This window comes from Lactuca sativa, chromosome 6 (assembly GCF_002870075.4).
Source record: "Lactuca sativa cultivar Salinas chromosome 6, Lsat_Salinas_v11, whole genome shotgun sequence".
In the NCBI taxonomy this organism is placed as follows: Eukaryota; Viridiplantae; Streptophyta; class Magnoliopsida; order Asterales; family Asteraceae; genus Lactuca; species Lactuca sativa.
The window spans coordinates 87,187,926-87,260,014 of record NC_056628.2 but is presented as its reverse complement, the minus strand read 5'-3'; positions in this window follow the sequence as shown (position 1 = coordinate 87,260,014).

The window sequence follows — 72,089 nt, the reverse complement described above, 5'->3', positions numbered from 1 at the left end:
CTAAGGCATCACAAATCAGGCCACTCTAGTCCTATCATGAATACCTAGTCTTCTAGCATGTGATGAGATTTAAAACCTTTAATCTATGAAGATCGATTAGATCTTGAACAAGTAAGTAAATATAAAACTGTAATAACACGAAAATAAGAACAAGACAAGAGTGAATCAAACGTGTCGAATGATTAAACAAAATCCTCAGAAGAGCTCGATTAAGAACATCAACTGTAGAGGATTGGTAGGTTACAAGAACGATTAAAGAAATCTGGAAATACTATCGTTATGCTCTAGATGAATCGCTAAAATCATTAACCTAATATGCATGCAAGCATATACTTATATATTAAACATAATGGGCTCTCGGTTGGACAGGCCCAAACCGGAATACAAACTAAACAAATAAACAGTCGAGCCCAAATGACGCAATCTTCAAAATAATCTTCAGCCCAACAATCTCCCCCTTTGCGTCAATTGGAGCGAGATCTTCACTTGTTACTTGGGCCAGCAGCTGAAGCAGGTACCTTCTTCTTCACGGTGCTAAACAGACATTTGGTGAGAGCGAGAATTGTCTGTCTAAACCGGATGTACCATTGGATCATGTCGTTGAAGTACTTGATGTCATCAGCCGAATTCTCTTTACACCTTTTGATGATCGATAACACATGCTCCAGACAAGCAGTGGTGTAAAGGTGTTTGTCAGCTAAAGCAAAGAGACATTTCTGTCCTTCTGCTCTAGTGAACATAACCGAGTTGCGTCTCGGGTCGATCTTGCCCATTTGCATTTGGTTGAGATCACTGGCCGATCCCACAGGAGCTATCTTTGGTTTCTTCTTGAAGATTGTGGCGACCTCCTGATCCATAAGGGCAACCTCCATGATGTAACAGACTAACATCCTTTTGATATGATCTATAATAGGACTGTATTCGGCTTCATCAGTCAAAAGGATATTATGCAGGACAATCCAATCATGAGGATTTAAGTTCGGTAGATCTGCCAGGGAGATATGATGTGCAGTTCTTGCAGATCCCCGAATCACTTTGAACCGAACGTTTATAAACCTTCCTTCGGTGTAAGGCTTCAATACCCGAACGTTCACTATCTTCTGGGCGCTCCAAGTTAGATACTGAGGTCGAGCAGCCTTCAGATAGAAGTCGATGAGCTCCCTGTCAAGCTCAGCATTCGGATGAGGGACTTCAAAGATATTTGAGAAGGCGTGGAAGATAAACGCCTTTCGAGTCAGCGGCATGTCGAACTGCGAGTCGACAGTATTATTGCAGTCGAACGAGATAACCGGCTCGAGCCATAAGATGCTGGGAGTATCTATGGCCTCTTTGATCAAGCGCTCCCGAGTCCAGGCAGGGAAGAGAGTCTTCCTGCTCTCGAGGAGATCGTGGGCTTCCTTTTGCTTGCGTTCGGCTTCTTCAGCCTCTCGCGCCACACGATTAACATCATCATCCACATTGCGACTGTTCTTTCGTTTCAACATGTCAGCAATGGTCTCCTTGTCTTCATCTTCATCTTCTTCCTCAGCTATGTTTTTCCCTTTGTCCTTCACACCCGAACCCGAAGCTTGACCAGTCGGAGGTGGTTCGGTTGTGTGAGTAGCTTTGGTGGAAGGAGGTGGTTTCGATCCGGTCTTCTTCTCTTCTCCACCTTGTTTCGGAATGGACACGAAACTCGGTAAGCCTTCGATTTTGCTTAGTAGGTCCATGGCAGGAGAAAGCTTTTCAGCAAGGGTTCGCCTTACTGAGTGGTTGAGAATTGGATCGTGTGCTTCTAGGATGTTGGATAAGGCAGCGTGTACATCCGAAACACAAGTTTTGATGACCTCCCTTTCGGATCGAAGAGCTTCAAGTTATTGTTGTGAGTGTTGGATAAGGTGTCTAAGTCCATAACTATTTCGGGCTTGTACTTGACCCGACCCGGCATGGTCCATTTGGGTTGCATGGCACCATGCAATTGGATAGACTAAATGAGAGAAATAACACTTGGAGATTATTAATATATTATAAGTTCTAATATATATTAATAATATTATTTGATTAGTTGATCAAAGAATTAATTTGGAATTAATTAAGTGATCAAAGGATAACTAATTAAATATATGGGTTGATTATGTAAATCATCCATATCTTGTATAGTGGGCTAAGAGGCTCCATGGATTATCAAGTTGGGCTCTACCCATAGGATACTCCATGGATGCTCCATGGGAGTTACAAACCCATGGGTCATGGAAATGAAGAGTCATGACACATTAGGGTTTACATGGTGTAACCCTAGATGTGTCAACACTATATAAGAAGCATATTCTCCACCAAAAATCGGCACTACTAAGGAACTAGAGGGCTTGGCCGATTTTGAGAAGTGTGTGTTATCTCAAGAGTCTTTCCAAGAGCATTTGGTGTTGTGTGAAGCATTTGAGGCATCACACTTGGGGTGCTAGGCTCACAAGGTTTCAAGGAACACAAGCAACAACAAGGTAAGTTATTCTATCTATGATTCAAGTTAAAATTGTTCCCCATGTATGCTAGATAGGAATATAACCTTGGAATTAAACTTTGCATGATAATTAGACAAACATAGATCCAAGGTTATTAGGGTTGCATGTACACTTAGGAAGTGTTAGAATGCTCAAAACCCATCAGTGGTATCAGAGCCTAGGCTTGTTTGTTTATTATTTGTGCTTAAAAGTTGAAGAAAGTCGAAAAATAATTATAAAAAAAAAAAACCGGAATTTCGACTTTCGTTGTTAGAAAATGGATTGGAAACATTATTCTAAACTGTTTTGGTACTTGAAAACTTGTTTTAGATGGAGTAATGTTTTTTTGCTAATTCATTTACAACAACTAATTATCAAAAATTACAAAGTTTTATGTGATTTTGATTCTTGAAAGTGTTCATATTCATATTCTTGTTCTTATGATGTTTAGATGATCATAGGAATTATTTGTAACCTATGTGGTAATTTAATTCTTGATCATAATGTGTTTTAATGGAGTCCATAACTTGTCCTCAAGTTATGGAAAACCAAAAGTCTCTTGGATTAAAAACCATTAAAATAACACAAGAGTTAGGAAAAATGAAAAGTCCTCATTTTATTACTCTATTAAACTCATAAGTTACAAGAAATGAAAAATTTTGAAAGTTTACAAAACTAGCCCTCAAGTTTTGGAACAAGTAAAGTCAAGTTAAAACTTTAGTTCCAACCCCTAGAATTTTAAAAGTTAAAATTCAACCCTTATACTTATATTATTATGATTTAATAATTATATATATATGTATAAGAACAAAGTCGTCTTACCGCTAGTACGCCTCATTCACGAAGCCGGTCTATAAGGTGGGTATAAGGTTGTTGCCTATAAAATGGTGACTTAATGGGTGTCCACTCTCACCCACCGCTTGCTTGATCGGTGGAGGGTCGTTAGCCGAACGGGTAAGACAAGGACTTATTAATTCTCATTCAAAGTATGATGAATATTATAAAGTAACTAAATGTTTTATTAAATTCCCAATCTTAGTTACTTTAGGAAAAATGTGAATAAGGTGCTATTCCATGAAATTACACTTTACACTTTCATTAAGTCGTTGGTGGAGCGTGTGTGGTTAACCGGCACACTAACTTGGACTTAACAAGGTAGGTAAAGGGTGACTTAGGGTTTATTATAGTATCGATGGAGCGTGTGTGGTTAACCGGCACATCGATTGAGTGATAAACTTTAAGGGTACCAAGTGATTTGCATGGTTATTTCACACCTCGTTTTGTGATCCTCGGTATCCCAGTCACAAAACTTGGAGGGCACACTCGAGATTGAAACATGCCTTTGAAAAGTTCATTGAATCTCAAAGAATCTAGGAATTTCTAAGAACCATTCAAAAAAAAAAAAAAAACCTAATACTAAAATATTGCGGTTTTCGTGGTGGAAATTGGTGAATCGTCATTCACCTACCTTTCAAATATGATATAGCTTAGATTACGGCATACCTCTTCTAAGTTATATTATATTGTGATTGGATCCTAGCCTTAATATTACATTTGGGTGTTTTATTAAGGACTCTCTTATATCTAAACTAATCTTGTTCTCTTCTCTTCAGATGTCTTCCAACAATGCTTCTGGCTCTAATCCTAATGGCTCCTTTACCCTTATGAACTTGTGTGGGAAAGTCACCTTTGATGGATCCAACTTCAATGAGTGGATCAGAAACATCAGGATGATTACCCGCTACGAGGACAAAGAATATGTCCTTGACAAGGAGCTTAAGGAGATTGATGAGTCCACTGCAACTCCTCAGCAGATCGCTGAATTTCGGGCACATGAAAGGGATGCTACGAAAGTGGCTTGCATCATGATGGCCACGATGACAGCGGAACTCCAAAAGTCTTATGAGGATTTCTACCCTTATGAAATGCACCAAGATTTGATGGAAAGATACCATCAAAGTGCACGACAAGAGAGGTATGAAATCATCTGCTCCATGATAACAACCATGATGAAGGATGGGGAATCCATCACGAGCCACATGCAGAAAATGCAAAGGTATGTGGATCGTTTGCTGAAGCTTAATGTGAACTTCCCGGAGGATCTTGCAATAGATATTATTTTGCATTCCTTACCATCGTGCTATGATCAATTCCTCATGACATATCACATGAACAAGGAAGAAGTCACCCTCAGCAAACTTCAGGGACTTCTCAAGACCGCAGAATCAGGTCTTAAGGGGAAGTCGGTTGCTATCACTCCTACTCAAAACTCTACTCCGGTTTTGGCAATCGGGAAAAGTCGAGGGAGGAAGAGAAAGAGCTCTTCTAAGGGTACCAAGGTTCGGACCCTTGATGGCTCTTCTTCAAGTGGAACCAAGAAAGGTTTCATTACTCCTTCTTCTGACCCAAAAGAGGCTGAATGCTTCTATTGCCATGAAAAAGCTCATTGGAAGCGGAACTGCCCAAAATACCAGCAAGATGTGAAGGATGGGAAAGTTAAACCCAACCATGCAGGTATTTACACTATCATTTCTAATAACTCACCCCATTCTAATTCTTGGGTCCTTGATACCGGTTGTGGTATTCATATTTGTTGTGACTTGCAGGGACTAAGAAGAAGTGAGGATGTGGAGCAAGGAAGGATAAACTTGATCATGGGGAATAGGAAAGCTATACCTGTTACCAAGATTGGAGTTTATACTTTATCGCTAAGTAGTGGGTTTAGTTTAGATTTGAATAAGTGTTGTTATTCGCCAGGAATGGCAAGAAATATTATTTCCTTTCATGCTTTGTACAAACAAGGGTTTACCTTTTCATTTAATAATGAAGTTGGTTCTATAGATGTTTTCTATAATAATGTCTTTTATTTTAAAGCATTACCTTGTGATGGTGTGTATGAAGCTGTATCTGTTGTAGATAACTTGGGAAATAATGTTTTGTGTATTGATTCTACTAATAATAACTTGGATAAAGCATCTTTATGGCATTGTCGTCTTGGACATATAAGCAAGAAACGCATAGGCCAACTCCAAAAGGATGGAGTCTTGGAGTCGTTTGACCTAAAGTCAGATGATAGTTGCGAATCATGCTTACTTGGAAAAATGACAAAGTCACCCTTCACAGGTTCATGTGAGAGGGGTGAAGGTTTGTTGGACCTTATACACACGGATGTGTGTGGACCATTCAAACATGCCACAAGGGATGCTAATCGTTATTATTTGACTTTTACTGATGATTATAGTAGATATGGATATGTCTACTTGATCAAGCATAAGTCAGAGACTTTCGAGAGGTTTAAGGAATTTAAACAGGAAGTCGAGAATCAATTGGGCAGGAATATTAAGATGCTTCGATCCGATCGTGGTGGTGAGTATCTTAGTTCAGAGTTCCTCGACTATCTAAGGGAATGTGGGATAGTCTCACAATTGACACCTCCCAGGACACCACAGTTGAATGGTGTGGCTGAGAGGCGTAATCGAACCCTGTTGGATATGGTTCGTTCCATGATGAGTCGAGCTTCGCTACCAATCTCATTCTGGGGGTATGCCTTAGAGACTGCCGCCCATATTCTTAATCTAGTCCCTACAAAGAAAGTTGCCAAAACTCCTCACGAGATGTGGACTGGTAAAGTACCTAAACTAGACCACATCAAGATTTGGGGTTGCGAGGCTTTCGTGAGACGCGAGACTCATGATAAGCTCGAACCTCGAAGCGAGAGGTGTATTTTCATCGGTTACCCACAGCGATCCTTTGGTTACCTCTTCTACAGACCTAGTGACAATGTGGTCTTTGTAGCAAGAAGAGGAGTCTTTCGAGAAAGAGAGTTTATAAGCCAAGGAGACAGTGGGAGGCAAATTGATCTTGAAGAAATTCAAGAATCAAGCGGTGAAGGAACTTCAAACTCTAGCCCTCAACTTGAGGAGGAAACTCCTGTTGAGCAAATTGACAAATCTGTACCTCTGAGACGTTCCACGAGAGTTAGGAGTGCACCTGAGCATTACTATGGATTCCATATTACTGCAGAAGGTGAGACACTTATTAGTGATGAGACACTAGTAAGTCAAGATGACCCTAACAGCTACGAGGAAGCCATGGCAGGCCCCGAGTCTGCTAAATGGAAAGAGGCTATGGATAGCGAGATACAATCCATGTATGACAATCAAGTTTGGAACTTGGTTGAAAACGTACCAGGTCGTAAGACAGTAGGGTGCAAATGGGTCTTCAAGAAGAAGACTGACATGGATGGTAAAGTACACACTTATAAGGCTAGACTGGTTGCAAAGGGCTTCTCTCAAATTCCTGGAGTGGATTATGATGAGACCTTTTCTCCGGTAGCCAAGATTAAGTCTATTCGGGTTCTGTTAGCCATAGCTGCATTTCATGACTATGAAATATGGCAGATGGATGTCAAAACCGCTTTCCTTAATGGAAAGTTGGCTGAAGATGTTTACATGAGTCAGCCAGAGGGTTTTGTCAGCAACGAGTACCCTAATAGAGTGTGTAAGCTTGAGAAATCCATTTATGGATTGAAGCAAGCACCTCGCAGATGGAATCTTTGCTTTGATGAAAAGGTCAAGGAATTTGGCTTTTCTAGGAGTGAAGATGAATCTTGTGTGTATGTCAAGGCTAGTGGGAGTATAGTTAGTTTTTTGGTATTGTATGTGGATGACATACTACTCATAGGAAACGACATTCCAACTCTGCAGGAAGTAAAGTCCTGGCTTGGGAAGTGTTTCGCTATGAAGGACCTTGGTGAAGCTGCCTATATTTTAGGGATAAGGATCTTGAGAGATCGGAGTAAAAGACTAATTGGACTTAGTCAGAGTACCTACTTGGATAAAGTGCTGAAGCGATTCAGCATGCAGGATTCCAAGAAAGGAGAGTTACCCATCCAGAGTAACACCAGATTGAGTAAGACACAAAGCCCTAGCACTGAGGCTGAGATAGCAGAAATGAGTCGAACACCTTACGCTTCGGCTGTAGGATCGATCATGTATGCTATGACGTGTCCTCGACCCGATGTAGCTTTTGCCTTGAGCATGGTTAGCAGGTATCAGGCGAACCCTGGCAAGGCACACTGGACTGCGGTAAAGAATATCCTCAAGTACCTACGGAGGACTAAGGACTGGGTTCTTACCCTCGGTGGGAGTGATAACTTGAGAGTTGTAGGGTATAGTGATGCTAGCTTCCAGACTGATAGGGATAATTTCCGCTCTCAGTCGGGCTGGGTCTTTACCCTAAACGGAGGAGCAATTTCTTGGAAGAGTTCCAAGCAAGAGACAGTGGCAGATTCTACTTGTGAATCAGAGTATATTGCAGCTAGCGAAGCAGCAAAGGAAGCGATATGGCTGAAGAACTTCATTGGAGACCTTGGAGTTGTACCAGCTATTAAAGAGCCAATGGAAATTTTCTGTGATAGTGAAAGTGCTGTTGCCTTAGCTAAGGAACCAAGGGATCACGGGAGATCCAGACACATCGACAGAAAATACCATTTCATCAGACATCGGATCGAAGAAGGACTCCTCGTGGCAAAGAGGGTATCATCGGATGAGAACCCAGCAGATCCCCTCACGAAGGGACTGAGTAGGGTTAAGCATCTTCAGCATGCTCGAAGCATAGGGCTGAAGGATGATATAAGTTTTAGTAGTTAGATAACCCAGAAATTTGTAAAGTGTAATTGACATTTGATGATGAATAAAAGAAGTTTTATTTATGAGTAAAGTGTTGCTATCTCTTGTCGATCGTTTACTATATTTCTTTTGCATGTTTGACTTCCAGAATAATTTTGTTTGGTATAACATATTATTCAAACCTCCACAGTCGGTCATATGTTGGAAGTAGATATGAATCAAGACTGTCATGTTTGGTTGTAGAGGTCTTGGACAAGGCTACAACAATCATGAGTGCTCATAAGTTCTGAGCATTGGACTCAACCCACGCTCACTGGAATCACTTCATGGAATTCTATCTCGAGTGATCGTGAGACGGTAATATCATATAAGTCTTCAAACCTAGAGATATGATTTGTTACTTACAAGTTGGTTATGCATTGACTGTACGAAACCGCATTGGTAACTCGATGTTATAAAACGTACTTTTGTGTGTAATTCAATAAGTGGTAGAACAAACATATGAGTCGAAGTTTATCTGTTCCTTCTTGGATTAGAAGCTGATATCTGGGCCCCTCGATGATTTTGTTTTGACCCATGTACCGGGCCCGGTCAGAACTAAGTTGATGTGTTCAATTAAGTTCTATGTCAAACAAATCGGAAATCGGGAAACAAATGCTGGACAATAAGCAAGACTATGTTCCATGTATTTGTCCGGCTGATATCTAGAACGGAGGATTATATGATCACTTATCTTAAATGGCGTACTATCATCTTCTCAGTTCCGAGAAACCTTGAAAGAGCTACGATTGCCGGTCGGTTCCTGAAGTACTAGAGATATAGTTATTAGACTTATCCAAGTGGGAGACTGTTGGATAAGGTGTCTAAGTCCATAACTATTTCGGGCTTGTACTTGACCCGACCCGGCATGGTCCATTTGGGTTGCATGGCACCATGCAATTGGATAGACTAAATGAGAGAAATAACACTTGGAGATTATTAATATATTATAAGTTCTAATATATATTAATAATATTATTTGATTAGTTGATCAAAGAATTAATTTGGAATTAATTAAGTGATCAAAGGATAACTAATTAAATATATGGGTTGATTATGTAAATCATCCATATCTTGTATAGTGGGCTAAGAGGCTCCATGGATTATCAAGTTGGGCTCTACCCATAGGATACTCCATGGATGCTCCATGGGAGTTACAAACCCATGGGTCATGGAAATGAAGAGTCATGACACATTAGGGTTTACATGGTGTAACCCTAGATGTGTCAACACTATATAAGAAGCATATTCTCCACCAAAAATCGGCACTACTAAGGAACTAGTGGGCTTGGCCGATTTTGAGAAGTGTGTGTTATCTCAAGAGTCTTTCCAAGAGCATTTGGTGTTGTGTGAAGCATTTGAGGCATCACACTTGGGGTGCTAGGCTCACAAGGTTTCAAGGAACACAAGCAACAACAAGGTAAGTTATTCTATCTATGATTCAAGTTAAAATTGTTCCCCATGTATGCTAGATAGGAATATAACCTTGGAATTAAACTTTGCATGATAATTAGACAAACATAGATCCAAGGTTATTAGGGTTGCATGTACACTTAGGAAGTGTTAGAATGCTCAAAACCCATCAGTGAGTTTGAAAGTTGCGTGCTCTTGACCTTGAGGGCGGTTGTTTTACTCGCCAGAACATCCATCAATGAATTTTCGGCTGCGAGATCCTCCTGAAGCTTAGCGAGGCGCGCATCGATGGAGGCACGAAGGGTCGAGTTGTCGTCTCTTAGGGATTGGCGAAGTGTAGCGAACGAGGTCAACTCCGTAGAGACAAACTTTTCCAATTGCTGAACAATCGGTTCCAAAGTTGTCTTTGTTGCGTCGGTGCTTTCCTGTAAGGATTTCAAAAGGAGAGAAGCGTCGGAGAATAGTTTATCGACTTTTTCGGTCGCTGCCTCACATGCTTTGGTTGAGGCGTCAATGGCAGCAGTTGCTGAGGCTACTGAATCATGTTGAGCCCTGGAGAAGGCATCAACAATCTTCTGAAGTGCAGCTTCAGAGAGAGAGGACTGCTGGTTGGAAGATGAGGCGAGAAGTAGGTCAACCTTCTCGTTGAGCTCCTTAAGATGCTTCTTTGTCACTGGAGCATCATCCTCTTCATCACTTTGAACCTGAAACGGACTATAGTAGACCGAATCAAAGTTCATGTGTTCACCGCCAAGAAATGGGTTATCTCCATCAGAGGCATCATCTGGAGATTGTGGAGGTGGTGAAGCTGGGGGTGTGGTGGTTTTGGTATGTTCAGGTTGAGTATGGGGTGGGGTAGTTTCGGGTGGTGGTTGAGTGTGGGTAGGTTCGGTTGTATGGGTTTCGGTTTGAGGTGGTTGGGTTACGGGTGGGGTTTCGGTTACTGGTGGTGTTTCGGTTGCAGTTGTGAAAATGGGTGGTGGTATAGGGAAAGATGTTGGTGGAATAGTGGTATTGGGGATTATGGTCGGAATGGAAGTAGGAATGGTTGGAGGAGGTGAAGGAACTGGTGAATTATGAAGTTCCATCTCTGGGGTGGGTGACCGAGGTGGTGTGTTGCCTCGTTGAGGGGTTTCGCCTCCTTGAGAGCCGTCCGAACCCGAACCCTCGTTTTCTGATTCACTCGAAGAAGAGGGAATAACACGCTTACGCTTCTGTTGAGTCTTCCTCCTCTTCGGTTGCGGGGACTGTGCAGCCTTTGTCTGTTTCCTCTTCTTGGGAGAAGGACCCTTAGGAGCTTTGGTCGCTTGCTTCCCTTTGTCCACCTTTTTTCCCCTGTTCACCGGTTTGTCAGCATCGTGGATGGACCTGAGCATATCCGGTGTAAGTTCCCTAGGACCAGTTGGTCTGAATTCCTTGATCGTCCGGATTAGTCTGCTGTCAGCGGGAACGTCGCCATACATTGTCTCCGGAATAGAGCCAATGAATGAGAATTTAGATGCATCCGAGACGATGATCTTCTTGGTATGAAACGTACCGATTGAAGACATCGATGCACCTGCAGCAGTGGGAATGTCGAACTTGTCCATTGCCCACTTTGTGATCAAAATCCAGAACCGGCCAAGCGACACCTCAGAGTGTCGTGATGATGAAGAAAGGCTCTGGATGAGCTGTTGCCAGAGGACCAACCCATAGTCCAAGTTAATCCCGTTGTAGACTGCGTACATGATCGACAAGAAAAGTCGACTGGCACCGTCGGATCCTGAGCTCCGTTCCGACAAGCCCATGAAGAGGACTGTAAACAGGCCGTTCCACTGTGGCGGCAGGCAGGACTTTTTGAACTTTGCGACGGAGGTGAGGACCTCCGTGTACCCCATATTGTAGAACATGTTATACAGATGCCCAACCGGAATCGTCTCCGGATTTATTCTTGATGGGTCAACAGCCAACCCAAGCATGGTGCAGAAACGTTGTCGAGAAACAGATGTCTTGTGTTCAGCAATCTCGAAGAACACCCGTTCGACTGCTTTGTCATAATAGGCAGTCGCATAAACCTGCGATAGGGCCACCATGGGCACAGATTCGATCCTGGAGAGAGCGGTGGCGATTTGGGAGTACTTCAGGCACTCGATGATCGGCAACATGTAGGAGTCGTACGCCAGAGGATTGAGGTCGATCACCAGGCATTGTTGAGGACGAATGGGAAGGATTTGTGATGTAGCATGGACAGAAGATGATTCATCCATTGTTGAGGATTGGAACAGTAAAGCTTTTTGGGAGTATTTGTTCTCTTGAAAATTCGGAGGCAGTAAAGAGGTAAATGGTGGTGAAGACTGCCTTTTATAATGGGTAATAGGAGAGAGAAGAATCGTTTCAAATCTTCTAGGCGATGATCACGTAGGAGAGAGAGTGTCAGTTTCCTAGGATCACGCCACCCAACAAGCGCCGTTTCAAAAGAAAAACGGTTCAAATCCTCACGCGCCTTTAAATGCCAGAGGGATGTCGCTTGGATTTCGCACACGCGTCCATAATGTCAGTAAAAGCATGGGCGTTTCAAATTCACACGCGCCCGCCCCCTTTTTACCATCGTTTGAATTTCAATCCGTTTAACTCCCGCCGAGTCAGCAACTTTTCGTCTTATCCTTTTAAACGGCATCTTTTGAATTAAATACCCACGTGGATTGTTTTTTACCACAGCTTCATAATTAACCACCAAGGAATGATACAGCCTGTAATAATTAGTAACGGAATTTTGGAAAATCAAAGATTTCCGTGCAAAGAGTGTAAAAGAAAAAGAAATAAAGCAACTCTTTTAAGGATTTTCTGTGATGTCAATAATGACACGAAACTGATGATCTCGGGCACGAATCTCTTCCTTCAAGGTCAAGAGAGACCTTAAAGTGTTAATGTGGATTCCCGTTGAATTACGATCAAACACTTATTAATAAATGTTGAAAGGCTTCTTTTAATTAGGCTAAATAAGAGTGGCTTTCGCTTTGATTCAGCTATTCTAATCTTGAAATAAGAAAGAAAGTGAACACAGTACTTGTGAGACCGGTGTAGCCTATTAAACAAGTAGGTAGGAATTTATTTTAAATTGGCTTGGAAAAATATAAAATCTCAGATAAAAAAAAAAATTAAAAACTGGATCCCAAGGGAAGAAATGTTATGGTGTTTAACAATTTCATAGGAATCACACAAAATAAAATTTGAGATTTCATGAAGGTACATTCGTCAATCCTTTGGTGAAAACTTGAGCAAATTAATTGTTCACCGTCAATTCGTTAGGTGTTGGATTTAGGGTTTCACTCAGTTCGTAGTGGCACGAAACTAAGATCATAAACACAGATGTTGTGTAACCATAAACCTCAGTGGTAATTTCTGAGAGTCTCAAGGGTTACGTTGAGGAAACGAATGTAATGGAGAAATGTAATGGAGATGGTGTAAGAAAACATAGTACCTCTGCTGCGAAATAAAGGACCAAGCAGAAAACTCTTATCTCATGTGAGAATAGAGTGAGATAGCTCACGATTAGAATAAATGTATTAGCCTTATTCGGAAGACAAGGTTTGTGTATACCAGGTTATGAAGGCTATTATTCAAAATCTTATGAGGCTTGAGACACATACAGCAGCATGCTTCTAGGGATACTCAAGTAATTCATCAATTATATCCTCATAAACGAACGAACGCACAACAAGAAAAAAAAAATAAAGTAAAAAAAATATTTTTGGAGTTTTTGAGATTTATTAAAAAAATAAATTAAAAAAAAATAAGTTAAAAAAAAAATAAGACTTAAAAAAAACTTGGAAGAAAAAAAATATGAAAAACTTGGAAGAAAAAAAATAAAAACTTGGAAGAAAAAAAATATGAAAAACCGAACCCGAACGTTCGGTTGGTTTCGGTTGGGAAAAAGTTGAAAAACCGAACCCGAGCGTTCGGTTGGTTTCGGTTCCAGAAAATTTTGAAAAACCGAACCCGAGCGTTCGGTTGGTTTCGGTTCCACAAAATTTTGAAAAACCGAACCCGAACCTTCGGTTGGTTTCGGTTCAACAAAATTTTGAAAAACCGAACCCGAACCTTCGGTAGGTTTCGGTTTTGGAAAATTTTGAAAAACCAAGGAATTTAGACATGCAATTGGAAAAATACTTTTAACACACAAAAAAATTTTGTACAAGAAATATACAACTAAGAAAAACTACCTTTGAAGTGAAGAGCGAGACAGATGGTTTAACCGAACCCGAACGTTCGGTTGGTTTCGCTTCTTACGTTTGAGGTTGAGAGGTACTGTGAGGTACTGACTCTGATTCCATCATACCTAGCCCTTGCAGTATTCTATTGAATGATGCTTCAGAAAGAGCTTTGGTAAAGACGTCAGCCAGTTGATAAGTGGTTCTTACGAAGTGAACTTCGACGTTTCCATCTTCCACGTGATCTTTGATGAAGTGATACCTCAGTGCTATGTGTTTGGTTTTAGAGTGTTGCACTGGGTTATGACAGATCCTAATTGCACTTTCAGAGTCACAATATAGTGGGATCTTCTTCATATTGAGTCCATAGTCTCGAAGTTGACTCTGGATCCAAATCACTTGGGATGTGCAGGATGCAGCGGCAATATATTCCGCTTCGGCAATAGACAACGACACACACGTTTGTTTCTTGGATTGCCAGCTGACCAACTTCCCATCAAGGAATTGACAGCCACCAGTTGTGCTTTTTCTGTCGAGTCCACATCCTCCAAGGTCAGCATCAGAATAGGCTTGAACGAAGAAGCCTGAGTTGGAAGGATACCATAGACCTAAGGAGGTGGTTCGCTTGAGATAGCGTAAGATGTTCTTCACTGCAAGCATATGAGGTTCGCGTGGGTTCGCCTGAAATCGAGCACAATAACACACAGAAAACATGATATCAGGCCTGCTAGCAGTAAGATACATTAGTGAGCCTATCATTTGACGATAGAGCGTGATATCGACAGCTGGTTTGTCAAGGGATGGAGTTAGCTTGGTGCCGAATGCCATTGGGACTTTGACTTTTGAGTCTCCCATCATACCGAACTTTGCTAGGAGAGTCTTCGTGTAAGCTTCCTGATTGATAAAGATGCCTTCGGGTCCCTGTCTAATATTTAAACCAAGGAAAAAGTTAATAGGACCCATTGAGCTCATTTCAAATTTAGTCTCCATCAACTTTCTGAATTCAGCTGTTAAGCTGGGATTCGTAGAGCCAAAGATGATGTCATCGACATAAATTTGAACAATCATAAGGTGGTTACCTTCCTTTTTGCGAAAGAAGGTTGGGTCAACCGAACCTTGTTTGAATTTAGACATCTTTAAAAATTTAGTTAGCGTTTCATACCAGGCTCTCGGAGCTTGTTTAAGGTCGTACACAGCTTTATCCAGAATGTAGCAATGGTTTGGATACTTTTCGTTCACGAACCCAGGAGGTTGCTCCACATACACTGTTTCTTCGAGTTCTCCATTGAGAACTGCACACTTGACGTCCATTTGGAAAACTTCAAAGTTTTTGTGAGCAGCATAAGCCAGAAATATTCTAACAGATTCTAGCCTAGCTACTGGAGCAAAAGTCTCTTCATAGTCAATGCCTTCCTCCTGACAATATCCCTTTACTACCAGACGAGCCTTGTTCCTTATTACATTTCCTTCCTTGTCCATTTTGTTCTTGAAGACCCATTTGAGACCAACAACCGAAGCATCTGGAGGAGTTGGAATGAGGCGCCAGACTTTGTTCCTTTCAAATTCGTTCAGTTCGTCTTGCATTGTTTGAACCCAATCAAAGTGATCGAGGGCAGTGTTAACTGTCTTCGGTTCAACTTTTGATACGAATGAGTTAAACATACAAAACTCAACTTTTGAAAATAAGGATGTCTGTTTTGCCTTCAGTTGTGATCGGGTCAGAGCCTTTTCAGAGACATCACCTACTACTTGGGAGATAGGATGATCTCTGGTCCATTTGGTAAGAGGAGGGTAATTTGGATCGAAGGTTGGGTCTAGTTCAGCATTGATCATTTCTTCTGGCTCAGATTGGCTATCGTAGTCAAGCGTCATATCATCATGCTCCCCCTCGATTGATGAGCTTTGAGAAACTTGAGGTTCAGGGGTTTCTTGTGGTGCTGGACTTTCAGGCGTTGAAGCGCCTTCGGTTGGAGAAGCACCTTCGGTTGCATTTGTAGAACTTGGCTCCCCCTCGACATGCGAGCTTGGCTCCCCCTCGACTGAAGCATTGTTGGATGGAGGGTCATCAGTAGTCGATCCTCCTTCATTCATTCTCCTGGCAGCTTCTTCGACAATCTGCTTCATGTGGTCGACCTTGTTGTCTGCTGCACCTGCTTCTGAGAGAGAAGCTTTCTCTGGTTCGTCAAAGAGCTCCAGAAATTTGTCGTATAAATTAGCGATCGAGACTGTGACTTGCCCAGTTTGAGGAAAGATTTCCCCAGCGATGTCTTCTTTGGCTTGTAGCTTTTTGACATAGCCATCGTCAAAGGTCACGTAATATGTCTCTTCAATTTTTCTCGAACGCTTGTTAAGGACTCTGTATGCCTTGGATGTGAGAGAGTATCCAAGAAAGATTCCCTCGTCGGCTTTGACGTCGAACTTGTTGCGGTGTTCTTTAGAGTTAAAGATGAAACACCGTGAGCCGAACACGTGGAAAAATTTTACATTAGGCTTTCTGTTATTGAGAATCTCGTATGGTGTGAGCATGAATCGTTTGTTGAGATAAGACCTGTTCTGTGTAAAACAAGCAGCAGAAATAGCATCAGCCCAAAAATAAAGAGGTAAGGAAGCGAAACTTAGCATGGTTCGGGCAGCTTCACACAAAGATCGGTTTCGTCTTTCGACAATTCCGTTCTGTTGTGGTGTGTAGGGAGCTGAGAAGTTGTGACTTATTCCCTTTTCTGCAAGAAATTCTTCAAACTCCATGTTCTTGAATTTCAGACCATTGTCGCTTCTGATGTTGCGAACAACCTTCTTGAGCTGAACTTCAATCTGCTTGATGAACACTTTCAGCTTATGAGTCGCTTCAGATTTGAGCTTTAGAAAGAACACCCATGTAAATCGTGAAAAGTCATCAACGATAACAAGAATATACTTGCTACCACCGATGCTTTCGATAGATGAAGGACCACACAAATCGATATGAAGTAATTCGAGTGGTTAAACAACTTTTGTGTTAATTACAGATGGGTGACTTTGACGACTCTGCTTCCCCATTTCGCATGCAGCACACAAATGATCTCTGTCGAACTTGAGCAATGGAAGACCCCTAACGTGACCTCCAGTAACAAGTCGGTTGATATCTTTAAAGTTGAGATGAGAGAGTCTTCGGTGCCACAACCAGCTTTCGTCAGATTGAGCTTTTGATAACAGGCATATAGCTGGGTTTCCTTTGATGGGTTTCAGATTTAGAGGAAACATTTCACCCTTTCGCTCCGACTTGAGAATTACCTTCTTTGTCTTTTTCTCAATAATTTCAGAACCTTCATCATCGAATGATACTTTGAGACCTGTACCTCCAACAAGCTGAGATACACTGATGTGGTTGTGTTGGAGTCCTTCCACATAAGCCACCTTCCTTATAGTAAAGTCACCATTTGTTATCATCTCGTATCCCTTTATGGTGCCGAAAGAATTATTTCCAAACTTGACATTGCCACCATTTGCAAGAGATCTGTATTCCCTGAGCTCCTCTTTCCTCCCTGTCATGTGACGTGAGCAGCCACTATCGATGTATCATTCTTCGTCGAACTGCTCGTCACTTATAACCTGCAAAAATTAAGCAGATTTAGGAACCCAAAGTTTCTTGGGTCCACGTGAGCTTTTCATGGGAACAGGAACAGTAAGAGAAATGTCAACTAGATATGTTCGTTTTATGAGTGTTGTTTCATCTTTCTTATTAATGGTAAAAACTTTTATCTTATTAGGATTGGGTGCATTCGGTTTGGACTCTGGTTTGGATTCATTGACCTTCTGTTTGCCCTTTTGTTCAGACGACGAATGAGATTTTTGAGAATGAACAGAATGAGCTTTAGAGCAAGATGGAGATGAATTGGTGGAATTAGAAGAATTAGATGAATTAGAAGAAGTGGGTTTAGATTGAGAGGACTTCTTGGTTGGAGACTCTAGGTGACCCTTTTGCTTTTGATCATTGGAGGGACTAACCTTAGAGGTTTGATCTCTTTTGACTTCTGAACCGAACCTTTGCTTTCGGTTGGAATCGTTCTTTGAACCGAACCTTTGCTTTCGGTTGGTATCCTCTTGTGAACTGAACCTTGGCTTTCGGTTGTTGTGACTCTCAGGCTTTCCGACAGGATTGTTTTCATACTTCAGATTCTTGTCTTGATGTGAGAAGTATGCATTCTGGGATTGCCAGAATTGTCTCCTTTCAGAGAGATTCTTCCTGTATCTATGGTTCCTTTCTCGCTTCTTATTCCTCATCTGCTTTGGTTGATGATGAACATTAGCTTTCGTTTTTGGTTTCTCCTTGGCTGGTTCGTTTTGATCTGTAGGAGTTTCACTCTGAACTGACGAAGTAGAGGGAACGTCTTCTGTTGCCGAACCTTCATTCTCCTGAGGAATGTCTTTCGTACCACTGGTGCTTGGCTCATCGAAATTATCAGGCTTATTCAAGGGTTCAGGTATGTATCTTCCTTTACTCATCCAGGAGGTTCTTTCAGATAAGCCAACCGTTTCGTTTGCATTATCTATTGGAGCAGACCAGAAGTACTCATCACAACCTTCAGCATTGTCTTCGTTTACAATAGCTGTGAGTTCAGCCGTCTGATGTTCGGTTACTCCAGTGACCTTGTATACTTGATTCGGAGTGGTCCTGACCTTTTGATACACAACTGCTTTCTCTGCTAATATCGGGGACTTTTGTTGGGACAATCGAGCGAACTCCACTGAATTTTCAGAAATTAGATTCTTGTGGTTTTCAGGTTCGCTTTTTACAAATTCTGAACAGTCAACCGTGTCCTCTACAGAAATTTCACTCATGTTGTCGTCCTCGTTAAGCTCAGATGCATTTTCAACATCAATTTTGTTTTCTGAGCTCACATTGGCATTCAAAGAGTCAAATTTGTGTATGGTTTCGGTTCTCAGTTTAAGTCTATCATTTTCATCCAAAAGGTTTTTAAGCATGTCCTTGTGGTCCTTGGATTTAATGAAGGACTCAATTTTGTCCAGTCCATACATGTAGGTCGGATTGACATCATCAGACGATATCACACTCTCACAATTATAGGCTTCAGCATCGATTTCATCCTCCTTAAACTCAAGGAAGGGCAAAATCATGCGATGGATCTTTTGGCCTATTTCACAGTCCAAGTGAAGCTGAGTAATATTAGAATATAGACGTTTTGCAATTAAACAAAAAACATTCCGCTGTTTTAACAACTTTAAATTATCTCTTTGTAAATAAATGTTTTCGTCTTTAATTTTAACTAGTTCAGACTCCTTCAACTCGATCCACATCCGCCGCTCCTCACTCTTCGACGACACCCTGCTTAATTGATTAGTTAGGTTAGAATTTGTGACTCGAGTTTGAGTTAAGCTACTATCTAGATGAGAAATTCTTGTATTAACATTTTTTAGTTCTTTCTCATATGAGGATTGTGGTACTTTAAATGAAACAAAAACCGATTGTACCTTCTTTATCAGTTCATCAAGCTCATTGAACTGCTGGCTGAGTGGTTTGGCCGTAAAGCACATGTCCTCCTGCCCCTTCGGTTCATTGCTTCCACTATCGGTGTTGTATCCCCTCATCTGAGATACATCAGACACCATGAAGCATCTTCCTCCACTACTCTCCTCCTTTGCCACATAAGCCTTTCCATGAGTAGGCTTCCTCACTTCATCGTCTTCTGAGTCGGTAAACCAAACTTCCGTGCTACCGAACTCGTCATCAGCAACCGAACCCTGCGCAATAAGAGCATTAATAGAAGGGTTAGCGGTAGACTTCTTCTTTCTCAACTCATCCAGCCTTTTCTGCAACACAGCTTCCTCATCTTTTTCATCACCCTTTTCAGCCATCTTCTTAAGGACACAATCTTTAGCATAGTGGTTTTTCCCACCACAGTAGTAACAGCTTACTCCGGAATCGCCATCCACCTTCGGTTCCTTCGTGGGCTCTTCAACCTTCGGTTCATTGTTAACTTTTTCTGAACTGTAACTCCCCTGCCAGTTTCGGTTTTTATTGCTGGGGAATCTCTTCTTTATGAACCTCTTGGGGTTAGACACCATCATAGCATAATCCTCAGTCGTGAGGTCATACTCCTCCAAGTTAAGGTCTTCATCCTCCATCACAGCTTTACTCTTTGACAGGAGGGCCAACGAACCAAGGCTTGAAACAACGTTCTTCTCCTGCAGTACTATCTTCTCCTGGGACTTGAGAATACCCACCAGTTTTGCCAAAGAATATGATTTAAACTGCTCATGGGCTTTAACTGTAGACACCACTGCTCTCCATTCAGACCTCAGACCATTTAAGAAAGTAACCTTCTGCTCGATAAGCTTCCTTTCAATGTCATGTTTGATCATCTTGCTAAGAAGATGATTGAAGCGATCGAACGTCTGGGTCACCGTTTCTTCGGCTCCTTGCCTGAATTCTCCAAACTCAGATAAGAGCAAGGTTTGGATAGAATGTTCAAGATCTTCGTCTGTAGAATACAGTTCGCGAAGTCTATCCCAAACTTCCTTTGCCGTCGTGCATGAGCTGACCAACCTAAAGGTGTCGGACTGAAGAGCGAATCTGATTAACCTTAACGCCTTGATATTGCACTGGAATTTGTCCTTTTCATCTTGTGCAATATCCTTAACATCCTTCAGCAGATCATTGTACTCCTTTTGTGTCTTAATAATCCTGGACATTGCAGAATGAGAAAACGGTCCATTAATGATAGCTTCCCATATGAGGTATCCATTATCCTCAGATCCAATCACGTAGTCTTCGAAGTGATGCGCCCAGACTTCATAGTCATGGGTATATAGGATTGGAATCTTTGTCGTCGAACCGATGCTGTTAGAAATATTAATAGGATTTGATTGCGACTCGTCCATTATGATCGAAAAAACCTGTTCAAAGATCAGACTTGTAATAAACCAGATTAGGGCAAAACAATAAATATCAAGATACGTCAATAATGAGATGACGGCTCAATAAATATCGATAGTTGCGGAAAAACCCTAATTGAAACCTTTTCACAGAAAAGATGTGTATCGATTACACAGCCTCCTGCTCTGATACCAATTGATGACATTTAAAACCTTTAATCTATGAAGATCGATTAGATCTTGAACAAGTAAGTAAATATAAAACTGTAAGAACACAAAAATAAGAACGAGACAAGAGTGAATCAAACGTGTCGAATGATTAAACAAAATCCTCAGAAGAGCTCGATTAAGAACATCAACTGTAGAGGATTGGTAGGTTACAAGAACGATTAAAGAAATCTGGAAATACTATCGTTATGCTCTAGATGAATGCTAAAATCATTAACCTAATATGCATGCAAGCATATACTTATATATTAAACATAATGGGCTCTCGGTTGGATAGGCCCAAACCGGAATACAAACTAAACAAATAAACAGCCGAGCCCAAATGACGCAATCTTCAAAATAATCTTCAGCCCAACAGCATGCATAACAGTTCACATCATATCTTATCTCTTAACATAACATTGTAAGGTATTTTGGGGATCTTTACCGTTCGGGCGCTGACTGATCGTACACACTGCTTCTTTCTTGTTTACCACAAAATCATTTACAAAAGTTTATGCCTTTATTTTAAAAGTTTTCCTCAAATCCTCGGTTTGAGTTCAGTTACGCCCGAAGGTGCACCCGAATCCCTCAAACCAAGGCTCTGATACCAATTTGTAACAACGTAAATTTTCAAACAAATTTTTCATTTCAAAATAAAGTATTTTCATTCAAAACAAGGCATAAACATTCCAAGTGTCATGTCAGAATACAAATAATATGAATCCCAAGATCACAAAGCATCTATCAGTGTGTACAGATCACGCCGGCGCCTTCCCACGGTCCTCGCTAGTACTTGAAACACATATACAACAACTGTCAAACCCTTCCGGGTATATCACATATCATATCCGACCTTCCGATCACACAGTCAAACCCTTCCGGGTACGGTATAGTGAGAAGACTCACCTCGTGAATATCGAAAGCTAGCAAATCCCGAAGTCACTCGTGCTCGATCCGCCGAGCTACAATCTCCCTATAACATCATACATCTCTTATTAACACTTTTATCTTCTAAGTTTGACTATCCCTAAGAAGTCAAACATAGGTCAACGGTCAACGGTCAACGGTCAACTTGACCGGACTCGGCGAGCGCTAGGGCGACTCGGCGAGTCTAGACGTCCTCACCAATTCTCTAAGATTCCTTTTCTACACGTCGAGTATCTCCCCTGACTCGACGAGTTCCTCCTGGAAGAATCGCGGGGCCACCCCGACTCAACTCGCCGAGTCTGAAGAACAACTCGGCGAGTCCCAGTTCGACTCAGACCACCTGTTAACCCTCTCTAACTCGCCCTGACTCACCGATCCAACCCATAACCCGGACAGGACCATTCTAAGGCAATCTTCAAGCTACTCGCCGAGTCTGTTCATCGGACTCGGCGAGTCCATGCCATGCAACCGCTCAAACTGCTTTCTAAGGTCAGATCTGCTCCGGCAATTCATAGGTCTGGCCTTCCTAGACTGGTTCATCACGTAAAGTCCTTATTTCGGTGCTCATAATACACCCCATGACTCATAGTTGACGTTTTGACCTAAGGCATAAGGATTCCAATCCAAAACCTCCATTGATTCCCGAAAAGCTCAGGCATGGGACACTCTGGACTTCCAAGGGTCCCAATATAGGGTTCCAATCACTTGGGGGACTAAGGAAACACTCAATCTAGCCACAAAAGGGTTCAATAAACCCTAAATCCATATACACATCAACATAGAAGGGATCAACTCGAAAATATTACCTGAATAACATTGCTCTGTGTCCCCAACCCTTAGAATATGGCTTCTCCTGTTGTTCCCTTTACCAAGCCTCCTCCTCCTTGCAAAATAACACTTGCAAGATCAATAATGGTCTTCTACCTTGCTCCAGATGCTCACAATCGAATTAGGGTTTCACTCAAAGGACTAGGGTGAACAATGACGGCCATAAGGCCCCTTATATATGTCCCAAACCTGGGAAGTTAGGGTTTCGCTAAACAGCACGGACTCGCCGAGTCCATATCCGGACTCGCCGAGTCCAGTCGCGAACCCGCGACCAGATCCACGATCCTACTCGGCGAGTCTGAGCTCCAACTCGCCGAGTCCCCTCTTAAAACACCCAAAATCATAAATATAACAATACCTGGAATTCCGGGCTGTTACACATAGGGTACACAAATTATATATAGCGAGATGGAAAACCGGACAGAATCTGTCACACCCCCAAACCAGAACGGCGGAAACGTTCGGGGGCGGAGGACGTCATGTCAATATCATAACAATTGAATAGTAAAGAAAGTACACACCACCATAATATAAATATATTTGAAAGGTTTACATGATAGTATATGTTACATGTTTGCAAAAGAAATCAAATACAATATAGTGATCCAAAATATGTTACTAACGCCAGCGCGTTAGTCTTCATAAGTAGTTGCTACCTGGTCTAGCGGTTTCCTGAGAATACAAGTTATTTCAAAGAAAAAGTGTCAACATTTAAGTTGGTGAGTTCATAAGTGGTGTTTTGAGAAAATGTATGCCATTCGAAAGTGCTTGTATGTTTTCCAGAAAATCCCTTATTTTCTATTAGATGTATGAAATGAGTTTGAAAGATTGTTGTATGTACTATATGTATTTGAACCAGGAAAAACCCTTATTTTCCTAAAAGTGAAATGCAGTCTCAAATGACCAAGACTGTAAGCTATAAGAAACTATGACATGCTCAAAAGAATGATGTTGTAAATCGTTATTGTACAAAATGAATGTATTTGAACCAGGAAAAACCCTTATTTTCCTAAAAGTGAAATGCAGTCTCAAATGACCAAGACCGTAACCTGAGTTTTGATCATGCCGATAATACCCTAGAATATAGTTATTATCCCTCGAGCATGATTGAGTTAAGTATTACTACGTGCATGAGTCATTGTTTCCGCGAGTTGTGAGTTCCTCATAACCATACTAGACGCAGTACCTAATGTTGACGTTGTCACCCCAAAAGACGGACTGTAGCTAACAGTCAGGGTGCGGAGTGGTCAGCCCCGTATAGATCTATACACACTTGTCACGCTCTCCCTCCAGGAGACTCTGGTTATAGGTGAGGACTTTCGTTTGGTACAAACAAAGCCATATGCCATCACATGATTGCTAACAACAAGTTCACGAGTAATATGATGAAAATCGTTCGTATGAAATGATTTCGTTTTCTACCGTGTTACAAAAACGTGATGATGAGTTAGGTTTTCTTGTAAAAGCATCATGTTATATTTGAAATGGTTACTGTTGATATGATGTAGTATGCAAACGTATAAATAAAACCTCTTTCTATTTGTAAAACATATTGTATCCCAAGAGGGTAAAGTTGTGTTGTGAGGTGTTTTGCATGATAATAACTTCATAAGATAGTTTAAAACAACAGTATGAAAAGTATATAAAAAGATCGATGTTTCACACGATTTTAGTTGTGTGTTTACTTGTATTCCCCCCCCCCCCCCCCTTAAAAGTGTTTCAAAAGCATTTAAAAAGCATTTAAAGTGTGGTTGTAGGGGTACCAATCTGTCACTTGATAGTTTGAAGATAGCGAGATGGAAAACCGGACAGAGTTTCGTCTCGGGAAACGGATTTTTCTCGGGATTCTCGGGAATCTCGGGAGTAAAATCGACCCTCGGGACTTGAGCAAAAAGGCCAGAGCTTCGGGTTTGAACGGGCACGGAAAACGAAGCAAGATCGTGAGAGAAATGAGAGAATTGAGCAACTTTTTCGGAAAGCCTTGCATCCTATTTATAGGAAGGCTGAACCGCCTCCATACGCGGTGTGTACGCTCGTACGCAGCGCGTACGCGTACGTCATGCGTGACCGAGGCCTCGACTGCCTCGGCTTCGGATGGGACGGGTTGCTGGGTACGCGGGTCGGATGGGACGTCGGGTCGGAGCTTCGGACGGGTCGGATGGGTTGGATTCTTCGGATAGTGCGACGTGGACGATCAGAGGCCAATCCTCTCGGTTACGCGGGGCGTACAGGGGTACGCAGCACGTACCTCGGATGAGGACGCTGACTCCCCTTCGGATAATGTCCGAATTTTGATTTAAATAAATAATTAATTTATTTAATAAACTCCAAAAATTCATATCTTCTTCATACGAACTCCGTTTTCGATGGTCTCTATATCCACGCGTAGGTGAGACTACGCTCTACAACTTTCGTTTAGACTCCGTTGGCAAATTCCAAAATTATTTTTATTATTTATTTTATAACTCATCGTGTTTAAGGAATTTCTTTGAAAATTCATAACTTCTTTATCTGATGTCGGTTTTTGCCAGACTTTTTACCGCTGAAATACCATTGTCGAGACCTTCGATTCTCGTTTAGGTCATTCCGGCCAAAAGTTGCTCGATCTTCGATTCGAGTTTTTAGCTGTCTACTGCTATATTCGGATCATGGAAAAATCATAACTTCCTCATACGAAGTCAGATTTGGACGTTCTTTTTGTGTACGCTCACGGTTTGATGTTATCTATAACTTCCATTTAGATACCTAAGGCTAAATGCTATCGTGTTGAAACTTCGCGTTTCTCGTTTAATCGGTGCTGCCGGTTTTGTCGGGAATTTTAGAATGGTTATAACTTCCTCGTGATAACTCGGATTTTTGTGTTCTTTATATGTATGAAAACCTTGTTACAATATTTACCACCTAGTATAATCAATTACGGTTTTATAAAAGTTCAAATTTTGACCTGAATTTTGCTGTTGTTACATTATCCCCCCGTTAGAGAGAATTTCGTCCCGAAATTCGCATTTTGACTGGGACTCCAATTCTTGCGGGCAGGCGTGAGTGCTTCTGGTCGTGATAAATCGATCGAGTTTCGTTAGTCGATGGTTAAAGTGAAAGGATCTACGGGTATGGGTAGGGCCACACCAATCCACGTCGAATGCCGACGTTCGGTACTTCTCATTGTAAGACGTTCGTTAGTGGGATAGTGCATTCTACGTATGTGTTCTCAGTGCTTTTTAGTCTATCTCTATTATTACTACTATGAAAGTTTTGATTAATGATTGGGGTGTTTATTCGAGTAGATTTTTAAACTTGCGACTCACGGAACTCTTCGATTTATCACGACCAGAAGCACTCACGCCTGCCCGCAAGAATTGGAGTCCTAGTCAAAATGCGAATTTCGGGACGAAATTCTCTCTAACGGGGGGATAATGTAACAACAGCAAAATTCAGGTCAAAATTTGAACTTTTATAAAACCGTAAATGATTATACTAGGTGGTAAATATTGTAACAAGGTTTTCATACATATAAAGAACACAAAAATCCGAGTTATCACGAGGAAGTTATAACCATTCTAAAATTCCCGACAAAACCGGCAGCACCGATTAAACGAAAAACGCGAAGTTTCAATACGATAGCATTTAGCCTTAGGTATCTAAATGGAAGTTATAGATAACATCAAACCGTGAGCGTACACAAAAAGAACGTCCAAATCTGACTTCGTATGAGGAAGTTATGATTTTTCCAAGATCCAAATATAGCAGTAGACAGCTGAAAACTCGAATCGAAGATCGAGCGACTTTTGGCCGGAATGACCTAAACGAGAATCGAAGGTCTCGACAATGGTATTTCAGCGGTAAAAAGTCTGGCAAAAACCGACATCAGATAAAGAAGTTATGAATTTTCAAAGAAATTCCTTAAACACGATGAGTTATAAAATAAATAATAAAAATAATTTTGGAATTTGCCAATGGAGTCTAAACGAAAGTTGTAGAGCGTAGTCTCACCTACGCGTGGATATAAAGACCATCGAAAACGGAGTTCGTATGAAGAAGATATGAATTTTTGAAGTTTATTAAATAAATTAATTATTTATTTAAATCAAAATTCGGACATTATCCGAAGGGGAGTCAACGTCCTCATCCGAGGTACGCGCTGCGTACCCCTGTACGCCCCGCGTAACCGAGAGGATTGGCCTCTGATCGTCCACGTCGCACCATCCGAAGAATCCGACCCATCCGACCCGTCCGAAGCTCCGACCCGTCCGACCCGCCGTCCCATCCGACCCGCGTACCCAGCAACCCGTCCCATCCGAAGCCGAGGCAGTCGAGGCCTCGGTCACGCATGACGTACACGTACGCGCTGCGTACGAGCGTACGCCCCGCGTACGGAGGCGGTTCAGCCTTCCTATAAATAGGATGCAAGGCTTTCCGAAAAAGTTGCTCAATTCTCTCATTTCTCTCACGATCTTGCTTCGTTTTCCGTGCCCGTTCAAACCCGAACCCGGCCAGACAGTATGCTGGCAAAAGTACGCCCCCAAACATTTCCACCGTTCTGGTTTGGGGGTGTGACAGATTGGTATCAAAGCATTGTTTATAGTGATCTAAGTATATCAAAACCATTTTTGATATACAACTATAAACACAACTGGGCAAAAACACTCTGAGTAAGAGTCATACTTTTAAAAATTAAATTTATTTAGTTTTTGTAAAGTAGGCATGCATTCATTTCATATTAATAACAGGGTCGGTATCATAATTAAAACAATATAGAAGTATTATAAATAAGTTGTGCAGTGCAGGTATGCCTTGGGACATGTAATCGGAACTGGGAAGAATATAGCCTGATCAACTATATTTGTCCAAGAGCCGACTAACGTATGCCAAGGAGTGTCTGCAATGGACCACAAATTTAAAACTTACCAAACTTATAAACGTTAGAATCAAACATAATAATCAGAATACTATAGGAGTATTTTATGCATACGATAGTATAACTTTGATGTCAACCTTATGTGCCTTAGTTCTAGACAATCCTTATCTCCCTATTCTCGTACAAACACAATGGCCGGATTCCCACCTAGCAGGAGACCCCTACTACCCAAACCATACAATCCTTAAAAGACTTATTTTCTTCATTGTTATTTCCTTGGCAGCAATGCCACCTCGTAGATCTGCACGTCGCATCAACAACGCAACACCTACGCCGCCGCCCCCACCCCCACAATATGATCCTGTCATGGTTCAGGCTGCTATCACTGCAGCAGTAGCAGCTGCTCTTACGCAGATAAACACTAACGGAGCAGGTGGAACTGGAAGCAGTACCAACCACTTAAATCATGGCACTGGCCATGGTTATATCAGAGAATGCACATACAAGGAATTTTCGAATGCAAAGCCAAAAACTTTCAACGGGGTAGGAGGAGTCATTGCACTTATGCAATGGTTCGAGAAGACCGAAACGGTCTTCGAGATATGTGCATGCCCAGAGACCAGCAAAGTCAAGTTCGCCGCTTGCACTTTCTCTGATCGAGCCCTCACCTGGTGGAAGGGACATGTGGACGCCCTATCTCTCCCAGTTGCTAATGCCATGATCTGGGAAGATCTCAAAATCTTAATGCTAGAAGAATACTGCCCGAGGGGCGAAATCCAAAAATTAGAGCATGAGCTATGGAACCTAAGGATGACCGGATCGGACGTAATCACTTACACGGCTAGGTTCAGTGATTTGCCAGTCTTGTGCCAAAGTATGGTAAACCCGGAATCGAAGAAGGTGGAGAGGTACATTTGGGGATTATCACCCCAGGTCCAAGGGCATGTCCTGGCCTTAAACCCGGTCACGTTTGACAGCGCGAAGCGCTTGGCTCAACGATTGATTGATCACGGTGTTAAACAGGGTACTATTACCGCTGCCTCGGAGCCACCGAAGGATATAGAGGACCGACGGAAACCCTGGGATGAGAGGAAGGGAGAAACCATGCAGGGGAACCCCAAGAGGCAACAATTAGTGACAGCTCATTTTGTTACTATCCCTACCACCCCTACACCCACAAGGTCGTACAACGGCAACCAGCCTAAGTGCAACCGATGCAACTTTCACCATCACGGACCCTGTTGTGAAATGCATTGCATTGGGTGCAATAGTAAGGGACACACCGTCCGCTACTGTAGGGAAATAGCCCAACCAACCGCTCCAGCCGCAAATATGGGAGTAGACCATACTTGTTATGAGTGCGGAGCAACGGGACACTTCCGACGGAACTACCCGAAGGCAAACAACAAGAATGCTAGTGGAGGAGGCCGGGTATTCGCAATGGGCCAAGAGGAGGCTATTGCAGACCCCACGGTTATTCTGGGTACATTTCTCCTTGATAACTTAATTGCATACATTCCATTTTGATAGTAGGAACGCAGAAGAGTTCCGTGAGTCGCAAGTTTAAAAATCTACTCGAATAAACACCCCAATCATTAATCAAAACTTTCATAGTAGTAATAATAGAGATAGACTAAAAAGCACTGAGAACACATAAGTAGAATGCACTATCCCACTAACGAACGTCTTACAATGAGAAGTACCGAACGTCGGCATTCGACGTGGATTGGTGTGGCCCTACCCATACCCGTAGACCCTTTCACTTTAACCATCGACTAACGAAACTCGATCGATTTATCACGACTAGAAGCACTCACGCCTGCCCGCAAGAATTGGAGTCCCAGTCAAAATGCGAATTTCGGGACGAAATTCTCTCTAACGGAGGGATAATGTAACAACAGCAAAATTCAGGTCAAAATTTGAACTTTTATAAAACCGTAATTGATTATACTAGGTGGTAAATATTGTAACAAGGTTTTCATACATATAAAGAACACAAAAATCCAAGTTATAACAAGGAAGTTATAACCATTCTAAAATTCCCGACAAAACCGGCAGCACCGATTAAACGAAAAACGCGAAGTTTCAATACGTTAGCATTTAGCCTTAGGTATCTAAATGGAAGTTATAGATAACATCAAACCGTGAGCGTACACAAAAAGAACGTCCAAATCTGACTTCGTATGAGGAAGTTATGATTTTTCCAAGATCCGAATATAGCAGTAGACAGCTAAAAACTCGAATCGAAGATCGAGCGGCTTTTGGCCGGAATGAACTAAACGAGAATCGAAGGTCTCAACAATGGTATTTCAGCGGTAAAAAGTCTGGCAAAAACCGACATCAGATAAAGAAGTTATGAATTTTCAAAGAAATTCCTTAAACACGATGAGTTATAAAATAAATAATAAAAATAATTTTGGAATTTGCCAACGGAGTCTAAACGAAAGTTGTAGAGCGTAGTCTCACCTACGCGTGGATATAAAGACCATCGAAAACGGAGTTCGTATGAAGAAGATATGAATTTTTGAAATTTATTAAATAAATTAATTATTTATTTAAATCAAAATTCGGACATTATCCGAAGGGGAGTCAGCGTCCTCATTCGAGGTACGCGCTGCGTACCCCTGTACGCCCCGCGTAACCGAGAGGATTGGCCTCTGATCGTCCACGTCGCACTATCCGAAGAATCCGACCCATCCGACCCGTCCGAAGCTCCGACCCGACCCGCCGTCCCATCCGACCCGCGTACCCAGCAACCCGTCCCATCCGACCCGCGTACCCAGCAACCCGTCCCATCCGAAGCCGAGGCAGTCGAGGCCTCGGTCACGCATGACGTACGCGTACGCGCTGCGTACGAGCGTACGCCCCGCGTATAGAGGCGGTTCAGCCTTCCTATAAATAGAATGCGAGGCTTTCCGAAAAAGTTGCTCAATTCTCTCATTTCTCTCACAATCTTGCTTCGTTTTCCGTGCCCGTTCAAACCCGAAGCTCTGGCCTTTTTGCTCAAGTCCCGAGGGTCGATTTTACTCCCGAGATTCCCGAGAATCCCGAGAAAAATCCGTTTCCCGAGACGAAACTCTGTCCGGTTTTCCATCTCGCTATCTTCAAACTATCAAGTGAGTTCATACCCCTACAACCACACTTTAAATGCTTTTTAAACACTTTTAGGGGGGAATACAAGTAAACACACAACTATAATCGTGTGAAACATCGATCTTTTTATATACTTTTCATACTATTGTTTTAAACTATCTTATGAAGTTATTATCATGCAACACACCTCACAACACAACTTTACCCTCTTGGGATACAATATGTTTTACAAATAGAAATAGGTTTCATTTATACGTTTGCATACTACATCATATCAAGAGTAACCATTTCAAATATAACAAGATGCTTTTACAAGAAAACTCAACTCATCATCACGTTTTTGTAACACGGTAGAAAACGAAATCTTTTCATACGAACGATTTTCATCATATTACTCGTGAACTTGTTGTTAGCAATCATGTGATGGCATATGGCTTTGTTTGTACCAAACGAAAGCCCTCACCTATAACCAGAGTCTCCTGGAGGGAGAGCATGACAAGTGTGTATAGATGTATACGGGGCTGACCACTCCGCACCCTGACTGTTAGCTACAGTCCGTCTTTTGGGGTGACAACGTCAACATTAGGTACTGCGTCTAGTATGGTTATGAGGAACTCACAACTCGCGGAAACAATGACTCATGCACGTAGTAATACTTAACTCAATCATGCTCGAGGGATAATAACTATATTCAAGGGTATTATCGGCATGATCAAAACTCAGGTTACGGTCTTGGTCATTTGAGACTGCATTTCACTTTTAGGAAAATAAGGGTTTTTCCTGGTTCAAATACATTCATTTTGTACAATAACAATTTACAACATCATTCTTTTGAGCATGTCATAGTTTCTTATAGCTTACAGTCTTGGTCATTTGAGACTGCATTTCACTTTTAGGAAAATAAGGGTTTTTCCTGGTTCAAATACATATAGTACATACAACAATCTTTCAAACTCATTTCATACATCTAATAGAAAATAAGGGATTTTCTGGAAAACATACAAGCACTTTCGAATGGCATACATTTTCTCAAAACACCACTTATGAACTCACCAACTTAAATGTTGACACTTTTTCTTTGAAATAACTTGTATTCTCAGGAAACCGCTAGACCAGGTAGCAACTACTTTTGAAGACTAACGCGCTGGCGTTAGTAACATATTTTGGATCACTATATTGTATTTGATTTCTTTTGCAAACATGTAACATATACTATCATGTAAACCTTTCAAATATATTTATATTATGGTGGTGTGTACTTTCTTTACTATTCAATTGTTATGATATTGACATGACGTCCTCCGCCCCTGAACGTTTCCGCCGTTCTGGTTTGGGGGTGTGACAGATTCTGTCCGGTTTTCCATCTCGCTATCTTCAAACTTCGCAGCCACGACTTCTGTACCTCATACTTCCATCCCTAACCCGGCCAGACAGTATGCTGGCAATCTCCCAATGTGTAACAAATGCAACTATCACCATCATGGATTTTGTTGGAAAATGCAGTGCTTAAACTACAATAAAAAGGGACACACCGTCTGTTACTGCAAGAGTCGGATCCAACACATTACTTCAACCACCAATGTCGAAATCTCTCGAATATGCCATCTATGTGGCGTAATGGGACACTTGAAGAGGGACTGTCCAACAGAGGAGAATGATGGTGAATCCGGTGGAGTTTGACCTCATCATGGAAAGAGACAACGAAGGACCCTACTATAGTATAGGTTCACTTCCAACCGTCAGTAATATGTATGTTTTTTTTTATATATAAACCATCTAGAACTAGTGCAACTAGAGTCTTACCTTTTGCGAGATCCTGTCCGTATAGGAATTCTCGTCCTGCGTATACTTGTCTTTTGTAGTATATCATATTCGCAGCAATAGTCTTGTGGTAAGTCTAAAGTACCGAAACTCTGTTGATGGTTACACGGTTGTTTTGTCTGTAAACATCTTTTGTTCAAATCTAATGTCTTTAAGTTTCCTTATGATTACGACATTATCATACTACTTGATTCAATTCTATCCTCACAAAAGCAGCTTCATACGTACATCTATTCCTCCATAAATCATCTTTCTAGCAAAACCGTTATTCCGGAACAACAAAGTACTCGTTCATAGAGCACCTCATGTTTCTCATCCTCTCCAAGGAGAAACTTAGCAAACCGCCCGAAGTACCACTCGTTCAATACGTCAAATTCAATCCAAAGACCCACAGTTTCAAGCTTATTTATATAGGACTCGTATACCCGAGACTACGATTGGTGAGCCTGGTATAGGTTCTACTATGAACTTCAGGACAGAGACTGCCCAAGATTTACAAGTGATTAGGCTACCATGCGAATAAACTTAGAAGCCAACACGTGCCCTTTCTGTCGATTGGGACAAGAAAGTCAGATAGAACAAAAGTACCTATCCTTTTTCCTTAAGTCATGAGTAATCATACTTTATTTTAGATCTTCACGTCATCTAATCAACCACAGGGTTCTGACTTCATAATCAGTATGAATTGGTTTTGTTCTTATACAAGAGGAAAGGTCACTGCCTATACCTCGAGTCAGCTTAAGACGCAGGAAGTTAACTATACAACACATAATCTTGAGTCAGGGACAACAGTAATTATTTGGAAGATCTGGAGGCACTACTTGTAGGATACAAGATGTACTATCCTCACGGGCCACAAAAACATTCAACATACGTTCGACCAAGAGGAGTTATCACACCGGTGAGGCCAACAAAAGAAACAAAGCCGTTCCCCAATAGTGAAAGGTTCGCTGGAAGGCCATGCGAGGATCTAAATTCACTTAGGAATACAAAAGATCAAATAAAACTTCTATTTGTAGTGTAGTATCAATTCTGCTTAAACTCTAATTTCGGGACGAAATTCCCTCTAACGGGGGGATGATGTGACAACCCGATATTTCAAGACGATATGTTGGAACGCAAGTCAAATTTAGGTCAAAATTTAACTTTCCTAAAATCTTATTTGGGTTAAATAAAGTAGAAGGAATCGTATCAAGGTTTCCAAGCATATAAAGAACACTAAAATCCGAGTTATAACGAAGAAGTTATGACCATTCTAAGTTTTCCAACAGAAAAACGGCAATACGAAGTTACGTAAAAACTCGAATCGGAGATCGAGCGACTTTTGGCCGGAATGACCTAAACGGGAATTGAAGGTCTCGTCAATGGTATTTCAGCGGTAAAAAGTCTGGCAAAACCCGACGTCAGATAAAGATGTTATGGATTTTTAAAGAAATTCCTTAATCACGTCATATTAATAAATAAATAATAAAAATTATTTCATAATTTGCCAGCGGAATCTAAACGAAAGTTGTAGATCATAGTCTCACCTTCGCGTGGATATAAAGAACGTCGAAAACGGAGTTCGTATGAAGGAGATATGAATTTTTGAAGTTTATTTAATATAATTATAAATTTAAATAAAAACCCCTGGTATTATCCGAAGGGGAGTCATCGGATGGGGCCGGAGTACGCCCTGCGTACCCTCGTACGCCCCGCGTACTCAGATCGAAGGCCTCGGATCGTCCACGTCGCCCTATGCGAAGCTACCGACCCGCTCCATCCGAAATACGTAAGCAGTGACGTTTCGTACGCGTTGCGTACCCTCGTACGCCCAGCGTACCGAGGCGGTTCAGCACCCCTATAAAAGGGATGCGAGGGCTTCCGAGAAATTTGCTAAATTCTTCTCTTTTCTCTTGCGTCTTGCCTCGTTTTCCGTGCCCGTTCAAACCCGAAGCTCTGGCCTTTTTGCTTAAGTCCCGAGGGTCGATTTTACTCCCGAGATTCCCGAGAATCCCGAGAAAAATCCGTTTCCCTAGACAAAACTCTGCCCGGTTTTCCATCTCGCTATCTTCAAACTTTCAGGTGAGTTCATACCCCTACAATCCACACTTTTAAATGTTTTATAAATATTTTTATATGCTTTTAAGGGGGGGAATACAAGTAAAACACACGATGATTATCGTATGTTATATAAAGTGTCATTATACACTTTTATTCAACAGAATCTTATGTGATTTATAATTTTTATAAAGAAACTTTCGTATGCAAAATGTATCACGATAACATCATATCTTTTGAAATGAAAAGTGTTGTTATCTATATATAAATCAAACACTCTGCTTATACTGTATGTATATGTGTCCACCTTTCATACTACAAACATACGATTATTTTGGGACACTTCTTGTTAATAAATCAATCTTATGTGATTTATAACTAGTATACAAATGGATTTACTACAAGTTTAACAGTTTTACTAAACCTATTACTTCAAATGACTTTCTTAAACGTTTTTACATGATTAAAGCTCGTTATCAAACTGTCTTACATACTGTAAGCTTCCTTTCAAAATCGGTTACAAAGGTGTTTTCAAACAATGGTTTTCCGTGTACTTAAACTGTCTTATCAAACAAAATTACTTTCAATCATTTTATAAATTGACATCAAGTCACAAATTCTTTATTTGACTTTTCAACGGTTTTACAAAACTTCTTTATGCTTTTATATTATAAATTGCATGCCTCTATATGTATAGTTATATAAGAAATGTTTAAAAGACTTAGAAAGGCTATCCACCCTATTTCCTTTTCGCGCCTTGAGATGTGGTCTGGTGGGATATTGGGTATTCGTCCGAAAGTCGTTTAAATATTAGTTATATATCATGTATACATATATGGTCATAAATGTTCCATCAGTTAATTTAGTTCCGATACAAATAGATATCAATGGTGTATAAACCTACTTGGTCACTCATCAATTACATTCTAGTAAACTATTATAGGAATAGTTTAGAGTAAACAAAACATTTTCCTTACTACAAGAAATTACACCAGAGTCAGTTCATTCATGAGTCCAGACTACATGTTATATGAAGGAATACTTTTACATGAATACTTATACATGAATACTTATATGGCAAATTACTACTACATGTTGTATGAAGGAATACTCTTACATGAATACTTATACATGAATACTTTTACATAGACATTATATGGCAAATTACTACTACATGTTATATGAAGGAATACTCTTACATGAATACTTTTACATAGACATTATATGGCAAATTACTATTACATGTTATATGTCTAGATACGGTTATATCGTTCGCCTTTCGATCTTTACCTTGTGATCCAATCACATCATCGACGAGATAGATTGGGACTTTATCTCCTAGTACCACATCATACTTTGACGGACTAACCATTCCGACAACCACTATTAGCTACAGAGGTAAATGAACAATCTACGGATGTTCTAGGTTGATACCATCGTGGGTATACATAAGGGACTAACTATTCCTAAACCCGGCTGTTAGCAACAGAGGTAAATGAATAATCTACGGATGTTTTAAAGTTGATACCATTTCAGGTATACTTAAGGGACTACTAATAAGAGTTAAACAAGGAAAAACCATCACATTTTCAAGAGATGCGTACTTTCAAAACAGTCAGGTCTAGGTAAAAGACTACTTTCAAAACATTCGAGTCTTGGTAGAAGACTACTTTTATACTAGTAGGAAATATGGGATTTTCTAGAGCTTTTCATACTTATACTAAATGTTTCATCATTCATTTACCAGTTTTTCATATCAACTAATCAAAGCAATGACATTAAATACTTATGAACTCACCAGCTTAAATGCTGATCTACTCTTTCAAAATAACTTGTATTCTCAGGTTACAAATAGACAGGTATCGATACAAGGTTTAGAGAAGACGGAGCACTCAAGACTCGTCTTTTATTTTGATAAGTTATTATCATATCTTGTACTATGAAAGAAAACACTTGTAACTAAAATTATACTATTGATGCAATGGATGATGTTGTTGCTTGTTTACTACTTTACATTTGTTGTGATGCATACATGACGTCCTCCGCCCCAGAACGTTTCCGCCGTTCGTGGTTTTGGGGTGTGACAGATTGGACTTTTATAAAACCGTAATTGATTATACTAGGTGGTAAATATTGTAACAAGGTTTTCATACATATAAAGAACACAAAAATATGAGTTATCACGAGGAAGTTATAACCATTCTAAAATTCCCGACAAAACCGGCAGCACCGATTAAACGAAAAACACGAAGTTTCAATACGATAGCATTTAGCCTTAGATATCTAAATGGAAGTTATAGATAACATCAAACCATGAGCGTACACAAAAAGAACGTCCAAATCTGACTTCGTATGAGGAAGTTATGATTTTTCCAAGATCCGAATATAGCAGTAGACAGCTAAAAACTCGAATCGAAGATCGAGCGACTTTTGGCCGGAATGACCTAAACGAGAATCGAAGGTCTCGACAATGGTATTTCAGCGGTAAAAAGTCTGGCAAAAACCGACATCAGATAAAGAAGTTATGAATTTTCAAAGAAATTCCCTAAACACGATGAGTTATAAAATAAATAATAAAAATAATTTTGGAATTTGCCAACGGAGTCTAAACGAAAGTTGTAGAGCGTAGTCTCACCTACGCGTGGATATAAAGACCATCGAAAACGGAGTTCGTATGAAGAAGATATGAATTTTTGAAGTTTATTAAATAAATTAATTATTTATTTAAATCAAAATTCGGACATTATCCGAAGGGGAGTCAGGGTCCTCATCCGAGGTACGCGCTGCGTACCCCTGTACGCCCCGCGTAACCGAGAGGATTGGCGTCTGATCGTCCACGTCGCACTATCCGAAGAATCCGACCCATCCGACCCGTCCGAAGCTCCGACCCGTCCGACCCGCCGTCCCATCCGACCCGCGTACCCAGCAACCCGTCCCATCCGAAGCCGAGGCAGTCGAGGCCTCGGTCACGCATGACGTACGCGTACGCGCTGCGTACGAGCGTACGCCCCGCGTACGGAGGCGGTTCAGCCTTCCTATAAATAGGATGCAAGGCTTTCTGAAAAAGTTGCTCAATTCTCTCATTTCTCTCACGATCTTGCTTCGTTTTCCGTGCCCGTTCAAACCCGAAGCTCTGGCCTTTTTGCTCAAGTCCCGAGGGTCAATTTTACTCCCGAGATTCCCGAGAATCCCGAGAAAAATCCGTTTCCCGAGACGAAACTCTGTCCGGTTTTCCATCTCGCTATCTTCAAACTATCAAGTGAGTTCATACCCCTACAACCACACTTTAAATGCTTTTTAAATGCTTTTGAAACACTTTTAAGGGGGGGGGAATACAAGTAAACACACAACTAAAATCGTGTGAAACATCGATCTTTTTATATACTTTTCATACTGTTGTTTTAAACTATCTTATGAAGTTATTATCATGCAAAACACCTCACAACACAACTTTACCCTCTTGGGATACAATATGTTTTACAAATAGAAAGAGGTTTTATTTATACGTTTGCATACTACATCATATCAAGAGTAACCATTTCAAATATAACATGATGCTTTTACAAGAAAACCTAACTCATCATCACGTTTTTGTAACACGGTAGAAAACGAAATCATTTCATACGAACGATTTTCATCATATTACTCGTGAACTTGTTGTTAGCAATCATGTGATGGCATATGGCTTTGTTTGTACCAAACGAAAGTCCTCACCTATAACCAGAGTCTCCTGGAGGGAGAGCGTGACAAGTATGTATAGATCTATACGGGGCTGACCACTCTGCACCCTAACTGTTAGCTACAGTCCGTCTTTTGGGGTGACAACGTCAACATTAGGTACTGCGTCTAGTATGGTTATGAGGAACTCACAACTCGCGGAAACAATGACTCATGCACGTAGTAATACTTAACTCAATCATGCTCGAGGGATAATAACTATATTCTAGGGTATTATCGGCATGATCAAAACTCAGGTTACGGTCTTGGTCATTTGAGACTGCATTTCACTTTTAGGAAAATAAGGGTTTTTCCTGGTTCAAATACATTCATTTTGTACAATAACGATTTACAACATCATTCTTTTGAGCATGTCATAGTTTCTTATAGCTTACAGTCTTGGTCATTTGAGACTGCATTTCACTTTTAGGAAAATAAGGGTTTTTCCTGGTTCAAATACATATAGTACATACAACAATCTTTCAAACTCATTTCATACATCTAATAGAAAATAAGGGATTTTCTGGAAAACATACAAGCACTTTCGAATGGCATACATTTTCTCAAAACACCACTTATGAACTCACCAACTTAAATGTTGACACTTTTTCTTTGAAATAACTTGTATTCTCAGGAAACCGCTAGACCAGGTAGCAACTACTTTTGAAGACTAACGCGCTGGCGTTAGTAACATATTTTGGATCACTATATTGTATTTGATTTCTTTTGCAAACATGTAACATATACTATCATGTAAACCTTTCAAATATATTTATATTATGGTGGTGTGTACTTTCTTTACTATTCAATTGTTAAAATATTGACATGACGTCCTCTGCCCCCGAACGTTTCCGCCGTTCTGGTTTGGGGGTGTGACAGACTCGCCGAGTCCATGGCTGAACTCGCCGAGTCCAAGGTGACTCGACGAGTCCAAGTCTGACTCGACGAGTCAACTCGTCAGAAGGAGGGTACTTCGGGATTTCTTGCTGTTTTTGCTTATGGATAGTTACCTTATCATGTTAGATCAATATTAATCCGATTATATGATATATTTGACTATAATTTTGATCTAATTGAAGATATTTATCAATTAATAAGATAATTGTTTCCTTATGTGATAATTGATTAATTATTTTGAGTAAATTGATAAATTGTTTTGCAAGAAATCATTAAATAAATCAAATATGGATAATTATGTGATTAATTGTTCATTTAGATTATTTGTTATTTGATCCTTGTTGTTATGAAAAGTTTCATATTTGGCCCTTTAGGTTTTATAGTTTAAATTTGAACCCCAAAAGTTTTGTAGTTTTGAAATTTAAATAGTTGAAACCCTAATGTTTTGAAAAAGGTTTCAAAACTTTCCCTCAAGTTTTGGAATTTAAATTTTGATTGAATGGTTTAATTTTGATGTATATTTAAATTCTAAACCCTAATGTCATGAAATGTTCAAAACTTGCCATCAAGTTTTGGAATTTAAAAGTTGATTAAAAGTTTAATTAGGAATGTTAAATTCTAAAACTCTAGTATAGTTTTGAAAAGGTTCAAATCACACCCTTATGGTTTTATTAATTAATTAAGGTGTATAATTAAAAGAGATTTAATAAATCCATAAAAGTTTAGGTTTACAATTTAATTGAATTAAAGGTATAATTGTTAAATTAGACCACCTAATATTTTAAAAATATAAAATACACCCTATACTATATATAACATTAAAAGTCTAACATTATATATATGTATGAGTAAAAGTCAGTCTTACCGTTAGTAGGCCTCATTCACGAAGCTAGTCTATAAGGGGTGTTTAAGGAAATTGCCTATAAAATGGCGATTGAATGGGTATCCACTCTTACCCACCGCACTCTTGACTAGTGGAGGGTCATTAGCCGAACGGGTAGGATAGGACGAAACCTTCCATTTTAAGTATAATGAATTACTAAAGTAACTAAATGTTTTCATAAAATTCCCAATCTTTGTGAATTGATGCAATTCCATGAAATTACACTTTGTGCCCTTGCGAAGACGTTAGTGGAGCGTGTGTGGTTAACCGACACACTAAATGGGTCTAAGCAAAGGTAGCAAAGGGTGACTCAATGTTTGCCATAGTTCGGTGGAGCGTGTGTGGTTTACCGGCACATCGAATAGGTGACTGTAACATGTGAGGGCACTATGTAGTTTGCATGGTTATTCACACCCGCTTTGTGATCCTCGGCATCCTAGTCACAAACAAGAGGGGCATATCGAGATATAAACATGCCATTGAAAGTTCAATGAATCTCAAAGGATCTAGGAGTTTTCATAGATTTAAAACTTAAATTTCTTTTTCGTTTTTCATGGTGGAAATTAGTGAATCGTCATTCACTTACCTTCAAATATTCTGCAATTAGGGTTACGGCATCCCTCTCCCGAGTTGTAGAATATTGTGTTGGATCCTAGCCTTAGTATTTCATTTGGGTGATTTACTAAGGACTCAATCTATCAACTAACTTGAATTCGTTTTTCTCCCGTTTTGTAGATGTCAAAGTTCGACAACTATGGTCTTCTCAAATCCCGTGGAACAAGCATTCCTCATCAAGATGGTATTCCACGATTCGATCGAGGAACAAGAAATCATGCTTCACTTCCTCCTCCTCCTCCTATTATTCTCCCCAACCCACAAGATCGAAGAATTGAAAGGTTCAATATCACTAAAGCCTTATTGGAAATGAAACATGAAGATGGTAAACCCGTGTGTGCCCACGTTCTAGGAATGAAATCACACATTGATAGGTTGATAATGTTGGGTGTGTCATTCCCAAATGAGTTGGCTGTGAATTGGGTTTTGCAGTCACTTCCAGAATCATATAATGAGTTCAAAAGAAAGTATTATATGATGAATCATGACGACAACCTCATTGAAATAACTTACATGCTCATTGTTGCTGAATCAGAAATGATTTGGCGAAGCAATGGAGCGTATTTGTTGGGAAAGTCAACCGACCATACTTCCGAGGACGTTCTAGGAGAACCGACCTGAGTTTGCTGCCAAAAGAAAGGGCGTTGGATACAAGTCTGCCACAAGAGCCTGAAGAGTCCAAAAGATGGGAGAGTCAAAGAGTATGGCTGCACTTCAGGTAAAATCCACTATCTAACTCCATTAAGTTCCTATTCATTGATTCTTAATACATAATGTGATATGATTGCATTTGAATGTTTTGCAGGATCGGTGAAAAGAAAGGAAGCTTGGTGAAAGAGCAAGAAGAATCTAATCACAAGGAATGGATCTTGATCGCATGGACTTGAAGATTAGATTTTGAGCTTATATAGTTATGATAGAGTTGTTAGAAATTTTCCTTTGAAATACATAGTTTTCAATGGATTTTGCATTGTAAGGACAAATGTTTTCCGCTGCTTTTATAAATAAAATAAATTTTCGTTTGACTTATTTATTTATTTGTTTATTTCCTTGCAATGAAATCGTTATGAAAATTGGTGTTTGCATACTTCTACAACAAATGGATTTGGTTCTTATTTTATTATGGAAAGTCGAGAATTTACCAAATAGGGAGAGTTTCTCATCGCCCAAGTTTCAATTGGACAGAAACTTGGAATCATGCAACGTGGATGCACGATGAATGAGAAATTTCGTATTTGGAGATTAGACTAATTCATTGACAAAGTGTCAAATGAAGGACTAGGAGATCGAATACACAAAGTTGCGTGTTGATCAAAGTCCACCATAAGAGTAACAATGATATTCGTCATGATTTACTAAAGGTTTAGTAAATATGATTATACTTACAAGATTAAGTATAATTCTGAATTGATTAAAGGGTTTAGATCAATAGCAGAACGAATAAGAAGAATCAAGTAGGCAGAAAGATAAAAGTTACTCCATTCTAAGATGAAGGGAGAGTACCTTTTATGCTTTATGATAGGTCTTAATGATAAAGAACCATATCTCAATTGATCCTCTAAGTGAGTCTTAGTACAATTGTATGTCTAAGAAGAGGAATTAAAGAATTGAAGAAATGGTTAAATCAATAAGTCAATCATACTTCGTTCCAATAACAAGTCTTAAAGTTAAGATTGTGACATTGAGTGAAAAGTCTTAAGAAGGTTTGAAACATTCATCAAATGTGGAAAGTTGTGATGTCTTGGATAAGACAAAGACCAACTAGGACCAATTTATGAAGAGTTTTGATAAAAGCTACACTAACTCTTGAATATTTGTTTGTCAAGAAATGTTTTGACAAGAGAATCGTATATGTCAAGGAGTTAGTGGGAGTCTTAATGGTCTTGAAAGGTTTCAAGAACAAATCAAATAAACCTTATCGATCATCACTAGCACACGAGTTGATTTTTATACCTATCGTGTTGACATTATTTTGATTCTGTGCCAATCCAATCGAGTTAATTATGCATGTGAGTTCTATGAGTTCTCATTTTGAACACATAAAAGGCAAAGCACCTTAATCAATGAAAGGTACATTGATAGGAAAGGGTGAGCTGTTTAACTACTTGGAAGACATGTTGGGCAGCTGTGCTACCATAAAGGCAAGAAATCGAGATCAAGAAAGTTCGATCCATAAGACTTTGAATTTGTCGTAAACTTTAGTTTTAACAAATTCACATGGATAAGAACACATACACCGCTCAAATCTAAGTGTCACAAGATTTCCTCCTTCATGAAAATGATTGTGAAGAAATGCTTTCACTAAGAGAGATTTTAAGAAGATAGTGATTGTAAAATTGCATTCTCAAATTCAATCATGGTTACGGCATCCCTTTCCATAATTTGAATTGTGAGGTTTGGCAATTAGTCTTAATTGTTTAGACACACATATGAACTATCGAAGGCAAAGGTGTATAAGTTCAAGAAGCCTTGATAAAAGATTATCAAAGCACTATGTATTAGAAACATGGACTTAAGAAATTCAATAGGTATTGTCTTTCTGGAAGTTAAGATGTTTAAGAATACATGTCGAAGCTAGTGGGAGCATAAGTGTTATGTTTTATAATAATCATCAAGATAGTGGGAGCATAAAAGTTACGATTGTATGATTATTAAGGAAAGTATTGCAAGGTTAGCAATATTAATTATAGAAAACAAGAGTCATACTTTGCAAAGTCGCAATAGTTGAAGAATTGTTTTGTTATAATTAAGGGAGAGAATATTATGCTTCATTTCAAATCTAAAGAATTAGGTTGAGAAATGTTAATAAATTTAGTCAAAGGTACATAGTGTGTTCTTAAAAATTTCGATTATGATTACGGCATCCCTCTTCACAATTCGAATTTTGAGAACGTAGCAAATAAAACATTATGCGTCGTGTCCCATACGCTTCGGGTATAGGATCGATTGCAAATGCTTTAATTTTTGACCATTCTAAAATTTTCCAAATGTCGAGCGCATTTAGAGGGAAAAGTGACTAGAATTGGTTTTGACTAAAACAATTAAACAACTATCAAAGGACAATCCAAGTTCGACGAGGATTGGTCGCTTGTGAGTAGTTGGAAGTATAGTATTGGAAAATATGGAAATGTTTCCATATTGGATGGACCATATCGACATCATTACGAATAGATAAGATTCTATTAAGAATGAGTTGTCATATGGAACATATGGAAGTGTGTCCATATTGGGAATTGAATATTGAGAAATCTATGACTAGATTAGAAACTTCTATGCAAAAGGATGTTCAAAGAATGTACTTTGAGTGAGAGACATCACGTCTAAGGAATTGTATTGTAACAATCTCAGATAGAGGATTTTGTAATATCATTGGAAATAGTCTTTGTGACTTTGGTGCAGTGACATTACGAAAGGATAAGTTGCATAGAATGTTAGAATCTAGCATATTCTATAAGTAGCAAGAATTTGATATTCTTTAACTTATGGAAAAAGGATTTGGAGTTGAGAAATGAGAATGATTGAAAATGTGTTCAATATGATCTATTTCACAAAGTAAGAACCATAGGAAAACATTGTGTGCATGCTAGGAGCATGGGACAAGTGTTGAAATTCAAGTAAGAAGTTGATTACCCGAAACGACAAATAATGAGTAATCAATATGGTGATAAATAAAAGGCGTTTTATTTATACTCAAAGGTTTGAGGCCATATGGGATTAGTATTATTCTTGTGTTTCACTTTGCATGTTTTGACTTCCAGAATAATTGAGTTTATTAAGAAAAATTGAATTATTTAAACGGGCCACAGTCGTTCATATGTTGGAAGTAGATAAGAATGAAGACTGTCGTGAATTGGTGTGTGGATTGTCTAAAAGAGTATTAGACATAAGTAAATGTTTGCTGCAACGTTCATGAGTGCTTATGAATATGATTTGAGCATTGGATTAATCCCATGCTCACTTGGATCACTCCATGAAATTGTATCACGAGTGATTGGTGAGACGATAACATCTTATATTCTTGAAACCGAGATGTGTGAGTTGTATCTTGCAAATCAGTTACACATTGATAATATGTAAACGCACCAGTAACTTGGTGTTATAAAACATATTGTTGTGTGTGATTCGGTGCGTGAGTACAAGCAAGCATTGTATCAAAGTTTATCCGTTCCTTTTATTCAAAGTAGGATAAAAGTGATATCTTTGGGCCCCTCGATGGTTTAGTGATGACAAACGTAAATGCTCGGCCGGGCTACGGCTAATTTGATTTGTTCAATTAGTCTGTCGTCATAAATCGGAAATCGAGATATAGTACAAAGAGAATGATTTGAAATCATATCTCATATGATATCTAGAATGGAGGAATATATGATCCCTTATCTAAGGACACGCGTTTTTGATAGGATCAGAGTTGACAGCGGCTTTGGAAAGCTACGATTGCAGATCGAGATCCGAAGTCATACGCAGAATAGTTGTTAGACTTATCCAAGTGGGAGACTTTTGGATTAGTGTCTAAGTCCATAACTATTTTGGTATGTACTTGACCCGATGGTGCATGGTCCTTTTGGGTTGCCTTCACCAAAGCAACTTGATAGGATGAATTATGGAGAGAAAGGATTAAATATGATTTATTAATATATTATGGGAATAATATATTAAAGGAGAAATCATATTGTTTAATTAATATTAGTCAAGAATTAATTAGTAATTAGTTTTGTGACTAAAAGAGATTAATTAAACTTAAGGGACTGGAATTGTAATTATAAGATAATTGCAATTTGGGCCATGGATTGCCTTTTATTATAAGGTGGACGAATTCTAATGGGGAAGCCCATATGAAGTCGTCCAAGGCTTTAAGAAAAGGGCTCCATGGGTTGCTTAGGGCTTAAGCAACCAAATTAGGGTTTCCTTGTTAGATAACCCTATTAGCCTTACTATATAAAGACCCCTTATGCCTCAAAAACGTGGACAAGCAACCTTCTAGGGTTTCACACATTTTTGGGCAGCCTCTAACCTCTCTCCTCTTCATCCTCTTGCTTATGGTGTTTGTGAACCATTAGAGGAGTGACACTTGTGACTCTAAGCCTTCCAAAGTCAATTCAAGGAGGAATTGGGATTGTTATTGCTACATAACAATCAAGGTAACATTATAAACTTATTCTAATATCTAATATGATTACTTGTATGCTAGAATTAGGGTTTATAGTCTTGGATTCAAAGCATGTACAATAGAGAAACCTAGATCCAAGCATTAGGGTTTGTATGAGCACATAGGATGTCTTATGACCAAAACCCATCAAAAAGCTCCATGAATCATCCATGGACTTCCATACAAGTCTAGCCCATTAACAAATGAGTGTTAGCCCACACTATATAAAACCAATAGCCCACAATCTAATTAGTCTTCCTTTTAATCTCTAAATTAATTCATAATTAATTTAAGACTAAGACTAATTAAATAACATGACTTCATATTAATATACTATAGCTTATAATATATTAATAAACATATGTGTATAACTCTCATAAAATTATCCATAAATTGTTCGGGTGAAGTGCAACCCAAATGGACCATGCCAGGTCGGGTCAAGTATATACCAAATAAGTTATGGACTTAGACACCTTATCCAACAGACTCCCACTTGGATAATTCTAATAACTGTATTTGCCTATATGACTTCAGGAACCAACCAACAATCATAGCTCTCGAAAACTCTGTTGAACTATGAAGCGCCATTTTAAGACAAGTGATTATACAATCCTCTGTTCTCATGATATCAGTCGGACAAACACATGGAACTATGTCTTGCTTATTGTCTGGCAGTTGTTTCTCGATTTCCGATTTGTTTGACAAAGAACTTTACTGAACACATCAGTTTAGTTCTGACCGGGCCCGGTACATGGGTCAACACAAAATCATCGAGGGGCCCAGATATCGCTTCTATTTCTAGAAGGAATAGATAAACTTCGACTCATATGCTTGTTCTACTACTTGTTGAATTGTACACAAAGGAACGTTTTATAACATCAAGTTACTGATGTGTTTACGTGCAATCAATGCACAAACAACTCATAGGTAACAACTCATATCTCTAGGTTTGAAGATGTATATGATATTATCGTCTCACGATCACTCGAGATAAATTCCAAGAAGTGATACAAGTGAGCATGGGTTCATACCAATACTCATAACTTATGAGTACTCATGAACGTTGCAGCAACCATTGCCATGTCTAAACACCTTTAGACATCTACAAACCCAATTCATGACAATCTTGATTCATACCTACTTCCGACGTATGACCGATTCTGGAGGTTTGAATAAATTAATTATTCTGGAAGTCAAAACATGCAAAACTGAAACAATAGTAAATAATTGACAATGATAGTAACACTTTACTCATAAATAAATCACACATTTTATTCATCATCAAATGGCGATTACATTTTACAAGTTTCAGGAAAACTATCTAATCTGTAAAAACTAACATCGTCCCTCAGCCCGATGCGTCTCGCATGCTGAAAATGCTTAACCCTCGTCAGTCCCTTCGTAAGGGGATCTGCAGGATTCTCATCAGACGATACCCTCTTTGCCACGAGGAGTCCTTCTTCAATCTTGTGTCTTATGAAGTGATATTTTCTGTCAATGTGTCGGGATCTTCCATGATCTCTTGGTTCCTTGGCTAAGGCAACCGCACTATTGCTGTCACAGAAAATTTCCATAGGTTCCTTAATAGCTGTTACAACTCCAAGGTCTCCGATGAAGTTCTTCAGCCATATCGCCTCCTTCGGTGCTTCACTCGCTGCTATATACTCTGATTCACAAGTCGAATCAGCCACCGTCTCCTGCTTGGAACTCTTCCAAGAGATTGCCCCTCCATTTAAGGTAAAAACCCAGCCCGACTAAGAGCGGAAGTTATCCCTATCAGTCTGAAAAATAGCATCACTATACCCTAATACTCTCAATTCATCACTCCCACCAAGGGTAAGGATTCAATCCTTAGTCCTCCGCAGGTACTTGAGAATGTTCTTTACCGCGGTCCAATGAGCCTTGCCAGGGTTCCCCTGATACCTGCTGACCATGCTCAAAGCAAAGGCCACATCAGGGCGGCTACAAGTCATAGCATACATGATCGAGCCAACAGCGGAAGCATACGGTAATTGACTCATCTCAGCTATCTCTACCTCTGTACTCGGACTATGAATCTTACTCAGTTTGGCATTGCTTTGGATCGGTAAATCTCCTTTCTTGGAATTCTGCATGTTGAACCTTTTCAACACCTTATCCAAGTAGGTACTCTGACTAAGTCCAATTAGTCTCTTACTCCTTTCTCTTAATATCCTTATCCCTAGGATATAGGCAGCCTCCCCTAGGTCCTTCATAGCAAAGCACTTCCCAAGCCAGGACTTAACCTCCTGCAAGGTTGGGATGTCATTTCCTATAAGTAGTATGTCATCCACATACAGTACCAAGAAGCTAACTATACTCCCACTAGCTCTGACATACACGCAAGACTCATCTTCACTTCTCGAGAAGCCAAACTCTTTGACCTTCTCGTCGAAACAAAGATTCCAGCTACGAGATGCTTGTTTTAATCCATAAATGGATTTCTCAAGCTTGCATACTCTATTAGGGTACTCTGCACTGATAAAACCCTCTGGCTGATTCATGTACACATCTTCAGCCAACTTTCCATTAAGAAAAGCGGTTTTGACATCCATTTTCCATATTTCATAATCATGAAATGCAGCAATGGCTAGCATAACCCTAATAGACTTAATCTTTGCTACTAGCGAGAAGGTTTCATCATAATCAATACCCTGAGTCTGAGTAAAACCCTTCGCAACCAGTCGAGCCTTATAAGTATGCACTTTACCTTCCATGTCGGTCTTCTTCTTGAAGATCCATTTGCACCCGACTATTTTACGGCCTGGTACATTGTCAACCAAGTTCCAAACTTGATTGCCATACATGGACTGTATCTCGCTGTCTATAGCCTCTTTCCATTTAGCAGACTCCGGGCCTGCCATGGCTTCCTTAACACTGCTAGGTTCATCCAAATTTACCAGTGTACAATCACTGATAAACGTATCACCTTCCGTAGTAATATGAAATCCATAATAAAACGAAGGTGTGTTCCTAATCCGTGTGGAACGCCTCGGAGGTACGGACATGTCAGCTTGCTCAACAGGAGTTTCCTCCTCAGGTTGATTGCTAGTGTCTAAGGTTCCTTCACCAATTGCTTCTTGAATTTCTTCAAGATCAATTTGCCTCCCACTGTCTCCTTGGCTTATAAATTCTCTCTCACGAAAGACCCCTCTTCTTGCTACAAAGACCACATTCTCACTGGGTCTATAGAAGAGGTAACCGAAGGATTTATGTGGGTAGCCGATGAAAATACACCTTTCACTTCGAGGTTCGATCTTATCATGAGTTTCACGCCTCATGAAAGCCTCGCAACCCCAAATCTTGATGTGGTCTAAATTTGGAACCTTCCCAGTCCACATCTCATGAGGTGTTTTGGCAACCTTCTTTGTAGGGACTAGATTAAGGATATGGGTGGCAGTCTCTAAGGCATACCTCCAAAAAGAGATTGGTAGCGAAGCTCGACTCATCATAGAGCGAACCATGTCCAACAAGGTTCGATTACGCCTCTCAGCTACACCATTCAGCTGTGGTGTCCTGGGAGGAGTCAATTGTGAGACAATCCCACACTCCTTAAGATAGTCAAGGAACTCGGTACTAAGATACTCACCACCTCGATCGGATCGAAGCATCTTAATGTTCCTGCCTAATTGATTTTCTACTTCCTGTTTGAATTCCTTAAACCTTTCAAAGGTTTCTGACTTATGTTTGATTAAGTAGACATACCCATATCTACTAAAATCATCAATGAAAGTCACATAATACCGATTAGCATCCCTTGTGGCAGTTTTGAATGGCCCACATACATCAGTATGTATTAGGTCCAACAAACCCTCACCCCTTTCACAAGTTCCAGTGAAGGGTGATTTTGTCATCTTTCCAAGTAGACAAGATTCACAACTATCATCCGATTTAAGGTCGAATGACTCCAAGACTCCACTCTTTTGGAGTTGGCCTATGCGTTTCTTGTTTATATGTCTGAGACGACAATGCCACAATGATGCTTTATCTAGGCTAGTAGAAGAATCAATATACAACACATTATTTCCTAAGTTGTCTACAATCGACACAGTTTCATACACACGATCACAAGGTAATGCTTTAAAATAAAACACATTATTAAAGAAAGCATTAATACCACCACATTCATTATCAAACGAAAAGGTAAAACCTTGTTTGTACAAAGCATGAAAAGAAATAATATTCCTCGCCATTTCAGACGAGTACACACATTTATTCAAATCTAATTTTAACCCATTATTAAGCAACAAAGTATAAAGTCCAATCTTGGAAACAGGTGAAGCCTTCCTATTCCCCATGATCAAGTTTATCTTCCCGTGCTCCACATCCTCACTTCTTCTTACGCCCTGCAAATCAGAACATAGTGAATACCACATCCTGTATCAAGCATCCAAGAGTTAGAATATGTTGAGTAATTAGACAATATTGTGTAAATACCTGCATGGGTGGGTTTCACTTTCCCATCCTTTAGATCCTGCAAGTACTTAGGGCAGTTTCGCTTCCAGTTCCCCTTGTCCAGGCAATAGTAGCAATCAGCATCCTTGGGAATGGCAGAAGGAGTGACAGAACTGCTCTTGGTCTTCGATAAGGAGCCTTCAAGAGACTTTCCCTTGGTACCCTTTGAAGGGTGCTTCCTCTTTTTCCCTTTGCCTTTCCTGATAGCCAAAACAGGGGTAGATGTTGGAGTAGAAGTAGTAGAGGTAACAACCGCCTTGCCCTTAAGACCGGTTTCAGCGGTCTTCAAGAGTCCTTGAAGCTTGCTGAGGGTAACTTCCTCCTTGCTCATATGATATGTCATACGAAAGTGGTCATAACAAGAAGGTAAGGAGTGCAAAATGATGTCAATTGCTAACTCCTCAGGGAAGTTTACATTCAGCTTCAGCAGACGGTCCACATACCTTTGCATCTTTTGCATGTGGGCCGTGACGGATTCACCGTCCTTCATGCGGGTAGTTATTATGGAGGAGATTATTTCATACCGCTCCTGACCAGCACTCTGATGGTACCTTTCCATCAGATCTTGGTGCATCTCAAAAGGGTAGAAGTCTTCATAGGACTTTTGGAGCTCGGCTGTCATCGTGGCCATCATGATGCATGCCACCTTAGTAACATCTCTCTCATGTGTCCTGAATTCAGCGATCTCCTCAGGAGTAGCAGTAGACTCATCAAGCTCTTTTAACTCCTTATCGAGGACATATTCCTTTTCCTCATAACTAGTAACCATCCTGATGTTCCTAATCCAATCATGAAGTTGGAACCGTCAAAGATGACCCTCCCACAAAGATTCATGAGAGAGAAAGAACCAGTTGGGTTAGAGCCTGAAGCATTAGTGTTGGAAGACGTCTGAAAGAAGAAAGCAAGTTTAGATTAGATATATATAATCCTTAATAAGACACCCAAATGTAATATTAAGGCTAGGACCTAATCACAAGATATCATACTGAGAAGAGGGATGTCGTAATCTAAGTAATAATATATTTGAAAGGTAGGTGAATGACGATTCACCAATTTCCACCATGAAAAACAAAATGAATTATTAGGTTTTAATTGGATTTGAAATTCCTAGATTCTTTTGAGATTCATTGAACTTTTCAATGGCATGTTTCAATCTCGATTGTGCCCTTCAAGTTTTGTGACTGGGATGCCGAGGATCACAAAACAAGGTGTGAATAACCATGCTAATTCACTTGGTACCCTTAATATTATCACCTAATCAATGTGCCGGTTAACCACACACGCTCCATTGATCTATGACAAACATTAAGTCACCCTTCGTGATCCTTACTAGTCCAAGTTAGTGTGCCGGTTAACCACACACGCTCCACCAACGACTTAGTAAGGTACAAAGTGTGAATTCCATGGACTAGCACCATGTTCACATTTTTCCTAAAATAACTAAGATTGGGAATTAAAGAGGTTTAGTTACTTTATAATAATCAATATACTTTTAATGAGGATTTAAAGTCATTGTCCTACCCGTTCGGCTAACGACCCTCCACCAGTCAAGCAAGCGGTGGGTGAGAGTGGACACCCATTAAGTTGCCATTTTATAGGCAACAACCTTATACCCACCTTATAGACCGGCTTCGTGAATGAGGCCTACTAACGATAGAACGACTTATTCTTATACATATATATATATATATATATATATATATATATATATATAATAATTAACCATTAATGTTATAAATAGTATAAGGGTTGAATTTTAACTATTAAAACTCTAAGGGTTGGAATTAAAGTTTATTAAAGTGTGTGAAACTTTACAAATTCCAAAACTTGAGGACAAGTTTTGTAACTATCCAAAACTTTTCATTTCATAACTTATGAATTAAAGGTTCATAAAAATGAAGACTCTTCATTTTCATGTAACTTATGTGTTTAAATGTGTGTGTTAAAGAAAAGTGACCTTTGGATATCCATAACTTGAGGACAAATTATGGACTTCATTAAAACACATAAATGATCAAGAATTAATTCTAAACAATTCAGCAAATAATTCCTATCATCTTCTAAATTCATAAGAACATGAACATGATTATCAAAATTTCAAGAATTATATGAACACATAAAAAACATGGAATTTTGATATATGCTATTGTAAATGGATTAGAACAACCATTATACCAACTAAAACAAGTTTTAAAACACCAAAACAATTTAGGGTAACGTTTCTAGTCCATTTCCAGCAGCAAAAGTCGAAATTATGCACTCTGATCATTCTACTCGCCGAGTGCACGAACCTACTAGGCGAGTAGGATGAATTTTTCCTTGTACTCGGCGAGTCCCCCCATGGACTCGGCGAGTACATCAGTCAAACAGCAACAATTCAACTTTTTCACTATTTTGCATCAAGTATCAAACAAGCAAGCCTAGGCTCTGATACCACTGTTGGGTTTTGAGCAATCTAACACTTCCTAAGTGTGCATGCAACCCTAATAAACCTTGGATCTATGTTTGTCTAAATACATGCAAAATAATAATTTTCCAAGGTTCATAACCTATCTAACATGGCATGGGGAACATTTAAACATAAAGAGTTAGATACCTTTTGATGAGATTGATTCTTTGGAGTTTGAGAGCCAAGCACCAATAATGTGAATGCCTCAAATGGAATCACAAATCACCACAAACACTTGGAAAACTTTGAGAGAGTGTACACACACTTATATTTTCGGCCACACACAAGCACACACACACTAGTTCACTAGTTGCCATTTCATGCAACATAAGCATGCTTATATAGTGTACATGGTTAGGGTGAAACCCTAATAACCCATGACCTTTCCTTTTCCAAGGATCCATGGGTTAACAGCTCCATGGATCATCCATGGACTTCCATACAAGCCTAGCCCATTAACAAATGAGTGTTAGCCCACACTATATAAAACCAATAGCCCACAATCTAATTAGTCTTCCTTTTAATCTCTAAATTAATTCATAATTAATTTAATACTAAGACTAATTAAATAACATGACTTCATATTAATATATTATAGCTTATAATATATTAATAAACATATGTGTATAACTCTCATAAAATTATCCATAAATTGTTCGGGTGAAGTGCAACCCAAATGGACCATGCCGGGTCGGGTCAAGTATATACCAAATAAGTTATGGACTTAGACACCTTATCCAACATATATAACCTTGGAAGTACACCCTCTGTAATCATAGGTATATCAATAAGGATCTTTTTAGTTTTTCACACAAGGTTATCTATGGATCCTAAAATATCCCCTATGGTATTTTAATTACTTGCTTGATTCTTAACTTCTGAATATGATTCTGGGATTAATGTGAGTCTTTTAGTATTCCAAAATACTCCCATAGTATTTGAAACTTTATGTTTGGCTCTAGCATTCCTATTTGGTAAGTTTCAGATTCGTTGCAACACCACCATCACTCCCAAGCACACGTTGGTCGCATCTCGAATAAATGTAGTTGATCAGGTTACATTTATTCCAGCTTACGATTACATAACTGCCTAGGTTTGACGGTAATGCTCAACATCCGAAGACTTTTATTCTTGTTCTTCTTGTGATACTTTGTTCAGGTATTTAGATTCTGGATGTTCTTATACTTTGGTAAAATATGGTTATATTTTAAAGTATACTTCTTGGTCAGAGTGTTTTATCCCTATGTATTTATAGGCTGTATATCTTTTATGTATTGATATACTAAGCTCACTATAAACAATGCTCTGATACCAATCTGTCACACCCCAAAACCAGAACGGCGGAAATGTTCTGGGGTGGATGACGTCATGTCAAGTATCACAACATATGCAGTATAGTAATCAAAGTACAACAACCAATTCATTAACAGTAATAATTTTTACATAGGTTACATTTCATAGCAATATCAAAGTAATACAAAGAATAATAAAGATGCGGCTGGGTACTAGGCTGACTTCACAAAAACTCCCGGGATGTACCTGTCTATCGATGACCTGAGAATACAAGTTATTTTGAAAGCGAGTATCAACATTTTTATAATTCTGGTGAGTTCATAAGTATTTAATGACATTAGTATAAATACACAGTTTTATTCAAAATAACCTCATGAAAGATGGTGGTTTAGAATCTACAGAGTGTTAGAATCTACAGAGAGTTAGAATCCTTTCCATAAAATCCTATATTTTCTAAATAAAAGCAGTCTTCTACCAAGACCTAGTTGTTTCATATTTAAGGAGTAATTTTCTCAAAGTACTATCATTATCTACATAAAGTTTTTACTTTAAAGGAGCTGTGAGAAAAGCCTTAAGTAAAATAATAAGGGAAAATCATATCTTTCCTCAACAGAAACACTGTTGTCTAAAAGAAGTAAAACCTAGACTCAAGGCGGAATGCCTCGCAAAGCTTAAAGGTAAATAAATCATAGACTCCAGGCGGGACGCCTTGCAAAGTCTAAAAATAAGTAAAACATATACTCCAGGAGAGTATCGAATGAATGACACGCCAGGCTCAGTCTAACACAAGGAAGTACAGACTCCAGACAGTATCGAATGAACGATACAGCTAGCAAAGTCTAAAAAAAGAAAATACAGACTCCAGACAGTATCGAATGAACGATACAGCTAGCAAAGTCTAAAACAAGGAAATACAGACTCCAGACAGTATCGAATGAACGATACAGCTAGCAAAGTCTAAAACAAGGAAATACAGTGATAATTCTTGTTACCTTAAAGCCATGAATTATAAGGTAAACATAAAGATGCTCATAACCATACTGATTGACAATCGAATACTTGACGACCTGCAGTCGTCGGAATGAATGTCACATTTGTCACCCCTTGGCTTGGTCGGTCGGGATTGTAGCTAGCAGTCAGGGTGTGGGAGTGTCTGTCCCGTATAGATCTATACACACAATGCCCGCTCTCCCTCCAGGAGACTCTGGTTACCAACTTGACAATGGGGAAAACCATGTCCAGAGGATGCATCTCGTAATTTCAAATTCTATTATAAGTATTGGAATAATGATATAGATTCACAAATGAACTGACTCCTTTGGAATTCTCTATACTAGAAAGAGTAAATAGAATTTCCTAACTATTATTATAATAGTTACTAATACTTCAGGTATATGATTGATGAATGGAAGGATGCCCTTGCTACCCAAGGGAAATGAACTGGTCGATGGAAACCTTTATGTCTATACATGTATACATGATATATAACTAATATTTAAACGACCTTCGGACGAATAACCAATACCCACCAGACCACATCTCAACAAGGAAAAGGAAATAGGGTGATCTAGCCATTCTAAGTCCTTTAAACATTATTTATATAACTATACAAATATAGTCATGCATTTAACGACATAAAAGCATAGAAGAAAACTTTGGTAAAATCATTGGAAAGTCTTTTCAAATAAGAATTTATGACTTGATGTCATTCTATAAACAAGCTTTGAAAACCTTTGGAAAACCTTTGAAAAACTTTTGGAAAACCTTTCGAATACTTTTGATAATCTAAACGAGAAATTCATACTTTAACAAGATTTGAAAACGAGATTGGAAGACCTTCTGTTGGATGAAGCAGTTTAACATGTAAAAATCCATTTACTATACAGTTATTAATTACATGTGATTTATCTGATAACTGTATAGTTCAACTTGTATTCCCCCCCCCCCCCCCACATAAAACAGTTAAAATCATTTAAAAGGTTGATTTAGGGGTATGAACTCACCTGACGTGGGCGATTCGGATGAACGGACGGTGTAAGATGCTAAGTGTCAAGTGAGGACTTTATCACACACGTGAATCCTATTTAACAAGTAATGATACCTTTAAGTATACAATTAGTCATTTAATAACTAATTAAGCAAGTAAGGATGTCTTACTACATGAAAACACTTTGCTATAGGTGCTAGGAGTACCAAGGGTTGCATATAAGGAGAGTATAGTCCCACTTTGGAGTTTACTCCTCCTATGGTAATACCTAGGGGTGTTTACGGTTTTCATACCACTTCCCCCATGAGTTTACGGCCATAAACTCATGGAAGTGTTGTCATTGGATGTTCAAAGGTCTTAACTCACCCAAGGAATTATGCTAGACTCAAATCAAGGGCTTAGGAAGTGATTGGGGCTCAAAATGGACACTCTTTGGAGTTTACGGTCCTTGGACCACTCCCTTGGGAGTTTACGGCCGTAAACACATGAGTTTACGGTCGTAAACTCATGTTAGCCCATTTCTTTTGTGCTTTTGTGGTTCTAGGTCATGCATGCAAGGTTCTAGTCACTTATACAAGCATTGGAAGGTGTTAAGGGCACTTAACACCCTTAAGAGGTGTTTACGGTTTTGGGAGACCTTCCCAAACTATAAACTCATGTTTGTCCCTTCAATTCATGTTCTTGGGGTCCCTAATTCATGCAAGTAAGGTTCTACTCCATCACACAACCATTAGAAGGCATTAGGGGCATCTAAACACCTCTAGGAGGTGTTTACGGTTTTTGGGATGATCTCCCCAAACCGTAAACCTATAAGATCATGGGGAAAAGAAAATTTTTGAATGCTAAACTCATCTAGGAAGGGATCTATGCTAGTTGTCAAGGCTTAGAATGAACCAAGGCACACTTTGGCACCCAATTTGGAGTTTTCGGTCCAAGAACACCTTGGACCGTAAACACCTTGTTCTTGGTGTTCTTCAAGGTTTTCACATGTATTCAAATCAAACAACTAGCTAGGAGAAGTATACTTACATATAGGAAGCTTGAATGATCGATTTTGGCGGATATGACGGGATGAATTTATGATAGTTGGGAGAGAATCCTTGGGTGTTCTTGAGGTGGAAGTTGGAAAAATGAGAGAAAATGACTAAGTGTCATATTTATACTCTCAGGGGTTCGCGGTCAAAAACTCCGAGTTTTCGTTCGTAAATTCCAAATTTTTGAGTTCCGCGACTTACGCTAAAAACGGCAACTCTAAATTTTACTTCTTTATTTTTGGTTCGCTTGACGAATATTATTTAAAATATTTCAACGGGCTTAAGCAAGAAGTGGAGAATCAGTTGGGTAGGAACATTAAGTTGCTTCGATCCGATCGAGGTGGTGAGTATCTTAGTAACAAGTTTCTTAACTATCTTAAGGAATGTGGGATAGTCTCACAATTGACACCTCCCAGAATACCACAGTTGAATGGTGTAGCTGAGAAGCGCAATCGAACCTTGTTGGACATGGTTCATTCCATGATGAGGCGAGTTTCGCTACCAATCTCATTTTGGGGGTATGCCTTAGAGACTGTCGCCCATATCCTTAACCTAGTCCCTACAAAGAAGGTTGCCAAAACACCTCACGAGATGTGGACTGGAAAAGTTCCAAATCTAGACCACATCAAGGTTTGGGGTTGTGAGGCTTTCGTAAGACGCGAGACCCACGACAAGCTCGAACCTCAAAAAGAGAGGTGTATTTTCATCGGCTACCCACATAAATCTTTTGGTTATACCTTCTACAGACCCAGTGACAGTGTGGTCTTTGTAGCAAGAAGAAGAGTCTTTCGAGAGAGAGAACTCATAAGCCAAGGAGACAGTGGGAGGCAAGTTGACCTTGAAGAAATTCAAGAGTCAAGCGGTGAAGGAACCTCAAACCCTAGCCCTCAATCTGAGGAGGAAACTCCTGTTGAGCCGACTGAAGAGTCCATACCTCTGAGGTGTTCCACCAAAGTTAGGAATGCACCTGAGCATTACTATGGTTTCCATATTACTGCAGAAGGTGATACCCTTATCAGTGATAATACACTGATAAATCTGGAAGAGCCTAACAGCTACACGGAAGCCACGGTAGGCCCTGACTCTGCTAAATGGAAAGAGGCTATGGATAGCGAGATACAATCCATGTATGACAATCAAGTTTGGAACTTGGTTGACAATGTACCTGGTTGTCAGACAGTAGGGTGCAAATGGATCTTCAAGAAGAAGACCGACATTGTCACACCCCCAAACCAGAATGATGGAAACATTCGGGGGTGGATGACTTCACGTAGTATCATAACAATTGAATATTGTAAAGAAAGTAACACAACCATCATATATATAATAAAAACGTATATTGTTGCGTTATACATATTTCCAAAAGAATATTACAATATGATGATGTAAATGTTTAATAACAAACGTCCTTAGCGTTCCTTCTTCAAAAGTTGGTGGTTACCTGTATTACTGATTCCCTAAAATATACAAGTGGTTTCAAAAAAGTGTCAACAATTAAGTTGGTGAGTTCATAAGTGTTTTGTATGGAAAAGTATGTCCCTTTGGTAGCAAATCGATGAACGAGGTTTTTCAGAAAATCCAATATTTTCAATAAATAGTTTGAAAAGATCCCAGAGTTGAAGTGCGTTGGTATTTTTCGTACTTGAATGATAAAGATAAACTTTGTGCTCAAATTAATGTAGAAAACTGAATGCATATATGAATCTCGTAAATCAAACTTGTTTTTATACTTTTATGTGAGTTTTATAACCATACTATTGACATTGACTGCCTGTAACAACATTCTTCAGGTGTTGTAGTGTTATGACATTTGTCACCCCAGACCCGCCGGTCTAACTGTAGCTAACAGTTTAGGTGCGGGGTTGTCAATCCCGTATAGATCTATACACAAGTATCACGCTCTCCCTCCAAGAGATTATGGTATATAATAAAGGACTTGAAATGCATACATAAGAGTACTTTGAAGTTTGAATATCTCACATCACTTGGTATAAATAGATTTACGATAAGAAAGACTTTACTTTATTTTGTTTGAAAGTATTTCGTTTTTCAAGATGTGTACATAAGGATGTATGAATAACTTGCTAACTATACCCATTATAGTTTTTCGGAAAGTATGTTCCATTTGGTGAAAATAACTTGATGATATACTAGCCCCTTTATACGTAAAGTAATTTGTGGTATCGATAATCAATAAGATAGATGTTACATTTATGTTTATAAAACGATACTTTTACTTGTGTTGTACTTGTATCCCCCCCCCCCCTAAAACATGAAAAGATTTGAAAGGTAGGGGTATGAACTCACTTGTTTGGTTTGAAGAGAGTAGGGCTAGAGTCGAGCAGAACTTCCACCGTGGAAAGCTGCGTCTTCGAGCTCTTCAGGGATCTCGGTAGCGTAGAACCTTCGTCGGGGCTCGGGTGCGGAAATCGAGGGCGTCGGGACAGATTCTAGTGCTTGAAAGTATGTGAGAGTGATTGGGAGTTTTGAGAAGGTGTGCCAAAATCCGTAGCTCAAACCTTCTATTTATAGTGTTGGAAGGTCGCGTATGCTGGGCGTACCACCGGAGTACGCTGGGCGTACGCGTTACGCTGGGCGTACTTCGGTTACACTGGGCATAACTTTGCATCATGGTTTACGACTCGAGTCTAGCTAGGCGTAGAGTTGCAGCCGATGGGACTCGACCCTGCCCCTGAGTACGCTGGGCGTAACCCTACATTACGCTGGGCGTAATCCCGGCTTCCGTCTTCTAAATTTCGTAATGTTCGCGTACGGGCTCCATTTTTCACGTTCTTTATATCCACGCGTAGGTGAGATTATGCTCTACAACTTTCATTTAGACTCCATCGGCTAGTTTTGACTTTATTTTTAATGATATGTTTTTTAATAGGCCGGGACTGCTAAAGTTCGTTAAAAATTCATAGCTTCTTTATTTGACGTCGGTTTTCGTTTGTCTTTTTATCATTTTACTCCTATTGTGGAGGCCTTCAATTTTCGTTTAGGTTGCGATAGCTAAATAACGCTCGATCTTCAATTCGAGTTTTTAGCCCTCTACTACTGTTACGAAACTTAGAAAATTCGTAACTTCTTCATACGAGGTCCAATTTGGGCGATCTTTTTATGTATGTTTACAGCTTAACAAACTCTACAACTTTTGTTTAGATACTTAAGGCTAAAATGTTTTTTATTGTAATTTCACTTTTTACATTTAAATAATGTTTTAACGGTGTGTCGTAAATATACGAGTGGTTATAATTTCTTCAATATAACCCGGTTTTGAACGTTCTTTATGTTTTTGGAACCCTTGGCACGATATCTAACACTTAATGCATCCCAATTTAGATATTTGAACACTTTATTTTTGAGGTTAATTTCGTTGATTCTAAATAGTTTTCGTTGTATTCGTCTTTTGAGTGTTACACTGCTTTTGGAAAATATAGGGTTGTCACATCATCCCCCCGTTAGGGGAATTTCGTCCCGAAATTTAATCTAAGATAGAGTTTACAGGTTAGGAAAAAGATGCGGGTACTTTTGTTTCATCTAATCCTCGCGTTCCCAGGTGTATTCAGGTCCTCACTTGGCGTTCCAGCGGACCTTTACAATCGGTATGCGGCTTTGTTTGGTCCTTTTTATTTCCCGATCCATGATTTCTACTGGTTCTTCTACGAACTGGAGATTCTCATTTATTGCAATTTCGTCTAGAGGGATGACGAGGGTCTCATCAGACAAGCACTTCTTTAGGTTTGATACGTGAAAGGTAGGGTGTACGTTGTGGAGCTCCTGAGGTAATCGAAGTTTGTACGCCACTGGACCGATCCTGGCAAGGATCTCGAATGGTCCGATGTATCTTGGGTTCAGTTTCCCACGCTTTCCGAAGCGTATTAACCCCTTCCAGGGTGAGACTTTTAGTAGGACTCGATCTCCAACCTGGAATTCTAAGGGTTTCCGTCTTTTATCCACGTAACTCTTTTGTCTGTCCCTTGATGCTTTCAAACGTTCCCAGATCTGAACAATTTTCTCCGTAGTTTCCCTTATGATTTCTGGTCCAGTGAGCGTGTTGTCTGTTGCTTGTCCTTTTGCTAGTTGTATGTCCCCCACTTCGGCCCAGCACAGAGGTGATCTGCACTTACGGCCATAGAGGGCTTCAAACGGAGCAGCCTTGATACTAGTGTGGTAGCTATTGTTGTACGAGAACTCGACCAAGGGTAGATGGGTGTCCCATGCTTTGCCAAAATCGATTACGCAAGATCTCAACATATCTTCTAGGGTTTGTATGGTTCTCTCACTCTGGTCGTCGGTTTGTGGGTGATAAGCGGTACTCATGTCTAGTCTTGTTCCTAGAGCTTTTGGTAGTGACTGCCAGAACCTTGAGGTGAATCTACTATCTCGGTCCGAGATAATGGATATGGGCACACCATGCAGTCGCACAATTTCTCGGAGGTATGTCCTAGTTAGCTTCTCCAATTTATCCGTCTCTTTGATCGGTAGGAAGTGCGCTGATTTAGTTAACCTGTCGACGACCACCCAGATAGTGTCGAGTCCTCTTGCCGTCCTGGGTAGTTTGGTTATGAAATCCATCGTTACACGTTCCCACTTTCATTCGGGTATTTCTGGTTGTTGCAACAATCCTGAGGGCTTTTGGTATTCTACCTTGACCTTGGCGCACGTCAGACATTTACTCATGTAGGCAGCAATTTCAGCTTTCATATTCGGCCACTAGTACAATTTCTTGAGGTCGAGATACATCTTATCGGAGCTGGGATGTATAGAGTATCGTGTCTTATGTGCTTCGTTCATGACGACTTCTCTGAATCCGCCAAACCTCAGCGTCTAGATTCGATCCATAAAGTAATGAACTCCATCATTCTTGACTTCAAGCTTCTTATCCATTCCCCTTAAGGCTTCCCCTGCCACGTTTTCAGATGTTAAAGCTTCTATTTGGGCTTCCTTGATTTGTGTGGACAGGTGTGAATGGATTGTCATGGTTAAAGGCTTCACTCTGCGGCCCGAGTATTCCTTCCGACTGAGTGCATCGGCCACCATGTTAGCCTTTCCGGGATGATATCGAATCTCGCCTTCATAATCATTTAGTAGTTCTACCCACCGTCTTTGTCTCATGTTGAGTTCTTTCTGGTTGAGGATATGTTGGAGGCTTTTATGGTCGGTGAAGATCGTACATTTCGTGTCGTAGAGGTAGTTCCTCCATATCTTTAGAGCGAAGACGACTGCTCCTAGCTCAAGATCGTGTGTTGTGTAGTTCACTTCGTGCGTCTTTAGTTGCCTTGAGGCATAGTCGATGACCTTCCCTCGTTGCATCAGGACACACCCGAGTCCTTGGTTTGATGCATCGCAATAGACCACGAAGTCCTCCGTTCCTACTGGCAAGGTTAGGATGGGCGCACTACATAAGGCTCGCTTTAGCGTTTGAAACACGGTGTCTTGTTTTTCTCCCCAGTCGAAGGTCACACTCTTCTGAGTTAGGGTGGTGAGTGGCTTGGAAATCTTGAAGAAATTTTGTATGAACCTTCGGTAATACCCGGCGAGTCCCAAAAATTGTCGGATTTCTGTAGGGGTTCTTGGAGTCGTCCAACTCTCTATTGCCTTGATCTTTGAAGGATCCACGTGTATCCCCTCCTTGCTTACGACATGCCCTAGGAAATCCACTTCCCGAATCCAGAATTCGCACTTTGAAAATTTTGCGTAAAGCTTCTCTGCCCTCAATGTTTCCGAAACTTGGTGGAGGTGTTGGCTGTGTTCTTCCTGGCTTCTTGAATAGACGAGTATATCATCTATGAACACGATCACGAATTTATCCAGGAAGGGATGACATACTCGGTTCATCAAGTCCATGAACACTGCTGGAGCATTTGTCGACCCGAAGGGCATCACTACAAACTCATAGTGACCATAGCGTGATCGGAAGGCCGTTTTGGGGATGTCTCCTTCCAGCACTCGCAGTTGGTGATAACCAGATCTTAGATCGATCTTTGAGAAGTAGCTTGCTCCCTGCAGTTGGTCGAACAGATCGTCTATGCGCGGTAGAGGATATCGGTTCTTGATCGTGAGTTTGTTCAGCTCCCAGTAATCGATGCACATGCGAAAAGATCTGTCCTTCTTTTTCACGAATAGGACCGGTGCTCCCCATGGTGAGAAGCTCAGTCTGATGAAGCCCTTGCTTAGCAGCTCGTTTAATTGACTGGGCAGTTCCTGCATCTCGGCTGGGGCTAAACGGTAAGGCGACTTTGCTACTGGAGTAGCTCCGGGGATTAAGTCGATTCTGAACTCGACTTGGCGTTCTGGTGGAATTCCTGGAAGATCTTCTGGGAAAATATCTGGGAAGTTGCAGACTTCCGGAATGTCTTTAATGTTCTTTGGTTCTTGTTTCTGTTCTACTACGTGGGCTAGAAAGGTATGGTATTCCTTGCGAAGATATTTTTGTGCTTTAACACAGGAGATGATTTGCAGGTTTGAACTAGGTTTGTCTACATATATGACAAGAGTTTCGCCGTTGGGTAGATTGAGGCGAACTGCTTTTTCGTAACAAAGAATATCGGCATGGTGAAGACTTAACCAGTCCATACCGATGATTACATCAAAACTTCTTATCGAAATGGTCATAATGTCGATTTGAAATAAGTGTTCGTTTAAATTTAATGTGCATCCTATGTACATATCGCTTGTGCTTTCCGTTTTACCGTTTGCCATTTCTACAGTGAATAGTTTATTGAGTGGTTGGGGTTTTTGACTAAGTACGTGTTTGAATTTATGACTTACAAAACTTCTCTCCGCACCGCAGTCAAAGAGTATGCATGCATAAATGTTATCGAGGAGAAACGTACCCGTAACCACCGTTGGGTCGGCTATTGCTTCATTTTGACCTATCGCCACCACTCTCCCAACACCGCCAACATTCCTTGTCTTGGGGCAGTCCCTCTTGAAGTGCCCAGTTTCTCCACACCCATAACATGCCTGGCTTATCCTAGTACCAGGAACTTGAGTGACTGGTCGCGTTGGTGCCTTGCAGAAACGGGTTGTGTGCCCTTTCCTGTCGCAGTTCCTACAGTGCATATTGCGGCAATTACCGTGGTGATGGTAGTTGCATTTGCTGCACTTGGGCAGGTTCCCCACATATTGTTTTGTGGGCGTAGGGGTAGCAGGAGTTGTGGTGGGAGCAGTAGCAGCATGAACTGCCACCATTTGTTTCTTTGAAGGTTCTTGCGAAGTTTGCCCCTTTCTCTTGTTCTAGAATTTCTTCTTGTTGTTGTTATTGGCAATGTTATCATTTTTTTTGTTCACTTTGGTTGGTTCAGCCATGATAGCCGTGACTCCTTGACAGACACCATGATCAACGAGAGATTGCGCCAGTTCCTTGGCGCTGTCGAAGGTCATGGGTTTGGAAGCTAACACACTTCCTCGAAGTTGGGGTGATAGTCCCCAGATGTACCTCTCCACCTTTTGGCTTTCCAGGATCAACATCCCTGGGCAAAGTGTTATCAAATCACTGAATCTGTTGGTGTAGCTTGCGATGTCCGAGCCTACCATCGAAAGGCCCACAGTTCCTGTTCGAGCTTCTGAATCTCGCCTCTTGGGCAGTACTCTCGTAGGAGCATTCGTTTCAGGTTTTCCCAACCCATGGAGTTCGCCACCACTAGGGTTAGTGTCTTGACGTGGCCGTTCCACCATGTCAGGGCGCGTTCAGAGAAAGTAAAAGCAACGAATTTTACTTTGCTTTCGTCAGGGCATGCGCAAATTTCGAATACAGCTTTCATTTTCTCTATCCATTGGGATAGAGCCAATACTCCCGCAGTCCCATAAAAGGGAATAGGTTTTCCGTTGGTGAAGTCCTTGTAAGTGCATACTCCGGAACGGCCTTGGTTTTGGCCATTTGTAAAGCTGTTTATTCCTCCTCCTGACCCGTTATTGCTCATTTGAGCCATTGTTGCCGTTACAGCGGCTGTTACAGCAGTTTGGAACATAGCTGCATCCATAGTTGGAGGGGGCGGTGGAGGTGGTGCTGGAGTTGAGTTTCTGCGTGTTGATCTACGAGGAGGCATGTTCTGGTAGAGAAAATAAGAATGAATACTATAAGTTTCTAATGTTTTGACAATCGTGCTAGAGGGTTAGTTGTATTTTGTAATTTGTTTTGACTTTAGTTTATGGTTTCAAAGTAGATACAGCAATTTAGTTAATCCCATAAGTTTCGAAAGGTATATAAAGAAGTACTTCATATTTATATATGTCACACCTAAGGTGTGTTACATTATGCTTCATGATTAGGAAAATTCGACCTATCTAGAGGTCTCCGATTTCAGATACAAAGGAAATAAGGGAAAAAAACTTTATCCGAGGTCCTATTCTATATCAAAATTGTTGGAGTTGGGCAAGTTCTACTTGTGGCGTGTTGTACGTTTGGAGCTAGATTCGGCATCCGACTGCTTGACTCCCATCAGGCGCCTTTCAAGATCTGCTTGTTGTTCCTTCATCTCTCTTATTTCTGCTAGTGCTGTCACCATTTGATTCTGAAGCGTCCCTGTGTAGATTTGGGTATTTTCGTGTAGTCCTTCCAGACGACGGATGTCTGCGGCGTTACCCTGAGTAGCAGCATTGATCTCGTGAACTTTGGCTGCTTGCTTGTCAGCATGGTAGTTCTGGGTAGCTATAGTGCCCACAATAACAGGAAGTGCTCGATCAGCTGAGCCTCCCACACTGACATTGTAAAAATCTCGAAACATGCCGAAAGGAGGGCGTACACCTAGTTGGCGGCTCCAGTAGTAGAGATGGCTTCCCTAGATGGGGATGGGTCCTGGTTGATATGGTCTGACTTCGGGAGGATGAGGAGCGGGAAGGTCGATCACTTCCGGCTCGGAGTCTGTTCCACTAATAATTTCCTCAACCTCCTCGTCGACTTCGAACTCCTCTCTGACTTCGACTTTGAATTCTTCTTCGACTTCCTCTTCGAATTCCTCCGGGTCTTCTTCTATCCAGCCGCCGTTGCCTTGGTTTGGGTAGTAGGGGTCTCCCGGTAAATGGAATCCGGCCATTTGTCTGTACTAGGATAGAAGTATGAGAATTTTATAAGAAAAGAAATTTCTATTTAATGGAATCCTAAGTTTAACTATATCTTACGGAGCGCAAGTTTTTCATTGTACTATTATTTATAACAATACTCCTATAGTATTTCGAATTGGCGAATCTAAAATAATTTGTATTTGGTAAGTTTTTGGCTTGTTGTTCACTACGACCATTCCTCAACGTACATTGGTCAAATCCAGGATAAATATAGTTGATCAGGCTATATTTATTCTTGATTTGATTACATACCCCGAGGCCCAATCGTAGTGTCGCAACTTGCCTTAATACTTATTAGAAAACTTGTCAGGATACGAGACTGATACATGCGAGTAAAAATGTATATATTTAAAAGAAAATATTTTTATGAAAACGTTTTGTCAGAGGGTTTTTGGTTCCCGTTGCATTTATAGTTTGTATATCTTATGTGGTTCGATATACTTAGTTCACTATAAACAATGCTCTGATACCAATCTGTCACACCCCCAAACCAGAATGGCGGAAACATTCGGGGGTGGATGACTTCACATAGTATCATAACAATTGAATATTGTAAAGAAAGTAACACAACCATCATATATATAATAAAAACGTATATTGTTGCGTTATAAATATTTCCAAAAGAATATTACAATATGATGATGTAAATGTTTAATAATAAACGTCCTTAGCGTTCCTTCTTCAAAAGCTGGTGGTTACCTGTATTACTGATTCCCTAAGAAATACAAGTGGTTTCGAAAAAGTGTCAACAATTAAGTTGGTGAGTTCATAAGTGTTTTGTATGGAAAAGTATGTCCCTTTGGTAGCAAATCGATGAACGAGGTTTTTCTGAAAATCCAATATTTTCTATAAATAGTTTGTAAAGATCCCAGAGTTGAAGTGCGTTGGTATTTTTCGTACTTGAATGATAAAGATAAACTTTGTGCTCAAATTAATGTAGAAAATTGAATGCATATATGAATCTCGTAAATCAAACTTGTTTTTATACTTTTATGTGAGTTTTATAACCATACTATTGACATTGACTGCCTGTAACAACATTCTTCAGGTGTTGTAGTGTTATGACATTTGTCACCCCAGACCCGCCGGTCTAACTGTAGCTAACAGTTTAGGTGCGGGGTTGTCAATCCCGTATAGATCTATACACAAGTATCACGCTCTCCCTCCAAGAGATTATGGTATATAATACAGGACTTCAAATGCATACATAAGAGTACGTTGAAGTTTGAATATCTCACATCACTTGGTATAAATAGATTTACGATAAGAAAGACTTTACTTTATATTGTTTGAAAGTATTTCGTTTTTCAAGATGTGTACGTAAGGATGTATGAATAACTTGCTAACTATACCCATTATAGTTTTTCAGAAAGTATGTTCCATTTGGTGAAAATAACTTGATGATATACTAGCCCATTTATACGTAAAGTAACTTGTGGTATCGATAATCAATAAGATAGATGTTACATTTATGTTTATAAAACGATACTTTTACTTGTGTTGTACTTGTATTCCCCCCCCCCCCCCCCCCTCTAAAACATGAAAAGATTTGAAAGGTAGGGGTATGAAATCACTTGTTTGGTTTGAAGAGAGTAGGGCTAGAGTCGAGCAGAACTTCCACCGTGGAAATCTGCGTCTTCGAGCTCTTCGGGGATCTCGGTAGTGTAGAACCTTCGTCGGGGCTCGGGTGCGGAAACCGTGGGCGTCGGGACAGCTTCTGGTGCTTGAAAGTATGTGAGAGTGATTGGGAGTTTTGAGAAGGTGTGCCAAAATCCGTAGCTCAAACCTTCTATTTATAGTGTTGGAAGGTCGCGTACGCTGGGCGTACTTCGGTTACACTGGGCATAACTTTGCATCATGGTTTACGACTCGAGTCTAGCTAGGCGTAGAGCTGCAGCCGATGGGACTCGAACTTGCCCCTGAGTACGCTGGGCGTACCCCTACATTACGCTGGGCGTAATCCCGGCTTCCGTCTTCTAAATTCCGTAACGTTCGCGTACGGGCTCCGTTTTTCGCGTTCTTTATATCCACGCGTAGGTGAGATTATGCTCTACAACTTTCATTTAGACTCCATCGGCTAGTTTTGAATTTATTTTTAATGATATGTTTTTAATAGGCCGGGACTGCTAAAGTTCGTTAAAAATTCATAGCTTCTTTATTCGACGTCGGTTTTCGTTTGTCTTTTTATCATTTTACTCCTATTGTGGAGGCCTTCAACTTTCGTTTAGGTTGCGATAGCTAAATAACGCCCGATCTTTAATTCGAGTTTTTAGCCCTCTACTACTGTTACGAAACTTAGAAAATTCGTAACTTCTTCATACGAGGTCCAATTTGGGCGATCTTTTTATGTATATTTATAGCTTAACGAACTCTACAACTTTTGTTTAGATACTTAAGGCTAAAATGTAGTTTATTGTAATTTCACTTTTTACATTTAAATAATGTTTTAACGGTGTGTCGTAAATATACGAGTGGTTATAATTCAATACAACCCGGTTTTGAACGTTTTTATGTTTTTGGAACCCTTGGCACGATATCTAACACTTGATGCATCCCAATTTATATATTTGAACACTTTATTTTTGAGGTTAATTTCTTTTATTCTAAATAGTTTTCGTTGTATTTGTCTTTTGAGTGTTACACTGCTTTTAGAAAATATAGGGTTCTCACAGACATGGATGGTAATGTACATACTTATAAAGAACGACTGGTTGCAAAGGGTTATTCATAAACTCTGGGAGTTGATTATGATGAGACCTTTTCACCATTGACCAAGATTAAGTCTATTAGGGTTCTGTTAGCCATTGATGCATTTCATGACTATGAAATATGGCAAATGGATGTCAAAACCGCTTTCCTTAATGGAAAGTTGGTTGAGGATGTTTACATGGTTCAGTCAGAGGGTTTTGTAAGTACAGAATACCCTAATAGGGTGTGTAAGCTTGAAAAATCCATATATGGATTGAAACAAGCACCTCGCAGATGGAATCTTTGCTTCGATGAGAAAGTCAAAGAGTTTGGATTTTCGAGATGTGAAGATGAATCTTGTATATATGTCAAGGCTAGTGGGAGTATAGTTAGCTTTTTGGTACTGTATGTGGATGACATACTGCTCATAGGAAATGACATCCCAACCTTGCAGGAAGTGAAATCCTGGCTTGGGAAGTGTTTCGCTATGAAAGACCTAGGAGAAGCTGCTTATATCCTCGGGATAAAGATTTTGAGAAACAAGAGTAAAAGACTAATTGGACTTAGTCAGAGTACCTACTTGGACAAAGTGCTGAAGAGGTTCAGTATGGAAAATTCCAAGAAAGGAGATTTACCTATTCGTGTAATGCCAGACTGAGTAAAACTCAGAGCCCGAGTACAGATGAAGAGATAGCTGAGATGAGTCGAGTCCCATATGCTTCCGATGTAGGCTCGATCATGTATGTTATGACTTGTACTCGTCCTGATGTTGCTTTTGCTTTAAGCATGGTTAGCAGATATCAGAGTAATCCTGGCAAGGATCACTGGACTGTAGTAAAGAATATTCTCAAGTACCTGCGAAGGACTAAGGATTGGTTCCTTACCCTTGGTGGGGGTGATGACTTGAAAGTAGCAGGGTATAGTGATGCTAGCTTTCAGACTGATAGGGATAATTTCCGCTCTCAGTCTAGCTGGGTCTTTACCCTAAATGGAGGGGCAATTACTTGGAAAAGTTCCAAGCAAGATACAGTGGCTGATTCCACTTGTGAATCAGAGTATATAGCAGCAAGTGAAGCAGCAAAGGAGGCTATATGGCTAAGGAACTTCATCAGAGACCTTGGAGTTGTACCAACTATTAAGGAGCCCATGGAAATTTTCTGTGATAGTGAAAGTGCAGTTTCCTTAGAAAAGGAACCAAGGGATCACGAGAGATCCAGGCACATCGATAGAAAATATCATTTTATCAGACATCGAATAGAAGAAGGAATTCTCGTGGCAAAGAGGGTATCATCAGATGAGAACCCGGCAGATCCCCTCACGAAGAGACTGAGTAGGGTTAAGCATCTTCAGCATGCTAGGAGCATAGGGCTAAGAGATGATATTAGTTTTTAGAAGTTAGATAATTTTGAAATATGTAAAATGTAATTGACATTTGATGATAAATAAAAGTTGTTATTGATGAGTAAAGTGTTACTATTTCTTGTCAATCGTTTACTAGTATTTCTTTTTGCATGTTTTGACTTCCAGAATAATTATGTTATGGTATATATCATATTATTCAAATTCTCCACAGTCAATCATATGTTGGAAGTACATATGAATCAAGACTGTCATGGGTTGGTTTGTAGAGATCCAAGATGTTGGACAAAGGGGGCTACAACAGTCATGAGTGCTCATAAGTTCTGAGTATTGGATTCAACCCACGCTCACTGGTATCACTTCATGGAATTTATCTTGAGTGATCGTGAGACGGTAATATCATATAAGTCTTCAAACCTTAGACATATGATTTGTTACCTATGAGTTGGTTATGCATTGATTGTACGAAAACGCATTGGTAACTCGATCTTATAAAACGTACCTTTGTGTGTAATTCAACAAGTAGTAGAGCAAACATATGAGTCAAAGTTTATCTGTTCCTTCTTGGATTAGAATCGATATATGGGCCCCTCGATGATTTTGTTTTGACCCATGTATCGGGCCCGGTCAGAACTAAATTGATGTGTTCAATTAAGTTCTATGTCAAACAAATCAGAAATCGGGAAACAACTGCTAGACAATAGAAAGACATTGTTCCATGTGTTTGTCCGGCTGATATCTAGAATAGAGGATTATATGATCACTTATCTGAAATAGCACTCCATCATCTTCTCAGTTACGAGAGACCTTGAAAGAGCTACGATTGTTGATCGGTTCCTGAAGTCATACTTGCAACTATAGTTATTAGACTTATCCAAGTGGGAGACTGTTGGATATAGTGTCTAAGTCCATAACTATATTTGGTATGTACTTGACCCGACCCGGCATGGTCCATTTGGGTTGCATGGCATCATGCACTTAGATAGACTAAATGAGAGAAATAAGACACTTATGGTTTATTAATATATTATAAGTTCTAATATATTAAAAATAAGAAGAAGAATATTTAGTTAGTATTGATCAATAATTAATTTAGAATTAATTATGTGATCAAAAGAAGACTAATTAAATATATGGGTTGATTGTGTCAATCATCCATAACTTATATAGTGGGCCAAGGCTCCATGGATTATCAAGTTGGGTTAAACCCATAAGATGCTCTGTGGATTCTCCATGGGGGTTACAAAACCCATGGGTTATGGAAATGAAAGGTCATGACAATTAGGGTTTACATGGTGTAACCCTAATTGTAACATACTATATAAAGAAGCTATTCTCCACCATTTTCAGCCACTAGAGTGAATCAAAGAGGGCTAGCCAAAAATCCAAGTGTTCTTATTCTCTTAGAGTTTATTCCAAGTGTACTTGGTGTTGTGTGAAGCATTTGAGGCATCACACTTGAGGTGCTAGGATCACAAGGTTTCAAAGGAATCCAAGCTACAAAGAGGTATGTAATTCTTACTAACTATTAGAATAAAAGATCCTCATGTATGCTAGATAGGATTATGAACCTTGGAAAATCATTTTGCATGTATCTTAGTCAAACATAGATCCAAGGTTTATAGGGTTGCATGTACACCATAGGAGTGTTAGAATGCTCAAAACCCAACAGTTCTCAGGTAAGTCTTTGGTTGAACTCCATTGTTTCATTTCCATATTACACTCAAAATCTATCCTCTTGTAACTCCATTTTCGTTTTCATGCTCTTAGAACCACCTTGGTTCCGAAAACCATCTCAAGGAAGCTAGCTAAGGCCGAAAACTCACTCCATTTTTCCCCTTCAAACCGAAAAAGCCCACGGTGAGCTTCATACCCCTTGTTTACGTGATTTTCCATCTTTAAGGGGAGAATACAAGTTTAGTTTTGTATAAAATCTTTGTATGTATGCTTGCATGTGTATTTTTACATGATATGGTGTGTGAAATGGTATGAAATCATGACAAACACCCATGAACTCGAGATTTCATCCAAGTTTCGAAGTTATTAGGAAACAAGTTACCTTATGTATCTCCTTAAGATGGTT